General features: G+C 42.4%; 2 protein-coding genes and 1 long non-coding RNA gene across 4 annotated transcripts in view; all 3 read left to right on the plus strand.

The window, feature by feature from the left end:
- LOC109885712 (uncharacterized) overlaps nucleotides 1–726 on the plus strand; it is a 2,388-nt gene extending 1,662 nt beyond the window's left edge. For both annotated transcript variants that reach the window (XR_004206652.1, XR_004206653.1), the window contains exon 2: nucleotides 1–726. This exon is cut by the window's left edge and continues 841 nt beyond it. This is a non-coding gene — a long non-coding RNA (uncharacterized LOC109885712).
- Nucleotides 727–20,242: 19,516 nt separating this feature from the next.
- On the plus strand, nucleotides 20,243–37,099 carry LOC116359300 (sodium-dependent dopamine transporter). Its single transcript, XM_031812078.1, has 7 exons — nucleotides 20,243–20,374; nucleotides 22,963–23,209; nucleotides 28,611–28,742; nucleotides 30,834–31,053; nucleotides 33,872–34,010; nucleotides 35,866–36,000; nucleotides 36,992–37,099. The coding sequence occupies exons 1-7, from the start codon at nucleotides 20,252–20,254 to the stop codon at nucleotides 37,097–37,099; spliced, it is 1,104 nt and encodes a 367-aa protein (XP_031667938.1). The 5' UTR covers nucleotides 20,243–20,251.
- An 854-nt stretch (nucleotides 37,100–37,953) lies between these two features.
- On the plus strand, nucleotides 37,954–55,417 carry LOC116359259 (sodium-dependent dopamine transporter). Its single transcript, XM_031811825.1, has 4 exons — nucleotides 37,954–38,052; nucleotides 51,391–51,558; nucleotides 52,052–52,123; nucleotides 55,394–55,417. The coding sequence occupies exons 1-4, from the start codon at nucleotides 37,954–37,956 to the stop codon at nucleotides 55,415–55,417; spliced, it is 363 nt and encodes a 120-aa protein (XP_031667685.1).
- Nucleotides 55,418–72,089: the final 16,672 nt, after the last annotated feature.

A 72,089-nucleotide genomic window follows, 5' to 3' on the forward strand; every position in this document is an offset into this window, starting at 1 on the left:
CTGAACTGAAGACGAAACATCTACCTGTGTAATGTGTGATGCTCTAGACTGATACCTAGCTAGCTAGCTAGCTTTCTGATGGTTCCTCTAGACTGATACCTAGCTAGCTAGCTGGCTTTCTGATGGTTCCTCTGGACTGATACCTAGCTAGCTAGCTGGCTTTCTGATGGTTCCTCTAGACTGATACCTAGCTAGCTAGCTAGCTGGCTTTCTGATGGTTCCTCTAGACTGATACCTAGCTAGCTAGCTGGCTTTCTGATGGTTCCTCTAGACTGATACCTAGCTAGCTAGCTGGCTTTCTGATGGTTCCTCTAGACTGATACCTAGCTAGCTAGCTGGCTTTCTGATGGTTCCTCTAGACTGATACCTAGCTAGCTAGCTGGCTTTCTGATGGTTCCTCTAGACTGATACCTAGCTAGCTAGCTGGCTTTCTGATGGTTCCTCTAGACTGATACCTAGCTAGCTAGCTTTCTGATGGTTCCTCTAGACTGATACCTAGCATGCTAGCTTTCTGATGGTTTTGCTGTGTGGACCAGGATCGTGCTGAATTTGCTGTTCTTTCTCTCTACATTTTTCTATTTTCTCCACTTGAGTTTTTATTTGTAATGTACTTAAACAGTCATTTACTGCAAGAGACTTTGAAATGTATTTTTGGGAACGCTAGGATGATATAACTTGTCAATGTGACTCTTTAATGTAAAAAATAAATACAACATTTAACACCAAGTTTCTGTGTTTCTTAATGTAACGCAGGCTCTATTTAGACTGGTGTTCTATTTAGACTGGTGTTCTATGTAGACTGGTGTTCTATGTAGACTGGTGTTCTATTTAGACTGGTGTTCTATTTAGACTGGTGTTCTATGTAGACTGGTGTTCTATTTAGACTGGTGTTCTATTTAGACTGGTGTTCTATTTAGACTGGTGTTCTATGTAGACCGGGTTCTATGTAGACTGGGTTCTATGTAGACTGGTGTTCTATTTAGACTGGTGTTCTATTTAGACTGGTGTTCTATTTAGACTGGTGTTCTTTGTAGACTGGGTTCTATGTAGACTGGTGTTCTATGTAGTCTGGGTTCTATGTAAACTGGTGTTCTATGTAAACTGGTGTTCTATGTAAACTGGGGTTCTATGTAAACTGGTGTTCTATTTAGACTGGTGTTCTATTTAGACTGGTGTTCTTTGTAGACTGGGTTCTATGTAGACTGGTGTTCTATGTAGTCTGGGTTCTATGTAAACTGGTGTTCTATGTAAACTGGTGTTCTATGTAAACTGGGGTTCTATGTAAACTGGTGTTCTATGTAGACTGGGGTTCTATGTAGACTGGGTTCTATGTAGACTGGGTTCTATGTAGACTGGTGTTCTATGTAGACTGGTGTTCTATCTAGTCTGGGTTATATGTAGTCTGGGTTCTATGTAGTCTGGGTTCTATGTAGACTGGTGTTCTATGTAGTCTGGGTTCCATGTAGTCTGGTGTTCTATGTAGACTGGGTTCTATGTTGACTGGGTTCTATGTAGACTGGTGTTCTATGTAGTCTGGGTTCTATGTAGTCTGGGTTCTATGTAGACTGGTGTTCTATGTAGTCTGGGTTCCATGTAGTCTGGTGTTCTATGTAGACTGGTGTTCTATGTAGACTGGTGTTCTATGTAGACTGGTGTTCTATGTAGTCTGGGTTCTTTGCAGACTGGTGTTATATGGAGTCTGGTGTCTATGTAGACGTGTTCTATGAGGTTGAAAACGGTTGTTGACAAATGGCACAGATTCTGTCTCCCTCTTGAGGCCACAACTAACCACAGATAGAGGGAGGGGGGCGGGGTCTGTTCATTACCACCTTGAATGGCCGCTCTCCTCTGTTGAACTGTTTATTTAACCCAATAACAGGGAAATCCCTTTTTTTTAATTTATTGTGTCCTGAGGAAACAACCTGGCCTCAGGGCAATATGTAGGATTTGGTACGTACATTTTTTTCCCCCTTCATTTAGTATGATACATTACGTGACGTTAGGTTACGTTACGAATGGAATAGCGGTTGTACGATACCATATACATTTAGATGATGTATAGTATTATAACATCTTTTCTCTGAGACCAGGCTGCTTGTTGCATCATAACAACAAAGAAGAAGAATTAATTGAGAACGTTTCTGATTAGAAGAGCTGACAACAAAGGTTAGGAGAATTAGGTTAGGGGAATTAGGTTAGGGGAATTAGGTTAGGAGAATTAGGTTAGGAGAATTAGGTTAGGGGAATTAGGTTAGGGGAATTAGGTTAGGGGAATTAGGTCAGGGGAATTAGGTCAGGGGAATTAGGTTAGGGGAATTAGGTTAGGAGAATTAGGTTAGGAGAATTAGGTTAGGGGAATTAGGTTAGGGGAATTAGGTTAGGGGAATTAGGTTAGGGGAATTAGGTTAGGAGAATTAGGTTAGGGGAATTAGGTTAGGGGAATTAGGTTAGGAGAATTAGGTTAGGGGAATTAGGTTAGGGGAATTAGGTTAGGGGAATTAGGTTAGGGGAATTAGGTTAGGGGAATTAGGTTAGGGGAATTAGGTTAGGGGAATTAGGTCAGGGGAATTAGGTTAGGGGAATTAGGTTAGGAGAATTAGGTCAGGGGAATTAGGTTAGGAGAATTAGGTTAGGAGAATTAGGTCAGGGGAATTAGGTCAGGGGAATTAGGTTAGGGGAATTAGGTTAGGGGAATTAGGTTAGGGGAATTAGGTCAGGGGAATTAGGTTAGGGAAATTAGGTCAGGGGAATTAGGTTAAGAGAATTAGGTTAGGGGAATTAGGTCAGGGGAATTAGGTTAGGAGAATTAGGTTAGGGGAATTAGGTTAGGGGAATTAGGTTAGGGGAATTAGGTCAGGGGAATTAGGTTAGGGGAATTAGGTTAGGGGAATTAGGTTAGGAGGGGGGGAAGGGTTCGCTAAAATGTTACTGTTTGTAATGTAACACACTTTAGTGGAGATGCACAAATGTACTTCAGATGACCAACGTGAGTCCAGTCTGGAGGACCTGATCAACAGCACCCTGCCATAACCCCCAGTCATTTCAGATCAACCTATTGTTCATCTGGGATTTCAATGAATAATGACTCGATGATGTATACATTTAACTTAAAACTATAATTAAACAGAATACTACTATGTTACTGTATGAATGTATGAATCTTATTATAATCATAACACTGAATATAATGTGTGTAGTTTTAGTCAAGAAATAGAACAAGGACTTTCTGTTCCTTGGTAGAAACGAATGGAGCTCTCATCAGACCGGCTGGAATACTGTGTTCCTTACAGGACATTCTGTCCCTACCCAGGGAGGGGAGAGACCCAGGGAGGGGAGAGACCCAGGGAGGGGAGAGACCCAGGGAGGGGAGAGACCTTGGGAGGGGAGAGACCCAGGGAGGGGAGAGACCTTGGGAGGGGAGAGATCTTGGGCTTGTTAGAAACAAATGGAGCTCTCATCAGACCGGCTGGAATACTGTGTTCCTTACTGGACATTCTGTCCCTACCCAGGGAGGGGAGAGACCCAGGGAGGGGAGAGACCCAGGGAGGGTAGAGACCCAGGGAGGGGAGAGACCCTGGGAGGGGAGAGACCCAGGGAGGGGAGAGACCCAGGGAGGGGAGAGACCCAGGGAGGGGAGAGACCTTGGGAGGGGAGAGACCTTGGGAGGGGAGAGACCCAGGGAGGGGAGAGACCCAGGGAGGGGAGAGACCCAGGGAGGGGAGAGACCCAGGGAGGGGAGAGACCCTGGGAGGGGAGAGACCCAGGGAGGGGAGAAACCCTGGGAGGGAGAGACCAGGGAGGGAGAACCCAGGGAGGGGAGAGACCCAGGGAGGGGAGAGACCCTGGGAGGGGAGAGACCCAGGGAGGGGAGAGACCCAGGGAGGGGAGAGACCCTGGGAGGGGAGAGACCCAGGGAGGGGAGAGACCCAGGGAGGGGAGAGACCCAGGGAGGGGAGAGACCCTGGGAGGGGAGAGACCCAGGGAGGGGAGAGACCCAGGGAGGGGAGAGACCTTGGGAGGGGAGAGACCTTGGGAGGGGAGAGACCTTGGGAGGGGAGAGACCTTGGGAGGGGAGAGACCTTGGGAGGGGAGAGACCTTGGGAGGGGAGAGACCCAGGGAGGGGAGAGACCCAGGGAGGGGAGAGACCCAGGGAGGGGAGAGACCTTGGGCTAGTAGTAGATTGTTTAACAGGTGGCAGACAATGTGGGAAGGCTTGTGAACTATATTGCCATTGTATCTGAGAGGAGGAGGGACATTTATGACGAAATGTGAGGTATATAAACTAATGTACATGGTATTATGGGGAGCGCTCTCGAGAATAAATGCTATTGGCTAACTTTTGATAGACTGGTCTCTGTCTATTTTATGCCAATAAGGATCTTACAAATTCTTAGAAACAGAGAGAGTGATTTTAATTGAATTGGTTAATGAACACATATAGGAATTGTTATATTCCTTTAAAATAATCAGAGCTCCCCAACCTCTGCCCAGAACTTTGAAATGATGTCAATATTTCCCATTTCTACTACGGTTCATGATGACGAATATATATACAGTGCATTGCAAAAGTATTCGGCCCCCTTGAACTTTGCGACCTTTTGCCACATTTCAGGCTTCAAACATAAAGATATAAAACTGTATTTTTTTGTGAAGAATCAACAACAAGTGGGACACAATCATGAAGTGGAATGACATTTATTGGATATTTCAAACTTTTTTAACAAATCAAAAACTGAAAAATTGGGCGTACAAAATTATTCAGCCCCTTTACTTTCAGTGCAGCAAACTCTCTCCAGAGGTTCAGTGAGGATCTCTGAATGATCCAATGTTGACCTAAATGACTAATGATGATAAATACAATCCACCTGTGTGTAATCAAGTCTCCGTATAAATGCACCTGCACTGTGATAGTCTCAGAGGTCCGTTAAAAGCGCAGAGAGCATCATGAAGAACAAGGAACACACCAGGCAGGTCCGAGATACTGTTGTGAAGAAGTTTAAAGCCGGATTTGGATACAAAAAGATTTCCCAAGCTTTAAACATCCCAAGGAGCACTGTGCAAGCGATAATATTGAAATGGAAGGAGTATCAGACCACTGCAAATCTACCAAGACCTGGCCGTCCCTCTAAACTTTCAGCTCATACAAGGAAAAGACTGATCAGAGATGCAGCCAAGAGGCCCATGATCACTCTGGATGAACTGCAGAGATCTACAGCTGAGGTGGGAGACTCTGTCCATAGGACAACAATCAGTCATATATTGCACAAATCTGGCCTTTATGGAAGAGTGGCAAGAAGAAAGCCATTTCATAAAGATATCCATAAAAAGTGTTGTTTAAAGTTTGCCACAAGCCACCTGGGAGACACACCAAACATGTGGAAGAAGGTGCTCTGGTCAGATGAAACCAAAATAGAACTTTTTGGCAACAATGCAAAACGTTATGTTTGGCGTAAAAGCAACACAGCTCATCACCTTGAACACACCATCCCCACTGTCAAACATGGTGGTGGCAGCATCATGGTTTGGGCCTGCTTTTCTTCAGCAGGGACAGGGAAGATGGTTAAAATTGATGGGAAGATGGATGGAGCCAAATACAGGACCATTCTGGAAGAAAACCTGATGGAGTCTGCAAAAGACCTGAGACTGGGACGGAGATTTGTCTTCCAACAAGACAATGATCCAAAACATAAAGCAAAATCTACAATGGAATGGTTCAAAAATAAACATATCCAGGTGTTAGAATGGCCAAGTCAAAGACCAGACCTGAATCGAATCGAGAATCTGTGGAAAGAACTGAAAACTGCTGTTCACAAATGCTCTCCATCCAACCTCACTGAGCTCGAGCTGTTTTGCAAGGAGGAATGGGAAAACATTTCAGTCTCTCGATGTGCAAAACTGATAGAGACATACCCCAAGCGACTTACAGCTGTAATCGCAGCAAAAGGTGGTGCTACAAAGTATTAACTTAAGGGGGCTGAATCATTTTGCACGCCCAATTTTTCAGTTTTTGATTTGTTAAAAAAGTTTGAAATATCCAATAAATGTCGTTCCACTTCATGATTGTGTCCCACTTGTTGTTGATTCTTCACAAAAAAATACAGTTTTATATCTTTATGTTTGAAGCCTGAAATGTGGCAAAAGGTCGCAAAGTTCAAGGGGGCCGAATACTTTCGCAAGGCACTGTACATACAGTGGGGCAAAAAAACGTATTTAGTCAGCCACCAATTGTGCAAGTTCTCCCACTTAACAAGATGAGAAAGGCCTGTGATTTTCATCATAGGTACACTTCAACTATGACAGACAAATGAGAAGAAAAAATCCAGAAAATCACATTGTAGGATTTTTAATTAATTTATTTGCAAACGATGGTGGAAAATAAGGATTTGGTCAATAACAAAAGTTTATCTCAATACTTTGTTATATACCCTTTGTTGGCAATGACAGAGGTCAAACGTTTTCTGTAATTCTTCACAAGGTTTTCACACACTGTTGCTGGTATATTGGTCCATTCCTCCATGCAGATCTCCTCTAGAGCAGTGATGTTTTGGGGCTGTTGCTGGGCAACACGGACTTTCAACTCCCTCCAAAGATTTTCTATGGGGTTGAGATCTGGATACTGGCTAGGCCACTCCGGGACCTTGAAATGCTTCTTACGAAGCCACTCCTTCGTTGCCCGGGTGGTGTGTTTGGGATCATTGTCATGCTGAAAGACCCAGCCACGTTTCATCTTCAATGCCCTTGCTGATGGAAGGAGGTTTACACTCAAAATCTCACGATACATGGCCCCATTCATTCTTTCCTTTACACGGATCAGTCGTCCTGGTCCCTTTGTAGAAAAACAGCCAAAAAGCATGATGTTTCCACCCCCATTCTTCACAGTAGGTATGGTGTTCTTTGGATGCAACTCAGCATTCTTTGTCCTCCAAACACGACGAGTTGAGTTTTTACCAAAAAGTTCTATTTTGGTTTCATCTGACCATATGACATTCTCCCAATCTTCTTCTGGGTCATCCAAATGCTCTCTAGCAAACTTCAGACGGGCCTGGACATGTACTGGCTTAAGCAGGGGGACACGTCTGGCACTGCAGGATTTGAGTCCCTGGCGGCGTAGTGTGTTACTGATGGTAGGCTTTGTTACTTTGGTCCCAGCTCTCTGCAGGTCATTCACTAGGTCTCCCCGTGTGGTTCTGGGATTTTTGCATTTTGACCCCACTGGGGGAGCTCTTGCGTGGAGCCCCAGATCGAGGGAGATTATCATTGGTCTTGTATGTCTTCCATTTCCTAATAATTGCTCCCACAGTTGATTTCTTCAAACCAAGCTGCTTACCTTAAGATTATGATTATTAGAAAGCAAATTACGGACTCCTCTTTAAACCTGCGTATTCCTCCAAACCTCAGTTGTCCTGAGTCTGCACAACTCTGCCAGGACCTAGGATCAAGAGAGACGCTCAAGTGTTTTAGTACTATATCTCTTGACACAATGATGAAAATAATCATGGCCTCTAAAACTTCAAGCTGCATACTGGACCCTATTCCAACTAAACTACTGAAAGAGCTGCTTCCTGTGCTTGGCCCTCCTATGTTGAACATAATAAACGGCTCTCACATCCACTGGATGTGTACCAAACTCACTAAAAGTGGCAGTAATAAAGCCTCTCTTGAAAAAGCCAAACCTTGACCCAGAAAATATAAAAAAACTATCGGCCTATATCGAATCTTCCATTCCTCTCAAAAATTTTAGAGAAGGCTGTTGCGCAGCAACTCACTGCCTTCCTGAAGACAAACAATGTATACGAAATGCTTCAGTCTGGTTTTAGACCCCATCATAGCACTGAGACGGCACTTGTGAAGGTGGTAAATGACATTTTAATGGCATCGGACCGAGGCTCTGCATCTGTCCTCGTGCTCCTAGACCTTAGTGCTGCTTTTGATACCATCGATCACCACATTCTTTTGGAGAGATTGGAAACCCAAATTGGTCTACACGGACATGTTCTGGCCTGGTTTAGATCTTATCTGTCGGAAAGATATCAGTTTGTCTCTGTGAATGGTTTGTCCTCTGACAAATCAACTGTAAATTTCGGTGTTCCTCAAGGTTCTGTTTTAGGACCACTATTGTTTTCACTATATATTTTACCTCTTGGGGATGTTATTCGAAAACATAATGTAGACTTTCACTGCTATGCGGATGACACACAGCTGTACATTTCAATGAAACATGGTGAAGCCCCAAAATTGCCCTCGCTAGAAGCATGTGTTTCAGACATAAGGAAGTGGATGGCTGCAAACTTTCTACTATTAAACTCGGACAAAACAGAGATGCTTGTTCTAGGTCCCAAGAAACAAAGAGATCTTCTGTTGAATCTGACAATTAATCTTAATGGTTGTACAGTCGTCTCAAATAAAACTGTGAAGGACCTCGGCGTTACTCTGGACCCTGATCTCTCTTTTGAAGAACATATCAAGACCATTTCAAGGACAGCTTTTTTCCATCTACGTAACATTGCAAAAATCAGAAACTTTCTGTCCAAAAATGATGCAGAAAAATTAATCCATGCTTTTGTCACTTCTAGGTTAGACTACTGCAATGCTCTATTTTCCGGGTACCCGGATAAAGCACTAAATAAACTTCAGTTAGTGCTAAATACGGCTGCTAGAATCCTGACTAGAACCAAAAAAATTGATCATATTACTCCAGTGCTAGCCTCTCTACACTGGCTTCCTGTCAAAGCAAGGGCTGATTTCAAGGTTTTACTGCTAACCTACAAAGCATTACATGGGCTTGCTCCTACCTATCTCTCTGATTTGGTCCTGCCGTACATACCTACACGTACGCTACGGTCACAAGACGCAGGCCTCCTAATTGTCCCTAGAATTTCTAAGCAAACAGCTGGAGGCAGGGCTTTCTCCTATAGAGCTCCATTTTTATGGAACGGTCTGCCTACCCATGTCAGAGACGCAAACTCGGTCTCAACCTTTAAGTCTTTACTGAAGACTCATCTCTTCAGTGGGTCATATGATTGAGTGTAGTCTGGCCCAGGAGTGGGAAGGTGAACGGAAAGGCTCTGGAGCAACGAACCGCCCTTGCTGTCTCTGCCTGGCCGGTTCCCCTCTTTCCACTGGGATTCTCTGCCTCTAACCCTATTACAGGGGCTGAGTCACTGGCTTGCTGGGGCTCTCTCATGCCGTCCCTGGGGGGGGTGCGTCACCTGAGTGGGTTGATTCACTGGTCATCCTGTCTGGGTTGGCGCCCCCCCCTTGGGTTGTGCCGTGGCGGAGATCTTTGTGGGCTATACTCAGCCTTGTCTCAGGATGGTAAGTTGGTGGTTGAAGATATCCCTCTAGTGGTGTGGGGGCTGTGCTTTGGCAAAGTGGGTGGGGTTATATCCTTCCTGTTTGGCCCTGTCCGGGGGTGTCCTCGGATGGGGCCACAGTGTCTCCTGACCCCTCCTGTCTCAGCCTCCAGTATTTATGCTGCAGTAGTTTATGTGTCGGGGGGCTGGGGTCAGTTTGTTATATCTGGAGTACTTCTCCTGTCCTATTCGGTGTCCTGTGTGAATCTAAGTGTGCGTTCTCTAATTCTCTCCTTCTCTCTTTCTTTCTCTCTCTCGGAGGACCTGAGCCCTAGGACCATGCCCCAGGACTACCTGACATGATGACTCCTTGCTGTCCCCAGTCCACCTGGCCATGCTGCTGTTCCAGTTTCAACTGACCTGAGCCCTAGGACCATGCCCCAGGACTACCTGACATGATGACTCCTTGCTGTCCCCAGTCCACCTGGCCATGCTGCTGCTCCAGTTTCAACTTCCACCTGACTGTGCTGCTGCTCCAGTTTCAACTGTTCTGCCTTATTATTATTCGACCATGCTGGTCATTTATGAACATTTGAACATCTTGGCCATGTTCTGTTATAATCTCCACCCGGCACAGCCAGAAGAGGACTGGCCACCCCACATAGCCTGGTTCCTCTCTAGGTTTCTTCCTAGGTATTGGCCTTTCTAGGGAGTTTTTCCTAGCCACCGTGCTTCTACACCTGCATTGCTTGCTGTTTGGGGTTTTAGGCTGGGTTTCTGTACAGCACTTTGAGATATCAGCTGATGTACGGAAGGGCTATATAAATACATTTGATTTGATTTGATTTACCTATTGTAGATGCAGTCTTCCCAGCCTGGTGCAGGTCTACAATTTTGTTTCTGGTGTCCTTTGACAGCTCTTTGGTCTTGGCCATAGTGGAGTTTGGAGTGTGACTGTTGGAGGTTGTGGACAGGTATCTTTTATACTGATAACAAGTTCAAGCAGGTTCCATTAATACAGTGGAGGACAGAGGAGCCTCTTAAAGAAGAAGTTATAGGTCTGTGAGAGACAGAAATCTTGCTTGTTTGTAGGTGACCAAATACTTATTTTCCACCATAATTTGCAAATAAATTCATAAAAACTCCTACAATGTGATTTTCTGGATATTTTTTCCTCATTTTGTCTGTCATAGTTGAAGTGTACCTATGATGAAAATTACAGGCCTCTCTCATCTTTGTAAGTGGGAGAACTTAGACTGGTGTTAGACTGACTAAATACTTTTCCCCCCCACTGTATATACACACCGCCCTTCATTTGGTCAGTCATTGATCACAACTCATTTACTGATGCAGGTTGTCCTCCATTGACAACATGCTAACAGCTGAGGACGTGTTGTTATTGACGTGTTGTTATTGACGTGTTGTTATTGACGTGTTGTTATCGACGTGTTGTTATTGACGTGTTGTTATTGACGTGTAGTTGTCGACGTGTTGTTATTGACGTGTTGTTATTGACGTGTTGTTATTGACGTGTTGTTATTGACGTGTTGTTATTGACGTGTTGTTATTGTTGACTCCTTTGTTTTGTTGATGTGTTGTTGACGTGTTGTCCCTCTGTGTCATAGAAAGGCCTACAGGCAACCTCAGCATGGTTATGTACAACAACCGTAACTCAACGGCTAAGACAGTGATTTAACGATGGTTACCCTCAATATATCTCCCAACTCACTCCGTAATATCCATCCCCGTAGCCACCGCTGTTACAGGGCCCGAGTGGGATTGTATTAGAGCGGGCACAGCAGCCTCCATTCCCTATATAGTGCACTAGAAAATAGGATGCCATTTGAGACTTACCCAAGTAGCATTAGATCTCAGAGAAAATAAATAGCTTGGTGCTGTTTGGCTGAAAACAGAAGCTGGGAGAAAACCACTAGCTTTCGTAATGTGAAACCTGATTCATGTCCCGGCGTTCTCATGGTGGGAGGGGAAACGCCATCTCAATGGGAACACTTACTGGACCGAGGCTTTTTACACTTTAAAAAAAATATATATATATTTTATCCCTTTTTCGGGGTATCCAATTGGTAGTTACAGTCTTGTCTTATCGCCACAACTCCCGTACGGACTCAGGAGAGGCGAAGATGGAGAGTCGTGCGTCCTCCGAAACACGACCAAACCTGCTTCTTCTGCCAGCCAAACCCTCCCCTAACCCAGACGGCGCTGGGCCAAACCCTCCCCTAACCCAGACGGCGCTGGGCCAAACCCCCCCTCTAACCCAGACGGCGCTGGGCCAAACCCTCCCCTAACCCAGACGGCGCTGGGCCAAACCCTCCCCTAACCCAGACGACGCTGGGCCAAACCCTCCCCTAACCCAGACGGCGCTGCGCCAAACCCTCCCCTAACCCAGACGGCGCTGGGCCAAACCCTCCCCTAACCCAGACGGCGCTGTGCTGGGCCAATTGTGTGCCGCCCCATGGGTTTCCCGGTCGCAGCCGGCTGCTACAGAGCCTGGACTTGAACCCAGAATCTCTAGTGGCACAGCTAGTACTGAGATGCAGTGCCTTAGACCACTGCCCCACTCGGGAGGCCATCTTTTTACCGTTCACTCTATTATAATATAATTCACTACTGTAATTTACTGTGAATTATAATATAATTCACTACTGTAATTTACTGTAAATTATCATTAAATTCACTACTGTAATTTACTGTGAATTATAATTGAATTCACTACTGTAATTTAGTGGGAATTATAATATAATTTACTGTGAGTTATAATGTACAGTGCCTTGCGAAAGTATTCGGCCCCCTTGAACTTTGCGACCTTTTGCCACATTTCAGGCTTCAAACATGAAGATATAAAACTGTATTTTTTTGTGAAGAATCAACAACAAGTGGGACACAATCATGAAGTGGACATTTATTGGATATTTCAAACTTTTTTAACAAATCAAAAACTGAAAAATTGGGCGTGCAAAATTATTCAGCCCCTTTACTTTCAGTGCAGCAAACTCTCTCCAGAAGTTCAGTGAGGATCTCTGAATGATCCAATGTTGACCTAAATGACTAATGATGATAAATGCAATCGACCTGTGTGTAATCAAGTCTCCGTATAAATGCACCTGCACTGTGATAGTCTCAGAGGTCCGTTAAAAGCGCAGAGAGCATCATGAAGAACAAGGAACACACCAGGCAGGTCCGAGATACTGTTGTGAAGAAGTTTAAAGCCGGATTTGGATACAAAAGATTTCCCAAGCTTTAAACATCCCAAGGAGCACTGTGCAAGCGATAATATTGAAATGGAAGGAGTATCAGACCACTGCAAATCTACCAAGACCTGGCCGTCCCTCTAAACTTTCAGCTCATACAAGGAGAAGACTGATCAGAGATGCAGCCAAGAGGCCCATGATCACTCTGGATGAACTGCAGAGATCTACAGCTGAGGTGGGAGACTCTGTCCATAGGACAACAATCAGTCGTATATTGCACAAATCTGGCCTTTATGGAAGAGTGGCAAGAAGAAAGACATTTCTTAAAGATATCCATAAAAAGTGTTGTTTAAAGTTTGCCACAAGCCACCTGGGAGACACACCAAACATGTGGAAGAAGGTGCTCTGGTCAGATGAAACCAAAATTGAACTTTTTGGCAACAATGCAAAACGTTATGTTTGGCATAAAAGCAACACAGCTCATCACCCTGAACACATCATCCCCACTGTCGAACATGGTGGTGGCAGCATCATGGTTTGGGCCTGCTTTTCTTCAGCAGGGACAGGGAAGATGGTTAAAATTGATGGGAAGATGGATGGAGCCAAATACAGGACCATTCTGGAAGAAAACCTGATGGAGTCTGCAAAAGACCTGAGACTGGGACGGAGATTTGTCTTCCAACAAGACAATGATCCAAAACATAAAGCAAAATCTACAATGGAATGGTTCAAAAATAAACATATCCAGGTGTTAGAATGGCCAAGTCAAAGTCCAGACCTGAATCCAATCGAGAATCTGTGGAAAGAACTGAAAACTGCTGTTCACAAATGCTCTCCATCCAACCTCACTGAGCTTGAGCTGTTTTGCAAGGAGGAATGGGGAAAAAATTCAGTCTCTCGATGTGCAAAACTGATAGAGACATACCCCAAGCGACTTACAGCTGTAATCGCAGCAAAAGGTGGCGCTACAAAGTATTAACTTAAGGGGGCTGAATAATTTTGCACGCCCAATTTTTCAGTTTTTGATTTGTTAAAAAAGTTTGAAATATCCAATAAATGTCGTTCCACTTCATGATTGTGTCCCACTTGTTGTTGATTCTTCACAAAAAAATTACAGTTTTATATCTTTATGTTTGAAGCCTGAAATGTGGCAAAAGGTCGCAAAGTTCAAGGGGGGCGAATACTTTCGCAAGGCACTGTAATTCACTACTGTAATTTACTGGGAATTATAATATAATTCACTACTGTAATTTACTGTGAATTATAGTATAATTCACTACTGTAATTTACTGTGAATTATAGTATAATTCACTACTGTAAGGTACTTTGACAGTCCAGCAGCAGATGCACCTATCATTATACACTATCTACAGTAGTATCTACATCTTCAGTCCAGGCAGTAAACGTATCCTGCAGTACTGACTTTAACTGTATGGCATAGACTTTACTTGAAGAATTGACAAAAGATACTTCATTGAGGATTTTTTTTGGTGAAAGACCAATGGCGTGGAGTTACTCTTGTTAAAATGTCTCGTTTAATTTCTCAGCCAAGTCTTTTTTCATGTATATTTTTCTGTAGAGAAACAAGGTCAGGAGCAGTCAGTCAGAGACCCGGACAATAGAGGCACCTCCAGCATCGTCTGGGACCACTGGATTTAGCCATGACTCCATGGAGAAAGAATGTAATCATTGTTTCCCTGCATGTCAAGCTGTCACGAACACACACGAACACACACACGAACACACACACACACGAAAACACACACGAACACACACACACACGAACACACACACACACACACACGAACACCCCCCCCCCACACACACACACACACACCCACACCCACACCCACACACACACACCACTGTCAACAACAACTATAGAATATATGCTAGCAGCAACACAAGGTACACCACAACATAATCATCCCATGTTTTCTATGTCTTCCTCATGGAGAACACTTGCAGTGTGTGTGGTAAACAGCAACTGAATAAATGGACCTCTGGCCCTCGTTTCCCTGCGTCCCTGTTGTTGCCTAGAGAGATCCCATCAGCGACGGCACGATACAGAATGGACCCGTCCATCAGGTTGTGTCACAAATGCCCCCTCCCCACCCCCCCCCCCTCTATTTCCCATAGGGCTCTGGTCTCAAGTAGTGCACTACGTAGGGAATCGGGTGCTGTTTGGAACACGGTACCTGTCTGTGGGTAGCATGATGAGATGGTAATAGTTATGTATCACGTTGAGACAGGATCCTCGTCTCAGTCCTCTGAGACCACAGCTGCTTGTGTTACGGAGACAGTGGGCTGCATCTCAATTGGTCTAAAGTAGTGCACTATGTAGGGAATAGGGTGCCTCCCCTGGTCTAAAGTAGTGCACTATGTAGGGAATAGGGTGCTTCCCCTGGTCTAAAGTAGTGCACTATGTAGGGAATAGGGTGCCATTTGGGATGCACCCAGGGAAACAGCCCACTAGATTACTGTTCTGCCCTAGCCTGTTCCTGTTCCTGTCCAGTCTTACAGGTCATACCACATCTATCCAATCATATAGCTCAATATGAAACCCTTTGGGATTGGATGTGGTGTGTTGATTGATGAGGTCATACCACATCTATCCAATCATATAGCTCAATATGAAACCCTTTGTGATTGGATGTGGTGTGTTGATTGATGAGGTCATGCCACATCTATCCAATCATATAGCTCAATATGAAACCGTTTGTGATTTGGATGTGGTGTGTTGATTGATGAGGTCATGCCACATCTATCCAATCATATAGCTCAATATGAAACCCTTTGTGATTGGATGTGGTGTGTTGATTGATGAGGTCATGCCACATCTATCCAATCATATAGCTCAATATGAAACCGTTTGTGATTTGGATGTGGTGTGTTGATTGATGAGGTCATACCACATCTATCCAATCATATAGCTCTACTTTCCTAATGACAGGTGGGAACTGACACAGAGTGGGGTGTGAGGTGACTGGAGAGGGATGGGACTGTCAGACATTATAGGGAATGAGATGAACTTTCCTAATGACAGGTGGAAACTATCACAGAGTGAGGTGTGAGCTGACTGGAGAGTGATGTGAAACATGTGCTATCTAGAACCTCATAGGTTTCTTCGACTGTCCCCATAGGAGAACCCTTTTTGTTTCCAGGTTAGACCCCTGAAGGGGTTCCCTTATTACAGAAGGTTCTACAGTTCTATCTGGAAACAAGAAGGGTTATCCTACGGAGACAGCCAAAGGTCCCTTTTGGAACCATTTTTCAAAGAGTATGAGAGATGGTGCTACTCATGAGAGGACGGTCATGAGAGGACAACCATGGGAGGACGGTCATGAGAGGACAACCATGGGAGGACGGTCATGAGAGGACAACCATGAGAGGACGGTCATGAGAGGACAACCATGAGAGGACAACCATGAGAGGACAACCATGAGAGGACAACCATGAGAGGACAGTCATGAGAGGACAGTCATGAGAGGACAACCATGAGAGGACGGTCATGAGAGGACAACCATGAGAGGACGGTCATGAGAGGACAACCATGAGAGGACAGTCATGAGAGGACGGTCATGAGAGCACAACAATGAGAGGACAGTCATGAGAGGACGGTCATGAGAGGAACGGTCATGAGAGGACAACCATGAGAGGACAACCATGAGAGGACCGTCATGAGAGGACAACCATGAGAGGAACGGTCATGTGAGGACAACCATGAGAGGACCGTCATGAGAGGACAACCATGAGAAGACGGTCATGCGAGGACGGTATTGAGAGGAACGGTCTTGAGAGGACGGTATTGAGAGGACGGTCATGAGAAGAAGGTCTTGAGAGGACGATCCTGAGAGGACGGTCTTGAGAGGACGGTATTGAGAGGACAACCATGAGAGGACAACCATGAGAGGACGGTATTGAGAGGACGGTATTGAGAGGACGATATTGAGAGGAAGGTCCTGAGAGGACGCTCTTGAGAGGACGGTATTGAGAGGACGGTATTGAGAGGAAGATCCTGAGAGGACGGTCTTGAGAGGACGGTATTGAGAGGACGGCAGAGAATTTTGAAAAAGTTTGAAGTAGTTCACATAATTCATAAAATACTCCATTAAAGACAAATCAAGAATTCCATTATTATAATGTAGACTTTGCTTTTAAATCCACTAAATAGAAAGGTAGACGGCCTTACAGTAAAAGAATGAGACATGACAGGGGAGGTCTTCCTGACGGGCAGACCACAGGCTGTGAGGATTGGCAACAACACCTCCTCCACACTGACTCTTAACACAGGGGTCCCCCAGGGCTGTGTCCTCAGTCCTCTGCTGTACTTCCTGTTCACCCACAAACTGACTCAACACAGGGGTATCCCAGGGCTGTGTCCTCAGTCCTCTGCTGTACTTCCTGTTCACCCACACACACTGACTCAACACAGGGGTCCCCCAGGGCTGTGTCCTCAGTCCTCTGCTGTACTCCCTGTTCACCCACAAACTGACTCTTAACACAGAGCCCCCCCCAGGGCTGTTTCCTCAGTCCTCTGCTGTACTCTCTGTTCACCCACAAACTGACTCAACACAGGGGTCCCCCAGGGCTGTGTCCTCAGTCCTCTGCTGTACTCTCTGTTCACCCACACACACTGACTCAACACAGGGGTCCCCCAGGGCTGTGTCCTCAGTCCTCTGCTGTACTCCCTGTTCACCCACACACACTGACTCAACACAGGGGTCCCCCAGGGCTGTGTCCTCAGTCCTCGGCTGTACTTCCTGTTCACCTGCGTAGCTTTGCACAACACCAACTTCATCATCAAGTTTTCTGAAGACACCACGGGTGTAACCAACAATGTCGAGTCAGCCGATACGGAGGAAGTACTGTAAGTGAACTTGCATTGTGGTGCCAGGACAACAACATCTCCCTAAACGTCAGAAAAACAATACATTTATTCTACTGAGACATTAACTTTATGTTCATATTTCATTAGTTCATATTGTTTTAGTTGTTCAGAAGGAACCTGCGGTAATCATTTAGTTGTCTAGAAGGAACCTGCAGTAATCATTTAGTTGTCTAGAAGGAACCTGCAGTAATCATTTAGTTGTCTAGAAGGAACCTGCGGTAATCATTTAGTTGTTCAGAAGGAACCTGCGGTAATCATTTAGTTGTTCAGAAGGAACCTGCAGTAATCATTTAGTTGTCTAGAAGGAACCTGCAGTAATCATTTAGTTGTCTAGAAGGAACCTGCAGTAATCATTTAGTTGTTCAGAAGGAACCTGCGGTAATAATTTAGTTGTTCAGAAGGAACCTGCGGTAATAATTTAGTTGTTCAGAAGGAACCTGCAGTAATCATTTAGTTGTCTAGAAGGAACCTGCAGTAATAATTTAGTTGTCTAGAAGGAACCTGCAGTAATAATTTAGTTGTCTAGAAGGAACCTGCACTACACCTTTAGCTGGACAGTGTATACAGTGTGTTTAATGTACATAGGACTAATAAATCTGGAAACTTGAAAAATGACCACATGCCTAGAAAAGGATGTTATGTTTTGAAGACCACAGTGATCAACCACAAAGAGCCATGTCCTATAGAGCTGGGGGATAGCCTGCTGTTTCATCACTAATTGTACTTAATTGTCCAGCCTTTCTTCTTTCTCTCTGTGTGTTTGTGTGTGTCTCTGTGTGTGTGTGCGTGCGTGCGTGCGTGCGTGCGTGTGTGTGCGTGCGTGCGTGCGTGCGTGTGTGTGTGTGTACATGTTTTCTATCTATATTTGCACACAGCAACAGGTGGCAGTGTGTTGTACAGAAGATAGAAAATCAGAAAAGGGAAAACATGAAAATAAGCAAGAAGGACAGTGGAGAGAGAGAGAGAGAGAGAGAGAGAGGTACAGGAGAGAGAGAGAGAGAGAGAGAGAGAGAGGTACAGAGAGAGAGAGAGAGAGGTACAGAGAGAGAGAGAGAGGTACAGAGAGGGAGCGAGAGAGAGAGAAAGAGAGAGGGACAGAGAGGGAGAGGGAGAGAGAGAGAGAAAGAGAGAGAGAGAGAGAGGGACAGAGAGGGAGGGAGAGAGAGAGAGAGAAAGAAAGAGAGAAAGAAAGAAAGAGAGAGAGAGATGGAGAGAGAGAGGGGCAGAGAGGGAGAGAGAAAGAAAGAGAGAGAGACAGAGAGAGAGATGGCGAGAGAGAGGCGGAGAGAGAGAGAAAGAGAAAGAGAGAGAGAGACAGAGAGAGAGGGGCAGAGAGAGAGAGAGAAAGAGAGAGAGAGAGAGATGGCGAGAGAGAGGGGGAGAGAGAGAGATAGAGAGAGGGGATGGTAGGGAGGGTAACTTGTCAGAATGAGAGCCGGAGAAAGGGGAGGGGGTTGTGTCATATTTCTAGTGGTCCCACAGATCCCTCCTTACAGACTTACAGAACAACAGGTGAAGCGGACCCTACAGAGCAGTCTAGTCCCCAACCCAGAGGTCCACACACCTCCGAACCCCCAGACATCTCTCTCTTTCTTTCTCCTTCTCTATTCCTCTCTCTGTCTCCCCATTTGCCTTCTTCGGTTCCAGGTCTGAGTTCCAACCATCCGAGGTCTTCAATGATGTTCATCAGTAACAGAGTCTGGATGGAGGAAGAGCAACAACGCAGTAGGAATTAAAACGGGTTGAAGATACATTTTGGGAGAAAAAAAACCACAAGGTTTTATTTTCTCGTCATTTATAAAGGTGAGTTTTTTAAAGTTTTTTAATTCTGTTTTTAATTCATTTTGTATGAATATTCTTATATTTAATATCAACAAATTAATTTACATCAAATCATTTTTTTCCCACCGATATGATTGGCTTGACAAATACATCCAGTAAAATGTTAGTTTTGTTTGGATTTTACTTTCAATGTATTGCAATTTATAGATAATTTATTTGTTTATTTATGTATATTATTTATTTATTTATAGATAATTATTTGTTTACAACGATGATGTAAAAATGTTGATTTTCAATGTGAACATTTATTTACTCAATTGTCGTGTCGTGTTTAAAAAAAAATAAACTTTGAAAATATGGAAACAATTACAGAAGGAAAACGTAATAATATCAACATTGTTTCCAAATATAAATGGATTCATTATTATTATTACTACTAATATTATAATTATTCATATCATTTTGACGTTAAGTGTCACTAGTCTAATTTAATCTACTAAATTCTTCCATTTTATATTTGAGATATTTTCCTTTTATGAAAATACGGAATCGTCGTAAATCGTCCCCTGGAACAAACGACAGTTCAGTGCCTTGCTCAAAGGGCACGTCGACATATTTTTAACACCTTGTCGTCTCTAACCGCTAGGCTACAACCACTAAGAAAAATATTTGTCAACAAAATGTTTGGATTAGTTGCTGTTAATTGGTTTAAAGATAATAAATCTATGAATCCATATATGGGCATTTTTCGTTGAGCACCTGCTGTTTTAGAGCCTAGACTGGCTGAGACTGCTCCGAACCAGAAACAGGGTCGTGTTCAGTAGGCACACAACGTGGCTGGATGGGGAGGGACTACCTGTACTGGGCCAATAAGAAACAAGTATTTTTCACATTCTGTTGCAACACGTTTCAAAACACTTTGCAACGTTGTACTGAACTCAGACCACCTCCCTCTCTCTCCTATAAGGTGTAGGACTGAGACTGAGGCTGGTTGTATATCTGTAATGTGTCTCGGGGTTCCCTCCTAGGCGTGTCTAAGGTCTGTCTGTGTCCGTAGCTGATTCCCTCTGCAGCCATGGAGCAGCCCGTGATGAAAGACAGATCGCCAGTGGGTCAGATGTGTTCGGTGGTGGCACCCGCCTCGGCCAAGCAGCCTTCCGCCGCCCCCTCTCCCTCCAACACCATGGGCCCTAAGGAGGTGGGAGACAGAGGCTATATCCTACATGGAGCCCTATTCCCTACAGTATATAGTGGTCATAGGAGGGTCCACATGGAGCCCTATTCCCTACAGTATATAGTGGTCATAGGAGGGTCCACATGGAGCCCTATTCCCTACAGTATATAGTGGTCATGGGAGGTTCCACATGGAGCACTATTCCCTACAGTATATAGTGGTCATAGGAGGGTCCACACGGAGCCCTATTCCCTACAGTATATAGTGGTCATAGGAGGGTCCACACGGAGCCCTATTCCCTACAGTATATAGTGGTCATTGGAGGGTCCACACGGAGCCCTATTCCCTACAGTATATAGTGGTCATAGGAGGGTCCACACGGAGCCCTATTCCCTACAGTATATAGTGGTCATAGGAGGGTCCACATGGAGCCCTGTTCCCTACAGTATATAGTGGTCATAGGAGGGTCCACACGGAGCCCTATTCCCTACAGTATATAGGGGTCATAGGAGGGTCCACATGGAGCCCTATTCCCTACAGTATATAGTGGTCATAGGAGGGTCCACATGGAGCCCTATTCCCTACAGTATATAGTGGTCATGGGAGGTTCCACATGGAGCCCTATTCCCTACAGTATATAGTGGTCATAGGAGGGTCCACATGGAGCCCTATTCCCTACAGTATATAGTGGTCATAGGAGGGTCCACACGGAGCCCTATTCCCTACAGTATATAGTGGTCATAGGAGGGTCCACATGGAGCCCTATTCCCTACAGTATATAGTGGTCATAGGAGGGTCCACATGGAGCCCTATTCCCTACAGTATATACTGGTCATAGGAGGGTCCACATGGAGCCCTATTCCCTACAGTATATAGTGGTCATAGGAGGGTCCACATGGAGCCCTATTCCCTACAGTATATAGTGGTCATAGGAGGGTCCACACGGAGCCCTATTCCCTACAGTATATAATGGCCATAGAGGCTCATAAGACCAGTCGTTTTGGATAAAAGTATCAATAATCAGTGTTTCCCAATCCTGGTCCTCGGGTCCCAAAGGTAGGTGCACAGTTTAGGTTTTGCCCTAGGACCTAGGACTCTTCATCACCTCTTCATCACCTCTTCGTCACCTTTAGTTGAATCTAGTGTGTTACTTATAGGGAACCTCTTTGGGACCCCAGGACCAGGGTTGGGAAACACGTGTCTAAATGACTTCAATTATCTTATATTATGTCAATTTACTTCCAGAATTGACTGCGTTCAATTCAAATAGACCCCCCAAACCTGGCATGGTAAGTGGCTGTAGATGACAGTGACATAGCTACATGACATAGAGTCTGATATATTAGGTGGAGTGGTTATAGATGACAGTGACATAGCTACATGACATCTGTTCTGATATATTAGGTGGAGTGGTTGTAGATGACAGTGACATAGCTACATGACATAGAGTCTGATATATTTGGTGGAGTGGTTATAATGACAGTGACATAGCTACATGACATAGAGTCTGATATATTAGGTGGAGTGGTTGTAGATGACAGTGACATAGCTACATGACATAGAGTCTGATATATTAGGTGGAGTGGCTGTAGATGACAGTGACATAGCTACATGACATAGATTCTGATATATTAGGTGGAGTGGTTGTAGATGACAGTGACATAGCTACATGACATAGATTCTGATATATTAGGTCTAGTGGCTGTAGATGACAGTGACATAGCTACGTGACATCTGTTCTGATATATTAGGTGGAGTGGTTGTAGATAACAGTGACATGACATAGATTCTGATATATTAGGTGGAGTGGTTATAGATGACAGTGACATAGCTACATGACATAGAGTCTGATATATTTGGTGGAGTGGCTGTAGATGACAGTGACATAGCTACATGACATCTGTTCTGATATATTAGGTGGAGTGGTTATAATGACAGTGACATAGCTACATGACATCTGTTCTGATACATTAGGTGGAGTGGCTGTAGATGACAGTGACATAGCTACATGACATCTGTTCTGATATATTAGGTGGAGTGGCTGTAGATGACAGTGACATAGCTACATGACATCTGTTCTGATATATTTGGTGGAGTGGTTATAGATGACAGTGACATAGCTACGTGACATAGAGTCTGATATATTAGGTGGAGTGGTTATAGATGACAGTGACATAGCTACATGACATAGATTCTGATATATTAGGTGGAGTGGTTATAGATGACAGTGACATAGCTACATGATATAGATTCTGATATATTAGGTGGAGTGGTTATAGATGACAGTGACATAGCTACATGACATCTGTTCTGATATATTAGGTGGAGTGGTTATAGATGACAGTGACATAGCTACGTGATATAGATTCTGATATATTAGGTGGAGTGGTTGTAGATGACAGTGACATAGCTACATGACATAGAGTCTGATACATTAGGTGGAGTGGTTGTATGTAACAGTGACATACCTACATGACATAGATTCTGATATATTAGGTGGAGTGGTTATAGATGACAGTAACATAGCTACATGACATCTGTTCTGATATATTAGGTGAAGTGGTTGTAGTTAACAGTGACATAGCTACATGACATCTGTTCTGATATCTTAGGTGGAGCTGATTCTGGTGAAGGAGCACAACGGTGTCCAGTTCACCACCTCCACGTTGGTCAGCCCCGCTGGGCACCCTCACGGCCACGGCCTTGCTCTGGGCCCCAGTCACGGACACACCCCTGTCCCCGGAGAAGAGAGGGAGACCTGGGGGAAGAAGATCGACTTTCTCCTGTCTGTGATAGGGTTCGCTGTGGACCTGGCCAACGTGTGGAGGTTCCCCTATCTCTGCTATAAGAACGGAGGAGGTGAGAAGGAGGGAGGGAGTGTGTGGAGGTTCCCCTATCTCTGCTATAAGAACGGAGGGGGTGAGAAGGAGGGAGGGAGTGTGTGGAGGTTCCCCTATCTCTGCTATAAGAACGGAGGAGGTGAGAAGGAGGGAGGGAGGGAGGGAGTGGAGGTTCCCCTATCTCTGCTATAAGAACGGAGGGGGTGAGAAGGAGGGAGGGAGGGAGTGGAGGTTCCCCTATCTCTGCTATAAGAACGGAGGAGGTGAGAAGGAGGGAGGGAGGGAGGGAGTGTGTGGAGGTTCCCCTATCTCTGCTATAAGAACGGAGGAGGTGAGCAGGAGGGAGTGGAGGTTCCCCTATCTCTACTATAAGAACGGAGGAGGTGAGAAGGAGGGAGGGAGTGGAGGTTCCCCTATCTCTACTATAAGAACAGAGGAGGTGAGAAGGAGGGAGGGAGTGGAGGTTCCCCTATCTCTACTATAAGAACAGAGGAGGTGAGAAGGAGGGAGGGAGTGTGTGGAGGTTCCCCTATCTCTGCTATAAGAACGGAGGAGGTGAGAAGGAGGGAGGGAGGGAGTGGAGGTTCCCCTATCTCTGCTATAAGAAGGGAGGAGGTGAGAAGGAGGGAGGGAGTGGAGGTTCCCCTATCTCTGCTATAAGAACGGAGGAGGTGAGAAGGAGGGAGTGGAGGTTCCCCTATCTCTGCTATAAGAATGGAGGAGGTGAGAAGGAGGGAGGGAGGGAGTGTGTGGAGGTTCCCCTATCTCTGCTATAAGAACGGAGGAGGTGAGAAGGAGGGAGGGAGGGAGAAAGAGAGATGGAGAGAGATCTTCTGCACAGATTCTGTCAGACCTGGACCCTGACAGTAAATCTCAGTAAGACAAAAATAATGGTGTTCCAAAAAAGGTCCAGTCACCAGGACCACAAATACAAATTCCATCTAGACACTGTTGCCCTAGAGCACACAAAAAACTATACATACCTCGGCCTAAACATCAGCGCCACAGGTAACTTCCACAAAGCTGTGAACGATCTGAGAGACAAGGCAAGAAGGGCATTCTATGCCATCAAAAAGAACATAAATTTGACATACCAATTAGGATTTGGCTAAAAATACTTGAATCAGTCATAGAGCCCATTGCCCTTTATGGTTGTGAGGTCTGGGGTCCGCTAATTATAACCACTAAATTAAAAAATCCAGAAAAGAGCCGTTAAATTCTACAACCACCTAAAAGGAAGTGATTCCCAAACCTTCCATAACAAAGCCATCACCTACAGAGAGATGAACCTGGAGAAGAGTCCCCTAAGCAAGCTGGTCCTGGGGCTCTGTTCACAAACACAAACACACCCTACAGAGCCCCAGGACAGCAGCACAATTAGACCCAACCAAATCATGAGAAAACAAAAAGATTATTACTTGAAACATTGGAAAGAATTAACAAAAAAACAGAGCAAACTAGAATGCTATTTGGCCCTACACAGAGAGTACACAGCGGCAGAATACCTGACCACTGTGACTGACCCAAAATTAAGGAAAGCTTTGACTATGTACAGACTCAGTGAGCATAGCCTTGCTATTGAGAAAGGCCGCCGTAGACAGACCTGGCTCTCAAGAGAAGACAGGCTATGTGCTCACTGGCCACAAAATGAGGTGGAAACTGAGCTGCACTTCCTAACCTCCTGCCCAATGTATGACCATATTAGAGACACATATTTCCTTCAGATAACACAGACACAAATCCAATTTTGATAAACTCCCATATCTACTGGGTGAAATACCACAGTGTGACATCACAGAAGCAAGATTTGTGACCTGTTGCCACGAGAAAAGGGCAACCAGTGAAGAACAAACACCATTGTAAATACAACCCATATTTATGCTTATTTATTTTCCCTTTTGTACTTTAACCATTTGTACATCGTTACAACACTCTATATAGACATATAGACATATTATGACATTTGAAATGTCTTTATTCTTTTGGAAGTTTGTGAGTATAACATTTACTGTTCACTATTTTACTATTCACTTTTGTTTATCCATTTCACTTGCTATGGCAATGTAAACATGTTTTCCCATGTCAATAAAGCCCCTTGAATTGAGAGAGAGAGAGAGAGAGAGAGAGAGAGAGAGAGAGAGAGAGAGAGAGAGAGGAAGAAGGAGAAAGAGGGAGAGAGAGAAATAAGGAGAGAGTGAGAGAGAGAGAGAAAGAGAGAGAGAGAGAGAGAGAGACAAAGAGAAATAAGGAGAGAGAGAGAGAGAGAGAGAGAGAGTGAGAGTGAGAGAGAGAGAGAAAGAGAAAGAGAGAGAGAGAGAGAGAGAGAGAGTGAGAGTGAGAGAGAGAGAGAGAGAGAGAGAGAAAGAGAGAGAGAGAGAAAGAGAGAAAGAGAGACAGAGAGAGAGACAAAGAGAAAGAAGGAGAGAGAGAGGGAGAGGGAGAAGGAGAAGGAGAAAGAGAGAGAGAGAGACAGAGAGAGAGAGGAAGGAAGGAAGGAAGGAAGGAAGGAAGGAAGGAAGGAAGGAAGGAAGGAAGGAAGGAAGGAAGGAAGGAAGGAAGGAAGGAAGGAAGGAAGGAAGGAAGGAAGAGAGAGAGAGAGAGATGAATCCTTATCTATGTGTGTTTGAGCAGGCGGGAGGGCTGATGGGGCGAATGTGAGGCCTTACCCTTTAAAGATAAAAGAGAATCTCCTCGGCTGATCAAACTGCTGATTATCTACAACAATTAGTTACACCTTCTACAGTTAGATTGTTCACTGAGTTGGTGAAATAACCTTATAGCAATTAGTTACACCTTCTACAGTTAGATTGTTAACTCAGTTGGTGAAATAACCTTATAGCAATTAGTTACACCTTCTACAGTTAGAATGTTCACTGAGTTGGTGAAATAACCTTATAGCAATATGTTCTTCCCATTTGAATTATTTTGCAGAATGTTCCGGTTCGATTCAATTTCAATTCAATTTCAGCACACATGCTTATGGTAATGAATGTGCTATGCATGGTTATGAATGCGCTATGCATGGTTATGAATGCGCTATGCATGGTAATGAATGTTTAATGAAGCCCTTATGTAGGTTCCCTTTAAATGAGATGTCTCTACCATTATTGTCATGTATTGTCATGTCTAAAGGGAACCTACATAAGGCCACCATTGTTTCTGTTCCCAAGAAAGCTAAGGTAACTGAGCTAAACGACTACCGCCCCGTAGCACTCACTTCCGTCATCATGAAGTGCTTTGAGAGACTAGTCAAGGACCATATCACCTCCACCCTACCTGACACCCCAGACCCACTCCAATTTGCTTACCGCCCAAATAGGTCCACAGACGATGCAATCTGAACCACACTGCACACTGCCCTAACCCATCTGGACAAGAGGAATACCTATGTGAGAATGCTGTTCATTGACTACAGCTCGGCATTCAACACCATAGTACCCTCCAAGCTCGTCATCAAGCTCGAGACCCTGGGTCTCGACACCCGCCCTGTGCAACTGGGTACTGGACTTCCTGACGGGCCGCCCCCAGGTGGTGAGGGTAGGCAACAACATCTCCTCCCCGCTGATCCTCAACACTGGGGCCCCACAAGGGTGCGTTCTGAGCCCTCTCCTGTACTCCCTGTTCACCCACGACTGCGTGGCCACGCACACCTCCAACTCAATCATCAAGTTTGCGGACGACACAACAGTGGTAGGCTTGATTACCAACAACGACGAGACGGCCTACAGGGAGGAGGTGAGGGCCCTCGGAGTGTGGTGTCAGGAAAATAATACACTCAACGTCAACAAAACTAAGGAGATTGTTGTGGACTTCAGGAAACAGCAGAGGGAACACCCCCCTATCCACATCGATGGAACAGTAGTGGAGAGGGTAGCAAGTTTTAAGTTCCTCGGCATACACATCACAGACAAACTGAATTGGTCCACTCACACAGACAGCATCGTGAAGAAGGCGCAGCAGCGCCTCTTCAACCTCAGGAGGCTGAATAAATTTGGCTTATCACCAAAAGCACTCACAAACTTCTACAGATGCACAATCGAGAGCATCCTGGCGGGCTGTATCACCGCCTGGTACGGCAACTGCTCCGCCCTCAACCGTAAGGCTCTCCAGAGGGTAGTGAGGTCTGCACAACGCATCACCGGGGGCAAACTACCTGCCCTCCAGGACACCTACACCACCCGATGTTACAGGAAGGCCATAAAGATCATCAAGGACATCAACCACCCGAGCCACTGCCTGTTCACCCCGCTATCATCCAGAAGGCGAGGTCAGTACAGGTGCATCAAAGCTGGGACCGAGAGACTGAAAAACAGCTTCTATCTCAAGGCCATCAGACTGTTAAACAGCCACCACTAACATTGAGTGGCTGCTGCCAACACACTGACACTGACTCAACTCCAGCCACTTTAATAATGGGAATTGATGGGAAATGATGTAAATATATCACTAGCCACTTTAAACAATGCTACCTAATATAATGTTACTTACCCTACATTATTCATCTCATATGCATACGTAGATACTGTACTCTATATCATTGACTGTATCCTTATGTAATACATGTATCACTAGCCACTTTAACTATGCCACTTTGTTTACATACTCATCTCATATGTATATACTGTACTCGATACCATCTACTGTATCTTGCCTATGCTGCTCTGTACCATCACTCATTCATATATCCTTATGTACATATTCTTTATCCCCTTACACTGTGTATAAGACAGTAGTTTTGGAATTGTTAGTTAGATTACTTGTTGGTTATTACTGCATTGTCGGAATTAGAAGCACAAGCATTTCGCTACACTCGCATTAACATCTGCTAACCATGTGTATGTGACAAATAAAATTTGATTTGATTTGATTTGTCTAGCCTCAGACTCTCAGGCTCAACTAGATCAGAAAGGAAAGGACGGCCGGGCAAGACTTTGTCATTCATCCTGTCCTAGCTCTCTCTCAAAATATGCCTTCCTGGTGCCCTACCTGTTACTATGAATGCTCTAAGTATGGCTATGCCTGTGTTATGAAGCCCTTATATCTCTGTTGCCGTATAGGAGCGTTCCTGGTGCCCTACCTGTTACTATGAATGCTCTAAGTATGGCTATGCCTGTGTTATGAAGCCCTTATATCTCTGTTGCCGTATAGGAGCGTTCCTGGTGCCCTACCTGTTACTATGAATGCTCTAAGTATGGCTATGCCTGTGTTATGAAGCCCTTATATCTCTGTTGCCGTATAGGAGCGTTCCTGGTGCCCTACCTGTTACTATGAATGCTCTAAGTATGGCTATGCCTGTGTTATGAAGCCCTTATATCTCTGTTGCCGTATAGGAGCGTTCCTGGTGCCCTACCTGTTACTATGAATGCTCTAAGTATGGCTATGCCTGTGTTATGAAGCCCTTATATCTCTGTCCCCTGTAGGAGCGTTCCTAGTGCCCTATCTGTTCTTCATGGTGATAGCAGGCATGCCTCTGTTCTACATGGAACTGGCTCTGGGACAGTACAACAGAGAAGGGGCCGCTGGTGTCTGGAAGATCTGCCCTATATTCAAGGGTAGGAGAGAGAGAGAGAGAGAGAGAGTGTGTGTGTGTGTGTGTGTGTGTGTGTGTGTGTGTGTGTGTGTGTGTGTGTGTGCGCTTGTGTGTGTTAAGATAACTACCATTGTTTATACCCAAACAACGCCAGTCAGATGGAAAACTGAAAATTGGCTTTTAGAGTCTCTCTGTCTTCGGTGATGAACACATTTTGGGCCAATCTTCCCGTACTTTCCGACACATCGATAAACACTCCGGTGAGCGGAAACCATCGAATTAACATGACGAGTGTCAAAAGAACAAATGTGACCTTCTCTGTCGCGCTCTAACTCCCCCCAACCCCCTCCCCCATCATAACCACGGTGCTGCAGACGTTGCTCTGGACCCCCCTCCCCCATCATAACCACGGTGCTCTGGACCCCCCTCCCCCATCATAACCACGGTGCTGCAGTCGTTGCTCTGGACCCCCCTCCCCCATCATAACCACGGTGCTGCAGACGTTGCTCTGGACCCCCCTCCCCCATCATAACCACGGTGCTGCAGACGTTGCTCTGGACCCCCCTCCTCCATCATAACCACGGTGCTGCAGACGTTGCTCTGGACCCCCCTCCCCCATCATAACCACGGTGCTGCAGACGTTGCTCTGGACCCCCCTCCCCCATCATAACCACGGTGCTGCAGACGTTGCTCTGGACCCCCCTCCCCCCCCTCCATCATAACCACGGTGCTGCAGACGTTGCTCTGGACCCCCCCCCCCCCCCCCCCCTCCATCATAACCACGGTGCTGCAGACGTTGCTCTGGACCCCCCCCCCCCCCCCCCATCATAACCACGGTGCTGCAGACGTTGCTCTGGACCCCCCTCCCCCCCCTCCATCATAACCACGGTGCTGCAGACGTTGCTCTGGACCCCCCTCCCCCCCCCTCCATCATAACAGTGGTGCTGCAGACGTTGCTCTGGACCCCCCCCCCCCCCCCCCCCCTCCATCATAACCACGGTGCTGCAGACGTTGCTCTGGACCCCCCCCCCCCCCCCCCCCCCCCTCCATCATAACAGTGGTGCTGCAGTCGGTGCAGAGTCAATGTGGAGGCTATATACAGGGGGGTACCGGTACAGAGTCAATGTGGAGGCTATATACAGGGTGTTCCACCCCCCTCTGTCTCTCCGTCTGTCCATCCATCTATCCACCCAGCCACCCACCCACCCACCCAGCCATGCACCCAGCCATGCACCCAGCCCCCTAAACTGAGACAGAGAGAATAGCTGCCGTCACTCAACAGGGAATCGCTGCAATTACATCTGATCGTTTGTTTTTTCCTAACGATCAATGTTTTCAAAAAGACGACATGATCACTCGTGATGCTAATTAAATCCGCCTCGACAAATATCACTTCTTGTAGATTTAAAAGAGCCGTTGGGGAAAAGAGCCAGGACATCGTATCGCCATCAGAACGAAAGAGATGGACCCGCGTTGGTCTTGAAGGTTAGGATGAAAGTGAACAGTAGAGCGCGGACATGGTGCTAAACGCACGGAAAGGGCAGATCTGCGGATACATAAAGAGAAGAGAGAGGAGACCGCAGAGGCCAACCTTTAGAAAGTTTGACTTGTTATTGTCTTTCATGTTAAAGCGCTTTTTTAAAAGTGTTCTAGTTCTAGTTTACTTCTGAAAAGTGTTTATGTAAATATGTACTTTAACATTTTTATTTATTTATTTTACCTTTATTTAACCAGGCAAGTCAGTTAAGAACAAATTCTTATTTTCAATGACGGCCTAGGAACAGTGGGGTTAACTGCCTGTTCAGGGGCAGAACGACAGATTTTGTACCTTGTCAGCTCAGGGGTTTGAACTTGCAACCTTCCGGTTACTAGTCCAACGCTCTAACCACTAGGCTACCCTGAATGTAGAGCGTTGAGGTTCATAGGAGGTGTGTTTTATTCAGATTTGACCTTTGGCCTTTGTGATACTTCCAGTTGATGTCATTTATTGTGATATTTTTTTCCCTGTTTTGTGTTTTGTGTTTTCTGTCTACCTCTGCTATAGTCTGAGCCTGTATTCTAAACCATTGTGATCTTGAACTATGACCTTTCACCTTTCACCTTTTCTCCCCAGGTGTTGGTTTCACAGTGATCCTGATCAGTCTGTACGTGGGCTTCTACTACAACGTGATTATAGCCTGGGCCCTGTTCTACCTGTTCTCTTCCTTCACCGGAGAGCTGCCCTGGGTCCACTGTAACAACACCTGGAACAGCCCCAACTGCTCGGACCTCTGGGCCTTCAACAACTCCCTCAACGACACACACAAGTCCACCCCCGCAGCCGAGTACTTTGAGTGAGTCTGGCGTTTCGTCTCTAGATCCGAGTCTGAACTGAGACGGTTGACTTCTTTCTTAAAGCATTTTGTTTGCTCTGACGTGTGTCAAGTACGGGCATTTTAGAGAGGGATCAGCTTCACCTTTTTCTCTCGTTGGCTTTCACTTACACAAAGGTGCACATTCATATAATCAGACTTTATTTGAAACCTGGACCCAGAAGACATGCCTGAGAGAGCCAGAAGTTCACATCTTGGTCTATGTGTTTCCATACGTTCATAGTCCTGGTCGTCCAGACTGTATCCATACCTTCATAGTCCTGGTCGTCCATGGAGATACTGTATCCATGTCTTCATGTCCTGGTCGTCCATGGAGATACTGTATCCATGTCTTCATGTCCTGGTCGTCCATGGAGATACTGTATCCATGTCTTCATGTCCTGGTCGTCCATGGAGATACTGTATCCATGTCTTCATGTCCTGGTCGTCCATGGAGATACTGTATCCATGTCTTGATGTCCTGGTCGTCAATGGAGATACTGTATCCATGTCTTCATGTCCTGGTCGTCCATGGAGATACTGTATCCATGTCTTCATGTCCTGGTCGTCCATGGAGATACTGTATCCATGTCTTCATGTCCTGGTCGCCCATGGAGATACTGTATCCATGTCTTCATGTCCTGGTCGTCCATGGAGATACTGTATCCATGTCTTCATGTCCTGGTCGTCCATGGAGATACTGTATCCATGTCTTCCTTCTCCTGGTTGTCCATGGAGATACTGTATCCATGTCTTCCTTCTCCTGGTCGTCCATGGAGATACTGTATCCATGTGTCTATACTCCTGGTCGTCCATGGAGATACTGTATCCATGTCTTCATGTCCTGGTCGTCCATGGAGATACTGTATCCATGTCTTCATGTCCTGGTCGTCCATGGAGATACTGTATCCATGTCTTCCTTCTCCTGGTCGTCAATGGAGATACTGTATCCATGTCTTCATGTCCTGGTCGTCCATGGAGATACTGTATCCATGTCTTCCTTCTCCTGGTCGTCAATGGAGATACTGTATCCATGTCTTCCTTCTCCTGGTCGTCCATGGAGATACTGTATCAATGTCTTCCTTCTCCTGGTTGTCCATGGAGATACTGTATCCATGTCTTCATGTCCTGGTCGTCCATGGAGATACTGTATCCATGTGTCTATACTCCTGGTCGTCCATGGAGATACTGTATCCATGTCTTCATGTCCTGGTCGTCCATGGAGATACTGTATCCATGTCTTCATGTCCTGGTCGTCCATGGAGATACTGTATCCATGTCTTCCTTCTCCTGGTCGTCAATGGAGATACTGTATCCATGTCTTCATGTCCTGGTCGTCCATGGAGATACTGTATCCATGTCTTCCTTCTCCTGGTCGTCAATGGAGATACTGTATCCATGTCTTCCTTCTCCTGGTCGTCCATGGAGATACTGTATCAATGTCTTCCTTCTCCTGGTTGTCCATGGAGATACTGTATCCATGTCTTCATGTCCTGGTCGTCCATGGAGATACTGTATCCATGTGTCTATACTCCTGGTCGTCCATGGAGATACTGTATCCATGTCTTCATGTCCTGGTCGTCCATGGAGATACTGTATCCATGTCTTCATGTCCTGGTCGTCCATGGAGATACTGTATCCATGTCTTCCTTCTCCTGGTCGTCCATGGAGATACTGTATCCATGTGTCTATACTCCTGGTCGTCCATGGAGATACTGTATCCAGTGTTCTTGTTAGATTAACAGGTGTCTCATATTTTTAGCGAAGGCGGTTTGTTTTGACAATTCAGACCTGTCATGGAGTCATGGACAGACAGGCAGTCACTATCTTTATCTCCACCTGGGAGCAATTTCATCTTGTCTGAGTCAGGGCCATTCAGTTGACACAAAGATATCCTCTCCTTCTTCTTCTTTTTCTTCTTCTTCTTCTTCTTCTACTTTTTTGTTTTCTTCTTCTCCTTTTTCTTCTTCTTCTTCTCCTTCTTCTTCTTCTTCTACTTTTCTTCTTCTTCTCCTTTTTCTTCTCCTTCTTCTTCTTCTTCTTCTTCTCCTTTTTCTTCTCCTTCTTCTTCTTCTTCTTCTTCTCCTTTTTCTTCTCCTTCTTCTTCTTCTTCTTCTACTTTCCTTTTTCTTCTTCTTCTTCTTTTTCTTCTTCTTCTTCTTCTTCTTTTTCTTCTCCTTCTTCTTCTTCTTCTTCTTCTTCTACTTTCCTTTTTCTTCTTCTTCTTCTTCTTTTTCTTCTTCTTCTTCTTCTTCTTCTTCTTCTTCTACTTTTCTTCTTCTTCTTCTACTTTTCTTCTTCTTCTTCTTCTACTTCTTCTTCTTCTCTTCATTCTTAGTTGATAGTTACTGCAGTGTTTCTCCACTTAGTGTGTTGTGTTGTTCGTTATAGGTTGTTAGTTGTTGTGGTTAGTCATTGGTAACAGTATGATGTGTTGTTAGTTATAGGTTGTTAGTTAGTTGTTGTTAGTCATTGGTAACAGTATGATGTGTTGTTATATAGCTGACCTGGGTCTGTTAGTTACCTAGCTGTTAGTTGATTAGTTGTTATAACCTGTTATAACTGATCTGTTCCAGACGTGGGGTGCTCCACCTACAGGACAGTGAGGGTATAGCTGACCTGGGTCTGTTAGTTACCTAGCTGTTAGTTGATTAGTTGTTATAACCTGTTATAACTGATCTGTTCCAGGCGTGGGGTGCTCCACCTACAGGACAGTGAGGGTATAGCTGACCTGGGTCTGTTAGTTATCTAGCTGTTAGTTGATTAGTTGTTATAACCTGTTATAACTGATCTGTTCCAGGCGTGGGGTGCTCCACCTACAGGACAGTGAGGGTATAGCTGACCTGGGTCTGCCTCGTTGGCAGCTGACATCCTGCCTTGCTGTGGTCATCGTGGTTCTGTACTTCAGCCTCTGGAAGGGGGTCAAGACCTCAGGGAAGGTAGGTGGTCCTCGGAATCTGTACTGGCTCCATATCAACCTATTTTAATAAGGGAACATAAATCTACCTCTTTGCTGAAATGTTGTACTTTTATCTAGTTAGTTTCGTCCTACAATGTGCACTCGTTCTGGATATGAACGATTAGCCATCCCACTGTAGAGCAGGATGTCCAGGTGAAGTCAGATCGGGCCCTGTGAGCAGAACACCCGAACAGGGACACTATCTGTAGCTCTATGAGCAGGGTATTAATTATTATTGGCCTAGAACAGAACAGAGATGGGCCAGGTTGTTGAGTCCTGGCCTAGAACAGAACAGAGTGGGCCAGGTTGTTGAGTCCCGGCCTAGAACAGAACAGAGATGGGCCAGGTTGTTGAGTCCTGGCCTAGAACAGAACAGAGATGGGCCAGGTTGTTGAGTCCCGGCCTAGAACAGAACAGAGATGGGCCAGGTTGTTGAGTCCCGGCCTAGAACAGAACAGAGTGGGCCAGGTTGTTGAGTCCCGGCCTAGAACAGAACAGAGATGGGCCAGGTTGTTGAGTCCTGGCCTAGAACAGAACAGAGATGGGCCATGTTGTTGAGTCCTGGCCTAGAACAGAACAGAGATGGGCCATGTTGTTGAGTCCTGGCCTAGAACAGAACAGAGATGGGCCATGTTGTTGAGTCCTGGCCTAGAACAGAACAGAGATGGGCCATGTTGTTGAGTCCTGGCCTAGAACAGAACAGAGATGGGCCATGTTGTTGAGTCCTGGCCTAGAACAGAACAGAGATGGGCCAGGTTGTTGAGTCCCGGCCTAGAACAGAACAGAGATGGGCCAGGTTGTTGAGTCCCGGCCTAGAACAGAACAGAGTGGGCCAGGTTGTTGAGTCCCGGCCTAGAACAGAACAGAGATGGGCCAGGTTGTTGAGTCCTGGCCTAGAACAGAACAGAGATGGGCCATGTTGTTGAGTCCTGGCCTAGAACAGAACAGAGATGGGCCATGTTGTTGAGTCCTGGCCTAGAACAGAACAGAGATGGGCCATGTTGTTGAGTCCTGGCCTAGAACAGAACAGAGATGGGCCATGTTGTTGAGTCCTGGCCTAGAACAGAACAGAGATGGGCCATGTTGTTGAGTCCTGGCCTAGAACAGAACAGAGTGGGCCAGGTTGTTGAGTCCATGTGTGTAGAACAGAACAGAGTGGGTCAGGTTGTTGAGTCCCGGCCTAGAACAGAACAGAGTGGGCCAGGTTGTTGAGTCCTGGCCTAGAACAGAACAGAGATGGGCCAGGTTGTTGAGTCCTGGCCTAGAACAGAACAGAGTGGGCCAGGTTGTTGAGTCCTGGCCTAGAACAGAACAGAGTGGGCCGGGTTGTTGAGTCCTGGCCTAGAACATAACAGAGTGGGTCAGGTTGTTGAGTCCTGGCCTAGAACAGAACAGAGTGGGCCAGGTTGTTGAGTCCTGGCCTAGAACAGAACAGAGTGGTCCAGGTTGTTGAGTCCTGGCCTAGAACAGAGCAGAGTGGTCCAGGTTGTTGAGTCCTGGCCTAGAACAGAACAGAGTGGGCCAGGTTGTTGAGTCCTGGCCTAGAACAGAACAGAGTGGGCCAGGTTGTTGAGTCCTGGCCTAGAACAGAACAGAGTGGGCCAGGTTGTTGAGTCCTGGCCTAGAACAGAACAGAGTGGGCCAGGTTGTTGAGTCCTGGCCTAGAACAGAACAGAGTGGGTCAGGTTGTTGAGTCCTGGCCTAGAACAGAACAGAGTGGGCCAGGTTGTTGAGTCCTGTTGTGTAGAACAGAACAGAGTGGGCCAGGTTGTTGAGTCCCGGCCTAGAACAGAACAGAGTGGGCCAGGTTGTTGAGTCCATGTGTTCCTGTGCAGGTTGTGTGGATCACAGCCACCATGCCCTACGTGGTCCTGACGGTCCTGCTGCTGCGTGGGGTCACCCTCCCTGGAGCCATGGATGGCATTAAGGCCTACCTCAGCGTCGACTTCCTACGACTCTGTGAGCCTCAGGTAAGAATGGGGGAGAGGGAGGAGAGATAGAGAGAAACAGAAAGAGAAAGATTGGGAGACTGAGAGAGGACAAGAAAGAGTTGCATTCAACTGAAATGTGTCTTCCTGCATTTAACCCAGTCAGAGAGGTGCTGGGTTGCTGCCTCAATCAACATCCACAGCGCCCGGGGAACAGTGGGTTAACTGCCTTGTTCAGGGACAGAATGACAGATTTTTAACCTTGTCAGCTTGGTGATTCGATCCAGCAATCTCGCTCTAACCACTAGGCTACCTGCATATATATTTGCATATATATATATTTTATTTATTTATTTTTTTTAGCTTTATTTTACTAGGCAAGTCAGTTAAAGAACAAATTCTTATTTTCAATGACGGCCTAGGAACAGTGGGGTTAACTGCCTGTTCAGGGGCAGAACAACAGATTTGTACCTTGTCAGCTCGGGGATTTGAACTTGCAACCTTTCGGTTACTAGTCCAATGCTCTAACCACTAGGCTACCCTGCCACCCCATATATAGGACCATATATATACTGTATATATATTGTGTGCGTGTGTTTATGTGTGTGTGTGAGAGAGATATGCTGATGTTTATTTCTGTATTTCAATGCCACAGGTAGTCATTTAGTGCAGGAAAATATAAGGTTCGTTAAAAACAATTTAATATTTCAGTATCCATGAAATCCCGACTGATGAAATGTATATATGAATCATTTGCCTTAATAAGGGCGCTGTAAGAATCTCCAGCTGTCCCCCCCGCCCCCCCTCCAGTAGCAACGCACACGACCGCTAAGGACTCAAAGCAACAATTTGAGAATTAGATTAGACACATGCATGCAGCAACAATTTGCTAAATTACCCTGTATTCACAAGTGTCTTTCATCTTTCTGTTGAATGAGTTTCCTGCAATTATCTCTAATAACAGCCTTCTCTCTCCCCCCCCCTCCCCCCCCTGTGTCTTTTGTCCTCTGTCCCCTGGCTGTTTGTTGTGTAGGTCTGGATAGACGCTGCCACTCAGATCTGCTTCTCTTTGGGAGTCGGGTTTGGTGTGCTAATAGCGTTCTCCAGCTATAACAAATTCAGCAACAACTGCTATAGGTAAAGTAGAAGCACAGAACAAAACCAGGGGGCCCGTGTCCCAAATAACACCCTATTCACTATATAGTGCACTACTTTAGACTAGGACCCATATGGCTCTGGTTGAAAGTAGTGCACTACGTAGGGAATAGGGTGCTATTTGGTATGCTCCCCTCAGTGTTGATAGTCTCTATTAGAGAGGCTAACAGAGGTGACAAACTGCTGCTGAGCTGGTGAATTACAATTCCTTTGAAGGCCCTTACCTACTGGTCATGTCTATAACACCAGTCTGTTCCTGGCCATGTCTATAACACCAGTCTGTTCCTGGCCATGTCTATAACACCAGTCTGTTCCTGGCCATGTCTATAACACCAGTCTGTTCCTGGCCATGTCTATAACACCAGTCTGTTCCTGGTCATGTCTATAACACCAGTCTGTTCCTGGTCATGTCTATAACACCAGTCTGTTCCTGGCCATGTCTATAACACCAGTCTGTTCCTGGTCATGTCTATAACACCAGTCTGTTCTATAGAGGACCATAATACCTACTGGCCATGTCTATAACACCAGTCTGTTCCTGGCCATGTCTATAACACCAGTCTGTTCCTGGCCATGTCTATAACACCAGTCTGTTCCTGGTCATGTCTATAACACCAGTCTGTTCTGGATCTACCAGGTATATGAATATGTTCTTGTCATCTTCACTCTCTCTTCCAGAGATGCCATCATCACCAGTTCCATCAACTCCCTGACAAGCTTCTTCTCTGGCTTCGTCATCTTCTCCTTCCTGGGTTACATGTCCCATAAACACAGCGTGCCATTGGACAAGGTGGCCACAGACGGTCAGTATTCTTAGTGTTCTGGACAAGGTGACCACAGATGGTCAGTAGTCTTAGTGTTCTGGACAAGGTGACCACAGACGGTCAGACGGTCAGTATTCTTAATGTTCTGGACAAGGTGACCACAGACGGTCAGACGGTCAGTATTCTTAGTGTTCTGGACAAGGTGACCACAGACGGTCAGTATTCTTAGTGTTCTGGACAAGGTGACCACAGACGGTCAATATTCTTAGTGTTCTGGACAGGTGACACAGACGGTCAGTATTCTTAGTGTTCTGGACAAGGTGACCACAGACGGTCCCAATATTCTTAGTGTTCTGGACAAGGTGACCACAGACGGTCAGTATTCTTAGTGTTCTGGACAAGGGTGGCCACAGACGGTCAGTATGTCTTAGTGTTTCTGGACAAGGTGGCCACAGACGGTCAGTATTCTTAGTGTTCTGGACAAGGTGGCCACAGACGGTCAGTATTCTTAGTGTTCGGGACAAGGTGACCACAGACGGTCAGTATTCTTAGTGTTCGGGACAAGGTGACCACAGATGGTCAGTATTCGTAGTGTTCTGGACAAGGTGACCACAGACGGTCAGTAGTCATAATGTTTCTGGACAAGGTGACAACAGACGCTCAGTATTCGTAGTGTTCTGGACAAGGTGACAACAGACGCTCAGTATTCGTAATGTTCTGGACAAGGTGACCACAGACGCTCAGTATTCGTAGTGTTCTGGACAAGGTGACCACAGACGGTCAGTATTCTTAGTGTTCTGGACAAGGTGACCACAGATGGTCAGTATTCTTAGTGTTCTGGACAAGGTGACCACAGATGGTCAGTATTCTTAGTGTTCTGGACAAGGTGACCACAGATGGTCAGTATTCTTAGTGTTCTGGACAAGGTGACCACAGATGGTCAGTAGTCTTAATGTTCTGGACAAGGTGACCACAGATGGCAGTAGTCTTAGTGTTCTGGTCAAGGTGTGACCACAGCCGGGTCAGTAGTCTTATGTTCTGGACAAGGTGACCACAGACGGTCAGTATTCTTAGTGTTCGGACAAGGTGACCACAGACGGTCAGTATTCTTAGTGTCTGGACAAGGTGACCACAGACGGTCTAAGTATTCTTGTAGAGTTGTTCTGGACTAAGGTGGACCACAGCCGGTCATGTAGTCTTAATGTTCGGACAAGGTGACCACCAGCGGTCAGTGGGTGTCAGTATTCTTTAGTGCTCTGGTCAAGGTGGTGTACCACCGACGGTCCGTGAGTCTTAGTGTTCTGGACAAGGTGGTGACCACAGACGGTCAGTACGTCTTAGTGCTTCTGGTTCAAGGTGAACCACAGACGAGTCAGTAGTCTTAGTGTTCTGACAAGGGTGACCACAGACGGTCAGTAGTCTTTAGCTGTTGCTGGTTCAAGGTGACCACAGACGGTCAGTTAGTCTTAGGTTCTGGACGAAGGTGACCCCAGACGGTCAGTAGTCTTAGTGTTCTGGTCAAGGTGACCACAGACGGTCAGTAGTCTTAGTGTTCTGGACAAGGTGACCACAGACGGTCAGTAGTCTTAGTGTTCTGGTCAAGGTGACCACAGATGGTCAGTAGTCTTAGTGTTCTGGTCAAGGTGACCACAGACGGTCAGTAGTCTTAGTGTTCTGGTCAAGGTGACCACAGACGGTCAGTAGTCTTAGTGTTCTGGACAAGGTGACCACAGACGGTCAGTAGTCTTAGTGTTCTGGTCAAGGTGACCACAGACGGTCAGTAGTCTTAGTGTTCTGGACAAGGTGACCACAGACGGTCAGTAGTCTTAGTGTTCTGGTCAAGGTGACCACAGACGGTCAGTAGTCTTAGTGTTCTGGACAAGGTGACCACAGACGGTCAGTAGTCTTAGTGTTCTGGTCAAGGTGACCACAGACGGTCAGTAGTCTTAGTGTTCTGGACAAGGTGACCACAGACGGTCAGTAGTCTTAGTGTTCTGGTCAAGGTGACCACAGATGGTCAGTAGTCTTAGTGTTCTGGTCAAGGTGACCACAGACGGTCAGTAGTCTTAATGTTCTGGACAAGGTGACCACAGACGGTCAGTATTCTTAATGTTCTGGTCAAGGTGACCACAGACGGTCAGTATTCTTAGTGTTCTGGACAAGGTGACCACAGACGGTCAGTATTCTTAGTGTTCTGGACAAGGTGACCACAGACGGTCAATATTCTTAGTGTTCTGGACAAGGTGACCACAGACGGTCAGTATTCTTAGTGTTCTGGACAAGGTGGCCACAGACGGTCAGTATTCTTAGTGTTCTGGACAAGGTGGCCACAGACGGTCAGTATTCTTAGTGTTCTGGACAAGGTGGCCACAGACGGTCAGTATTCTTAGTGTTCGGGACAAGGTGACCACAGACGGTCAGTATTCTTAGTGTTCGGGACAAGGTGACCACAGATGGTCAGTATTCGTAGTGTTCTGGACAAGGTGACCACAGACGGTCAGTAGTCATAATGTTCTGGACAAGGTGACAACAGACGCTCAGTATTCGTAGTGTTCTGGACAAGGTGACAACAGACGCTCAGTATTCGTAATGTTCTGGACAAGGTGACCACAGACGCTAATAGAGACAGTAGATCTAGCTGGTCTGTCATAATATAATAGAGACAGTAGATCTAGCTGGTCTGTCATAATATAATAGAGACAGTAGATCTAGCTGGTCTGTCATAATATAATAGAGACAGTAGATCTAGCTGGTCTGTCATAATATAATAGAGACAGTAGATCTAGCTGGTCTGTCATAATATAATAGAGACAGTAGATCTAGCTGGTCTGTCATAATATAATAGAGACAGTAGATCTAGCTGGTCTGTCATAATATAATAGAGACAGTAGATCTAGCTGGTCTGTCATATATAATGAGACAGTAGATCTAGCTGGTCTGTCATAATATAATAGAGACAGTAGATCTAGCTGGTCTGTCATAATATAATAGAGACAGTAGATCTAGCTGGTCTGTCATAATATAATAGAGACAGTAGATCTAGCTGGTCTGTCATAATATAATAGAGACAGTAGATCTAGCTGGTCTGTCATAATATAATAGAGACAGTAGATCTAGCTGGTCTGTCATATTATAATAGAGACAGTAGATCTAGCTGGTCTGTCATAATATAATAGAGACAGTAGATAGATGCTGGTCTGTCATAATATAATAGAGACAGTAGATCTAGCTGGTCTGTCATAATATAATAGAGACAGTAGATCTAGCTGGTCTGTCATAATATAATAGAGACAGTAGATCTAGCTGGTCTGTCATAATATAATAGAGACAGTAGATCTAGCTGGTCTGTCATATATAATAGAGACAGTAGATCTAGCTGGTCTGTCATATATAATAGAGACAGTAGATCTAGCTGGTCTGTCATAATAAATAGAGACAGTAGATCTAGCTGGTCTGTCATAATATAATAGAGACAGTAGATCTAGCTGGTCTGTCATAATATAATAGAGACAGTAGATCTAGCTGGTCTGTCATAATATAATAGAGACAGTAGATCTAGCTGGTCTGTCATAATATAATAGAGACAGAGACAGTAGATCTAGCTGGTCTGTCATAAATATAAGAGACAGTAGATCTAGCTGGTCTGTCATAAATAATAGAGACAGTAGATCTAGCTGGTCTGTCATAATATAATAGAGACAGTAGATCTAGCTGGTCTGTCATAATTATAATAGAGACAGTAGATCTAGCTGGTCTGTCATAATATAATAGAGACAGTAGATCTAGCTGGTCTGTCATAATATAATAGAGACAGTAGATCTAGCTGGTCTGTCATATATAATAGAGACAGTAGATCTAGCTGGTCTGTCATAATATAATAGAGACAGTAGATCTAGCTGGTCTGTCATAATATAATAGAGACAGTAGATCTAGCTGGTCTGTCATAATATAATAGAGACAGTAGATCTAGCTGGTCTGTCATAATATAATAGAGACAGTAGATCTAGCTGGTCTGTCATAATATAATAGAGACAGTAGATCTAGCTGGTCTGTCATAATATAATAGAGACAGTAGATCTAGCTGGTCTGTCATAATATAATAGAGACAGTAGATCTAGCTGGTCTGTCATAATATAATAGAGACATAGAGACAGTAGATCTAGCTGGTCTGTCATAATAATAGAGACAGTAGATCTAGCTGGTCTGTCATAATATAATAGAGACAGTAGATCTAGCTGGTCTGTCATAATATAATAGAGACAGTAGATCTAGCTGGTCTGTCATAATATAATAGAGACAGTAGATCTAGCTGGTCTGTCATAATATAATAGAGACAGTAGATCTAGCTGGTCTGTCATAATTAATAGAGACAGTAGATCTAGCTGGTCTGTCATAATATAATAGAGACAGTAGATCTAGCTGGTCTGTCATAATATAATAGAGACAGTAGATCTAGCTGGTCTGTCATAATATAATAGAGACAGTAGATCTAGCTGGTCTGTCATAATATAATAGAGACAGTAGATCTAGCTGGTCTGTCATAATATAATAGAGACAGTAGATCTAGCTGGTCTGTCATAATATAATAGAGACAGTAGATCTAGCTGGTCTGTCATAATATAATAGAGACAGTAGATCTAGCTGGTCTGTCATAATATAAATAGAGACAGTAGATCTAGCTGGTCTGTCATATATAATAGAGACAGTAGATCTAGCTGGTCTGTCATAATATAATAGAGACAGTAGATCTAGCTGGTCTGTCATAATATAATAGAGACAGTAGATCTAGCTGGTCTGTCATAATATAATAGAGACAGTAGATCTAGCTGGTCTGTCATAATATAATAGAGACAGTAGATCTAGCTGGTCTGTCATATATAATAGAGACAGTAGATCTAGCTGGTCTGTCATAATTATAATAGACAGTAGATCTAGCTGGTCTGTCATAATATAATAGAGACAGTAGATCTAGCTGGTCTGTCATAATATAATAGAGACAGTAGATCTAGCTGGTCTGTCATATTATAATAGAGACAGTAGATCTAGCTGGTCTGTCATAATATAATAGAGAGACAGTAGATCTAGCTGGTCTGTCATAATATAATAGAGACAGTAGATCTAGCTGGTCTGTCATAATATAATAGACAGTAGATCTAGCTGGTCTGTCATAATATAATAGACATAGAGACAGTAGATCTAGCTGGTCTGTCATAATATAATAGAGACAGTAGATCTAGCTGGTCTGTCATAATAATAATAGAGACAGTAGATCTAGCTGGTCTGTCATATATAATAGAGACAGTAGATCTAGCTGGTCTGTCATAATATAATAGAGACAGTAGATCTAGCTGGTCTGTCATAATATAATAGAGACAGTAGATCTAGCTGGTCTGTCATAATATAATAGAGACAGTAGATCTAGCTGGTCTGTCATAATATAATAGAGACAGTAGATCTAGCTGGTCTGTCATAATATAATAGAGAGAGACAGTAGATCTAGCTGGTCTGTCATAATATAATAGAGACAGTAGATCTAGCTGGTCTGTCATAATATAATAGAGACAGTAGATCTAGCTGGTCTGTCATAATATAATAGAGACAGTAGATCTAGCTGGTCTGTCATAATATAATAGAGACAGTAGATCTAGCTGGTCTGTCATAATATAATAGAGACAGTAGATCTAGCTGGTCTGTCATAATATAATAGAGACAGTAGATCTAGCTGGTCTGTCATAATATAATAGAGACAGTAGATCTAGCTGGTCTGTCATAATATAATAGAGACAGTAGATCTAGCTGATATAAGAGAAGTAGATCTAGCTGGTCTGTCATAATATAATAGAGACAGTAGATCTAGCTGGTCTGTCATATTATAATAGAGACAGTAGATCTAGCTGGTCTGTCATAATATAATAGAGACAGTAGATCTAGCTGGTCTGTCATTATAATAGAGACAGTAGATCTAGCTGGTCTGTCATATATAATAGAGACAGTAGATCTAGCTGGTCTGTCATAATATAATAGAGACAGTAGATCTAGCTGGTCTGTCATAATATAATAGAGACATAGAGACATAGATCTAGCTGGTCTGTCATAATATAATAGAGACAGTAGATCTAGCTGGTCTGTCATAATATAATAGAGACAGTAGATCTAGCTGGTCTGTCATAATATAATAGAGACAGTAGATCTAGCTGGTCTGTCATAATATAATAGAGACAGTAGATCTAGCTGGTCTGTCATAATATAATAGAGACAGTAGATCTAGCTGGTCTGTCATAATATAATAGAGACAGTAGATCTAGCTGGTCTGTCATAATATAATAGAGACAGTAGATCTAGCTGGTCTGTCATAATATAATAGAGACAGTAGATCTAGCTGGTCTGTCATAATATAATAGAGACAGTAGATCTAGCTGGTCTGTCATAATATAATAGAGACAGTAGATCTAGCTGGTCTGTCATAATATAATAGAGACAGTAGATCTAGCTGGTCTGTCATAATATAATAGAGACAGTAGATCTAGCTGGTCTGTCATAATATAATAGAGACAGTAGATCTAGCTGGTCTGTCATAATATAATAGAGACAGTAGATCTAGCTGGTCTGTCATAATATAATAGAGACAGTAGATCTAGCTGGTCTGTCATAATATAATAGAGACAGTAGATCTAGCTGGTCTGTCATAATATAATAGAGACAGTAGATCTAGCTGGTCTGTCATAATATAAGAGACAGTAGATCTAGCTGGTCTGTCAATTATAATAGACAGTAGATCTAGCTGGTCTGTCATAATATAATAGAGACAGTAGATCTAGCTGGTCTGTCATATATAATAGAGACAGTAGATCTAGCTGGTCTGTCATAATATAATAGAGACAGTAGATCTAGCTGGTCTGTCATATATAATAGAGACAGTAGATCTAGCTGGTCTGTCATAATATAATAGAGACAGTAGATCTAGCTGGTCTGTCATAATATAATAGAGACAGTAGATCTAGCTGGTCTGTCATAATATAATAGAGACAGTAGATCTAGCTGGTCTGTCATATATAATAGAGACAGTAGATCTAGCTGGTCTGTCATAATATAATAGAGACAGTAGATCTAGCTGGTCTGTCATAATATAATAGAGACAGTAGATCTAGCTGGTCTGTCATAATATATAGAGACAGTAGATCTAGCTGGTCTGTCATAATATAATAGAGACAGTAGATCTAGCTGGTCTGTCATAATATAATAGAGACAGTAGATCTAGCTGGTCTGTCATAATATAATAGAGACAGTAGATCTAGCTGGTCTGTCATAATATAATAGAGACAGTAGATCTAGCTGGTCTGTCATAATATAATAGAGACAGTAGATCTAGCTGGTCTGTCATAATATAATAGAGACAGTAGATCTAGCTGGTCTGTCATAATATAATAGAGACAGTAGATCTAGCTGGTCTGTCATATATAATAGAGACAGTAGATCTAGCTGGTCTGTCATAATATAATAGAGACAGTAGATCTAGCTGGTCTGTCATAATATAATAGAGACAGTAGATCTAGCTGGTCTGTCATAATATAATAGAGACAGTAGATCTAGCTGGTCTGTCATAATATAATAGAGACAGTAGATCTAGCTGGTCTGTCATAATATAATAGAGACAGTAGATCTAGCTGGTCTGTCATATATAATAGAGACAGTAGATCTAGCTGGTCTGTCATAATATAATAGAGACAGTAGATCTAGCTGGTCTGTCATAATATAATAGAGACAGTAGATCTAGCTGGTCTGTCATAATATAATAGAGACAGTAGATCTAGCTGGTCTGTCATATATAATAGAGACAGTAGATCTAGCTGGTCTGTCATAATATAGAGACAGTAGATCTAGCTGGTCTGTCATAATATAATAGAGACAGTAGATCTAGCTGGTCTGTCATAATATAATAGAGACAGTAGATCTAGCTGGTCTGTCATAATATAATAGAGACAGTAGATCTAGCTGGTCTGTCATAATATAATAGAGACAGTAGATCTAGCTGGTCTGTCATAATATAATAGAGACAGTAGATCTAGCTGGTCTGTCATAATATAATAGAGACAGTAGATCTAGCTGGTCTGTCATATAATAGAGACAGTAGATCTAGCTGGTCTGTCATAAATATAATAGAGACAGTAGATCTAGCTGGTCTGTCATAATATAATAGAGACAGTAGATCTAGCTGGTCTGTCATAATATAATAAGATAGAGACAGTAGATCTAGCTGGTCTGTCATAATATAATAGAGACAGTAGATCTAGCTGGTCTGTCATAATATAATAGAGACAGTAGATCTAGCTGGTCTGTCAATATAATAGAGACAGTAGATCTAGCTGGTCTGTCATAATATAATAGACAGTAGATCTAGCTGGTCTGTCATAATATAATAGAGACAGTAGATCTAGCTGGTCTGTCATAATTATAATAGAGATAGATCTAGCTGGTGTCATAATATAATAGAGACAGTAGATCTAGCTGGTCTGTCATAATAATAGAGACAGTAGATCTAGCTGGTCTGTCATAATATAATAGAGACAGTAGATCTAGCTGGTCTGTCATAATATAATAGAGACAGTAGATCTAGCTGGTCTGTCATAATATAATAGAGAGACAGTAGATCTAGCTGGTCTGTCATAATATAATAGAGACAGTAGATCTAGCTGGTCTGTCATAATATAATAGAGACAGTAGATCTAGCTGGTCTGTCATAATATAATAGAGACAGTAGATCTAGCTGGTCTGTCATAATATAATAGAGACAGTAGATCTAGCTGGGTCTGTCATAATATAATAGAGACAGTAGATCTAGCTGGTCTGTCATAATATAAAGAGACAGTAGATCTAGCTGGTCTGTCATAATATATAGAGACAGTAGATCTAGCTGGTCTGTCATAATATAATAGAGACAGTAGATCTAGCTGGTCTGTCATAATATAATAGAGACAGTAGATCTAGCTGGTCTGTCATAATATAATAGAGACAGTAGATCTAGCTGGTCTGTCATAATATAATAGAGACAGTAGATCTAGCTGGTCTGTCATAATATAATAGAGACAGTAGATCTAGCTGGTCTGTCATAATATAATAGAGACATAGACAGTAGATCTAGCTGGTCTGTCATAATATAATAGACAGTAGATCTAGCTGGTCTGTCATAATATAATAGAGACAGTAGATCTAGCTGGTCTGTCATAATATAATAGAGACAGTAGATCTAGCTGGTCTGTCATAATATATAGAGACAGTAGATCTAGCTGGTCTGTCATAATATAATAGAGACAGTAGATCTAGCTGGTCTGTCATAATATAATAGAGACAGTAGATCTAGCTGGTCTGTCATAATATAATAGAGACAGTAGATCTAGCTGGTCTGTCATAATATAATAGAGACAGTAGATCTAGCTGGTCTGTCATAATATAATAGAGACAGTAGATCTAGCTGGTCTGTCATAATATAATAGAGACAGTAGATCTAGCTGGTCTGTCATAATATAATAGAGACAGTAGATCTAGCTGGTCTGTCATAATATATAGAGACATAGACAGTAGATCTAGCTGGTCTGTCATAATATAATAGAGACAGTAGATCTAGCTGGTCTGTCATAATATAATAGAGACAGTAGATCTAGCTGGTCTGTCATAATATAATAGAGACATAGAGACAGTAGATCTAGCTGGTCTGTCATAATATAATAGAGACAGTAGATCTAGCTGGTCTGTCATAATATAATAGAGACAGTAGATCTAGCTGGTCTGTCATAATATAATAGAGACAGTAGATCTAGCTGGTCTGTCATAATATAATAGAGACAGTAGATCTAGCTGGTCTGTCATAATATAATAGAGACAGTAGATCTAGCTGGTCTGTCATAATATAATAGAGACAGTAGATCTAGCTGGTCTGTCATAATATAATAGAGACAGTAGATCTAGCTGGTCTGTCATAATATAATAGAGACAGTAGATCTAGCTGGTCTGTCATAATATAATAGAGACAGTAGATCTAGCTGGTCTGTCATAATATAATAGAGACAGTAGATCTAGCTGGTCTGTCATAATATATAGAGACAGTAGATCTAGCTGGTCTGTCATAATTATAGAGACAGTAGATCTAGCTGGTCTGTCATAATATAATAGAGACAGTAGATCTAGCTGGTCTGTCATAATATAATAGAGACAGTAGATCTAGCTGGTCTGTCATAATATAATAGAGACAGTAGATCTAGCTGGTCTGTCATAATATAATAGAGACAGTAGATCTAGCTGGTCTGTCATAATATAATAGAGACAGTAGATCTAGCTGGTCTGTCATAATATAATAGAGACAGTAGATCTAGCTGGTCTGTCATAATATATAGAGACAGTAGATCTAGCTGGTCTGTCATAATATAATAGAGACAGTAGATCTAGCTGGTCTGTCATAATATAATAGAGACAGTAGATCTAGCTGGTCTGTCATATTATAATAGAGACAGTAGATCTAGCTGGTCTGTCATAATATAATAAGATAGAGACAGTAGATCTAGCTGGTCTGTCATAATATAATAGAGACAGTAGATCTAGCTGGTCTGTCATAATATAATAGAGACAGTAGATCTAGCTGGTCTGTCATAATATAATAGAGACAGTAGATCTAGCTGGTCTGTCAAATATAATAGAGACAGTAGATCTAGCTGGTCTGTCATAATATAATAGAGACAGTAGATCTAGCTGGTCTGTCATAATATAATAGAGACAGTAGATCTAGCTGGTCTGTCATAATATAATAGAGACAGTAGATCTAGCTGGTCTGTCATAATATAATAGAGACAGTAGATCTAGCTGGTCTGTCATTATAATAGAGACAGTAGATCTAGCTGGTCTGTCATAATATAATAGAGACAGTAGATCTAGCTGGTCTGTCATAATAATAGAGACAGTAGATCTAGCTGGTCTGTCATAATATAATAGAGACAGTAGATCTAGATGGCTGTTCTGTCATAATATAATAGAGACAGTAGATCTAGCTGGACCAGGTCTGTACTGGAGACTGTGCTGGAAGTTCGTCAGCCCGTGTTTCCTCCTGGTGAGTGTCATATAATAATAAATAAATAAATAAATAATAAATAAATAATATCATATAAAGAGAGAAACACCATCAAACATGTCAAGTATTTTTTTTGTTTACCTGGTGCAAAATGGAACCAGGTGAATAAGTCCACATGCAGCTCTCAGTCATGCACACCAAGGTCTAGGCACTAACTACAGTTTGCTAGCTTCAGTAGAGGCTAGTCCATAAGTGTCCTTATGACAGCTTTCAGTCATGCACACCAAGGTCTAGTCACTAACTACAGTTTGCTAGCTTCAGGAGAGGCTAGTCCATAAGTGTCCTTATGACAGCTCTCAGTCATGCACACCAAGGTCTAGGCACTAACTACAGTTTGCTAGCTTCAGTAGAGGCTGGTCCATAAGGGTCCTTATGACAGCTCTCAGTCATGCACACCAAGGTCTAGGCACTAACTACAGTTTGCTAGCTTCAGTAGAGGCTAGTCCATAAGTGTCCTTATGACAGCTCTCAGTCATGCACACCAAGGTCTAGGCACTAACTACAGTTTGCTAGCTTAGTAGAGGCTAGTCCATAAGTGTCCTTATGACAGCTCTCAGTCATGCACACCAAGGTCTAGGCACTAACTACAGTTTGCTAGCTTCAGTAGAGGCTGGTCCATAAGGGTCCTTATGACAGCTCTCAGTCATGCACACCAAGGTCTAGGCACTAACTACAGTTTGCTAGCTTCAGTAGAGGCTAGTCCATAAGTGTCCTTATGACAGCTCTCAGTCATGCACACCAAGGTCTAGGCACTAACTACAGTTTGCTAGCTTCAGTAGAGGCTGGTCCATAAGTGTCCTTATGACAGCTCTCAGTCATGCACACCAAGGTCTAGGCACTAACTACAGTTTTCTAGCTTCAGTAGAGGCTAGTCCATAAGTGTCCTTATGACAGCTCTCAGTCATGCACACCAAGGTCTAGGCACTAACTACAGTTTGCTAGCTTCAGGAGAGGCTAGTCCAGAAGTGTCCTTATGACAGCTCTCAGTCATGCACTCCAAGGTCTAGGCACTAACTACAGTTTGCTAGCATCAGTAGAGGCTAGTCCATAAGTGTCCTTATGACAGCTCTCAGTCATGCACACCAAGGTCTAGGCATTAACTACAGTTTGCTAGCATCAGGAGAGGCTAGTCCATAAGTGTCCTTATGACAGCTCTCAGTCATGCACACCAAGGTCTAGTCACTAACTACAGTTTTCTAGCTTCAGCAGAGGCTGGTCCATTAAGTGTCCTTATGACAGCTCTCAGTCATGCACACCAAGGTCTAGGCACTAACTACAGTTTGCTAGCTTCAGTAGAGGCTAGTCCATAAGTGTCCTTATGACAGCTCTCAGTCATGCACTCCAAGCTCTAGACACTAACTACAGTTTGCTAGCTTCAGTAGAGGCTGGTCCATAAGTGTCCTTATGACAGCTCTCAGTCATGCACACCAAGGTCTAGGCATTAACTACAGTTTGCTAGCATCAGGAGAGGCTAGTCCATAAGTGTCCTTATGACAGATCTCAGTCATGCACACCAAGGTCTAGGCATTAACTACAATTTTCTAGCTTCAGTAGAGGCTAGTCCATAAGTGTCCTTATGACAGCTCTCAGTCATGCACTCCAAGCTCTAGGCACTAACTACAGTTTGCTACCTTCAGTAGAGGCTAGTCCATAAGTGTCCTTATGACAGCTCTCAGTGATGCACACCAAGGTCTAGGCACTAACTACAGTTTGCTAGCTTCAGTAGAGGCTGGTCCATAAGTGTCCTTATGACAGCTCTCAGTCATGCACACCAAGGTCTAGGCATTAACTACAGTTTTCTAGCTTCAGTAGAGGCTAGTCCATAAGTGTCCTTATGACAGCTCTCAGTCATGCACTCCAAGGTCTAGGCACTAACTACAGTTTGCTAGCTTCAGTAGAGGCTGGTCCATAAGTGTCCTTATGACAGCTCTCAGTCATGCACACCAAGGTCTAGGCACTAACTACAGTTTGCTAGCTTCAGTAGAGGCTAGTCCTTAAGTGTCCTTATGACAGCTCTCAGTCATGCACACCAAGGTCTAGGCACTAACTACAGTTTTCTAGCTTCAGTAGAGGCTGGTCCATAAGTGTCCTTATGACAGCTCTGTCATGCACACCAAGCTCTAGGCACTAACTACAGTTTGCTAGCTTCAGTAGAGGCTAGTCCTTAAGTGTCCTTATGACAGCTCTCAGTCATGCACACCAAGGTCTAGGCACTAACTACAGTTTTCTAGCTTCAGTAGAGGCTGGTCCATAAGTGTCCTTATGACAGCTCTGTCATGCACACCAAGCTCTAGGCACTAACTACAGTTTGCTAGCTTCAGTAGAGGCTGGTCCATAAGTGTCATTATGACTTGAAACAGGAAAGTGTCCTAACCCCAAAACCCTCTGTTTCTCCAGTTCATGGTGGTGGTGAGCTTCGCGACCTTTAACCCTCCTAACTACGGGACATACACGTTTCCCATATGGGCCAACATGATTGGCTGGTGCTTGGCTATATCCTCCATGACCATGGTGCCTCTCTATGCCATCTACAAGATGTGCACCTTACCTGGAAAGTTCTGTGATGTAAGTCTGGTTTATATAAGTCTGGTTTATATAAGTCTGGTTTATATAAGTCTGGTTTATACAAGTGGGAAGTCTGGTTTATATAAGTCTGGTTTATATAAGTCTGGTTTATATAAGTCTGGTTTGTACAAGTGGGAAGTCTGGTTTATATAAGTCTGGTTTATATAAGTCTGGTTTATATACATGGGAAGTCTGGTTTATATAAGTCTGGTTTATATAAGTGGGAAGTCTGGTTTGTATTGATGTGTGCTGCTATGGTGATTTAGCAGACACCTTTAACCAAAGTGATGCCCACTTTTATCAACATCAATGCACAGAAATGTCAACACTGACAGTGACACATATTTATTCGGTAGGTGAGCAATATGGTTGGTGAGCTATAACATCACCAGCAAATCTGAATATCCCAGCTTGGTAATTAATGCACAATGATTTGTATAATGAAGACAAGTTAGTTTCTTTGGTATTTGATTCCCGTCCTGTCTTCCTGTAGAGACTGGCCTACGCCATTACGCCTGAGCACGAACACCACCTGGTGGATAACGGAGAAGTTAGGAGGTTTACGGTAAGCTGCTCTTCACTGCTTACTTGACGTTACTTAACCTCCCCTACTTATCTTACCCTACCTTACCTTATCTTACCTTACCCTACCTTACCTTACCTTACCTTATCTTACCTTACCTTACCTTACCCTACCTTACCCTACCTTACCTTATCTTACCTTACCCTACCTTACCTTACCTTACCTTATCTTACCTTACCCTACCTTTCCTTACCCTACCTTACCTTATCTTACCCTACCCTACCTTACCTTACCCTACCTTACCTTACCCTACCTTACCTTACCTTACCCTACCTTACCTTACCTTACCTTACCCTACCCTACCTTACCTTACCCTACCTTACCTTACCTTACCTTACCCTACCCTACCCTACCTTACCCTACCTTACCTTACCTTACCCTCCCCTACTTATCCTACCCTACCTTACCTTACCCTACCTTACCTTACCCTACTTTACCTTGCCTTACCTTACCTTATCTTACCTTACCCTACCTTACCTTACCTTACCCTACCTTACCTTACCCTACCTTACCCTACCCTACCCTACCCTACCTTACCTTACCCTACCTTACCTTATCTTACCTTACCCTACCTTACCTTACCCTACCCTACCTTACCTTACCCTACCTTACCTTACCATACCTTACCTTGCCCTACCTTACCTTGCCCTACCTTACCTTACCCTACCTTACATTACCTTACCCTACCTTACCCTACCTTACCTTACCTTACCTTACCTTACCCTACCATACCTTACCTTACCCTACCTTACCCTACCTTACCTTACCTTACCTTACCTTACCTTACCCTACCTTACCTTACCTTACCTTACCCTACCTTACCTTACCTTACCCTACCTTACCCTACCTTACCTTACCTTACCTTACCTTACCCTACCTTACCTTACCTTAACCTACCTTACCTTACCTTACCCTGCCTTACCCTACCTTACCTTACCTTACCCTACCATACCTTACCTTACCTTACCCTACCTTACCCTACCTTACCTTACCTTACCTTACCCTACCTTACCTTACCCTACCTTACCTTACCTTACCTTACCCTACCTTACCCTACCTTACCTTACCTTACCTTACCCTACCTTACCTTACCTTAACCTACCTTACCTTACCTTACCCTGCCTTACCCTACCCTACCTTACCTTACCTTACCTTACCTTACCCTACCTTACCTTACCCTACCCTACCTTACCTTACCTTACCTTGCCCTACCTTACCTTACCCTACCTTACATTACCTTACCCTACCTTACCTTACCCTACCTTACCTTACCTTACCCTACCTTACCCTACCCTACCCTACCCTACCTTACCTTACCCTACCTTACCTTATCTTACCTTACCCTACCTTACCTTACCTTACCCTACCCTACCCTACCTTACCTTACCCTACCTTACCTTACCTTACCTTACCATACCTTACCTTGCCCTACCTTACCTTGCCCTACCTTACCTTACCCTACCTTACATTACCTTACCCTACCTTACCCTACCTTACCTTACCTTACCTTACCTTACCTTACCCTACCATACCTTACCTTACCTTACCCTACCTTACCCTACCTTACCTTACCTTACCCTACCTTACCTTACCTTACCTTACCCTACCTTACCTTACCTTACCCTACCTTACCCTACCTTACCTTACCTTACCTTACCCTACCTTACCTTACCTTAACCTACCTTACCTTACCTTACCCTGCCTTACCCTACCCTACCTTACCTTACCCTACCTTACCTTACCTTACCTTACCTTACCTTACCTTACCTTACCTAACTTACCTTACCTTACCTTACCTTACCCTGCCTTACCTTACCTTACATTACCTTGCCTTACCCTACTCTACCTTAGCCTACCTTACCTTACATTACCTTACCCTACCTTACCTTACCTTACCTTACCTTACCTTACCTTACCTTACCTTACCTTACCTTACCCCACCTTACCTTACCTTGCCTTACATTACCTTACCCTACCTTACCTTACCTTATCCTACCTTACCTTACCCTACCTTACCTTACCTTACCTTACCTTACCTTACCTTACCCTACCTTACCTTACCCTACCTTATCTTACCCTACCCTACCTTACCTTACCTTACCTTACCTTACCCCACCTTACCTTACCTTACCCTACCTTACCTTACCTTACCATACCTTACCTTACCTTACCTTACCCTACCTTACCTTATCTTACCTTACCTTACCCTACCTTACCTTACCCTACCTTACCTTACCCTACCCTACCTTACCTTACCCTACCTTACCTTATCTTACCTTACCTTACCTTACCTTACCTCACCTTACCCTACCTTACCTTACCTTACCTTATCCTATCTTACCCTACCTTACCATACCTTACCATACCCTACCTTACCCCACCTTACCTTACCCTACCTTTCCTTACCCTACCTTACCTTACCCCGCCTTACCTTACCTTACCCTACCTTACCTTACCTTACCTTACCCTACCTTATCTTATCTTACCTTACCTTACCCTACCTTACCTTACCCCACCTTACCTTACCCTACCTTACCTTACCCTAACCTACCCTACCTTCCCTACCTTACCTTACCCTACCCTACCCTACCCTACCTTACCTTACCTTACCCCACCTTACCTTACCCCACCTTACCGTACCCTACCTTACCTTACCCCACCTTACCCTACCGTACCCTACCTTACCTTACCCTACCTTACCTTACTCTACCCTACCCTACCTTACCCCACCTTACCTTACCCTACCCTACCTTACCCTACCCTACCTTACCCCACCTACCCTACCCTACCTTACCTTACCATACCTTACTCTACCCTACCTTACCCCACCTTACCTTACCCTACCTTACCTTACCCTACCTTACCCCACCTTACCTTACCCTACCTTACCTTACCCTACCTTACCCCACCTTACCTTACCTTACCCCACCTTACCTTACCTTACCCTACCTTACCTTACTCTACCTTACCTTACCCTACCTTACCCTACCCTACCTTACCCTACCTTACCTTACTCTACCTTACCTTACCTTACCCTACCCTACCTTACCCTACCCTACCTTACCCTACCCTACCCTACCTTACCTTACCTTACCTTTCCTTTCCTTACCCTACCTTACCTTACCCTACCTTACCCTACCTTACCTTACCTTACCCCACCTTACCCTACCTTACCTTACCCTACCCTACCTTACCTTACCTTACCTTACTCTACCTTAGTGTATTATTGTCCTTTCCCATTGGTTTCCACAGCTCCAACACTGGATGGTGATCTGAGCCCAGGAAGAAGACAGGGGTCCGTTCACATGGAGGATGGATGGATAGAGAGAGGGAGGGAGGGAGGGATGGAGGGAGGGATGGATAGAGAGAGGGATGGATAGAGAGAGGGAGGGAGGGAGGGAGGGAGGGAGGGAGGGAGGGAGGGAGGGAGGGAGGGAGGGAGGGAGGAGGGAGGGAGGGAGGGATAGAGAGAGGGATAGAGAGAGGGAGGGAGGGAGGGATAGAGAGAGGGAGGGAGGGATAGAGAGAGGGAGGGAGGGATAGAGAGAGGGAGGGAGGGATAGAGAGAGGGAGGGAGGGATAGAGAGAGGGAGGGAGGGATAGAGGGAGGGATGGATGGATAGAGGGAGTGATGGAGGGATAGAGTGAGGGATGGATAGCTAGAAGGAGGCACAGCAGACATGTGAACAGAGTTTATCCCGTAACAAGAGGAGAGAGAAGTGTTTGAAATGCCAACCAAGCTGTCAAATCGTAGTGGTCTTTAATTTCCTCAATGGACGTGTGGTTGTGTGCTGTAATCTAGATCAGGATGTTAGTGACGTTTGGTCAAAATATCAATCTTAAACAATGACTGTTATGATTAAAGATAATACACCAATATATTCATGTTTATTTTGTGAGCTGAGAAAAATCTGAGCATTTGGTTTAGTGTAAAATCCTGATGACAAAATATGATATGATAATCTGTTGTAGAGGTAACTAAGAGAAATAGTATTTATTACAGAAACAACACAGCCAATAACTAAAGGACATGACTGTATCTAACTGTATCTGAAAGTGTACATGTTTTAAGTTACGTTGCTGACAACATATACCTGTCACATAGTAAGCTAGCTTTTTATATTTTGCCAACCGTTTCCTTTTGACACTTCAAAAATGTGTTGTTTGTTACTTCTCTTCTGAAAATGTTTTCAAATGTACCGGGGGGGTCCGAAACGATTGACACCCTTGATAAAGATGAGAAAAGATAAATATTAAATAAATTATTTAAATACTGAGCTATATTGTATGCTAATTTTTTTTCTTTCATTATTTTATACTAATACAATTGCTCAGAGAAAGATAATTTTGTTTAAACTTTTTCCTCAAAGGTTGGCGTCAAAATAATTGACACACACGTCTCGGTTCTGGGTAAAGTTCATGATGCCGTTGACCTTGTTATTAACAAGGATCCCAGGACGAATGGAGGCTAAATAGCCCCATAACATCACAGATCCACCACCATGTTTGACAGTAGGTAAAGAGCTCTATTTTCATGTCAACCAACAGATGTATACACCTGTAATTTGATACATGGCACTGGCACATGGACTGGAAACCGGTGCTTTGGTCAGATGACATGGAAATAAATATCTCTGGCCACGTACACCAGTGGTGGGCGTGGCGTTGACCATGAGAATGCACAAGCAGAGAAGAATTTAAAAAAAATATTGTGCTGGATCTTTGATGCTATGGGACTAAATAGCTTCCACTGGTCCTGGGATCCTTGTTAAGGTCAACAGCATCATGATCTTTACCCAGAACCAAGACATTTTAGATAAAAACCCTGGTTGTCTCTGTTACGAGGCTGAAACTTGGTCACAAGTAGATCTTCCAGCAAGACAATAACCCCAAGCACACGTCAAAATCCACAAAGAAATGATTCATTGGCCACAAAAATCTACATTTTTTGCAATGGCCCTCTCAGTCTCCAGACTTGAACCCCATTGAAAACCTGTGGTGTGAATTGAAGAGAGCCGGTCCATAAGCACGGACAGAGGATATCAAGGATCTGAAAGGATTCTGTATGGAGGACTGTTCTAAGATCCCTCACAATGTGTTCTAGAATCTCAGAAAACATTCTAGAATAAGTCTCAGTACCTTTATCCTCACAAGGTGTTCTAGAATCTCTGAAAACATTCTAGAATAAGTCTCAGTACCTTTATCCTCACAATGTATTCTAGAATCTCAGAAAACATTCTAGAATAAGTCTCAGTACCTTTATCCTCACAAGGTGTTCTAGAATCTCAGAAAACATTCTAGAATAAGTCTCAGTACCTTTATCCTCACAATGTATTCTAGAATCTCAGAAAACATTCTAGAATAAGTCTCAGTACCTTTATCCTCACAATGTGTTCTAGAATCTCCGAAAACATTCTAGAATAAGTCTCAGCACCTTTATCCTCACAATGTGTTCTAGAATCTCCGAAAACATTCTAGAATAAGTCTCAGCACCTTTTTACTCACAAGGTGTTCTAGAATCTCAGAAAACATTCTAGTAAAAGGCTCAGCTATATTTGCAAGGTTAGACATTGAAAAGTATTGAAAACAAGGGGTGTCAATAACTTGGACCGCTATCTTTGAGAAAACATCCTCACAGCAATTGTATTAGTATAAATAATGTCATTTCCCAGTTTGTTGTCAATATAGCCCAGTATTTATTCATTTTATACAGTCATTTTTTGCTCCTCTTTATCAAGGGGGTCAATCATTTCAGGGTGTTTATATATTATATTATTATGGCAACTTAAGCAACACAAAATGACCTGTGTTTAGTAACAAAACTCTTCAGGTCTATCATGTGGCGCGGTGGTCTAAGACACTGCATCTCAGTGCTAGAGGTGTCACTACAGACACCCTGGTTCAATTCCAGGCTGTGTATCACAACTGGCCGTGATTGGGAGTCCCATAGGGTGGTGCACGATTGGCCCAGCATCTCTAAAACTCTAAACTCTAAAATCTCTCTCTTTCTTTAAAAAAGTGATCGTAATATGTACGACTTTCAAGACAGCCTCTAAGACAGCCCCTAAGACAGCCCCTAAGACAGCATGCTAGTTGTCTCAAGCCCTGTGTTCCATTTACCCAGTGAATATGACCAATACAGTCCATTATTAATACGAGGGACAGTTAGAAAAACATACATCTTTGTCCCTCCATAAATAACTAGCCGTATTAAATGGACTGACCTCAACCCAATAGCACCCTATTCCCTATATAGTGCACTGCTTTTGACCAGAGCCCCAGTCAAAAATAGTTCCCTGAATAGGGTGCATCCAACATGATAGTTTTAGTACAATACTGTAGTGCACTAGAATCCAAGTAAACCAAAGACAATTGACATGGACACAGAGCTATATATAATTAGGGGGGGTTATATAGTGCTGTTTCTCTATATTCTCTGTATGGGGAACTTGTACAAGGTGTGAAATTGAAATTCGTTTTTTTTTTTTTTTGCATATCTAGTTCCCCTGAGAGTGGGCAGAACAAAATATTTTCACCTTGTCGTCTCGGGGATTCGATCCGGAAAATCTTTCAATTGCAGGCCCAAACGCTCCTAATCCACCAGGCTACCTGCCTGATCTATGGTTCCTCTGTTACAGAGATAATATACAGTTAATGAAGATGTCTTATTGACTGGCACAACGCCTCTATTTGGCCTAGATCATCTGTGTGTTTGTATTGATTTGTAGGCTACGTGTGCCTTTAAAAAAAATGTTTGTAGTTCTGTCCTTGATCTGTTCTTGTCTATTAATGTTCTTTATTATGTCGTGTTCTGTGTTGGAACCCCAGGAAGAGGAGCTGCTGCTTTAGCAGTAACTAATGGAGATCCTAATAAAACACCAAGATGTCTTGGAGTAACATGGTCATAGCTCTTCATCGTACGTCTCTTAACAGGCTATTTGGAAACAGAAACAGCTAACAGACAATTATCTGAGTTTCTCTACAAAGCACATCAGGTTGAATTGTTAACAGGAAAGTGTTAAAATATTCAATACTGTTTAAAAACAGCTTTTATTTAATTTAAAATGACATATGTACTGTAATCTATTACGTGTATTCTGTATACTGTATTTGTGTCATTTAAATGTATCTTTTAGAGGGGCTTCTATTGTCTTGAGATGGTATCAAATGTATCTTTTAGAGGGGCTTCTATTGTCTTGAGATGGTATCAAATGTATCCTTTAGAGGGGCTTCTATTGTCTTGAGATGGTATCAAATGTATCCTTTAGAGGGGCTTCTATTGTCTTGAGATGGTATCAAATGTATCCTTTAGAGGGGCTTGTATTGTCTTGAGATGGTATCAAATGTATCCTTTAGAGGGGCTTGTATTGTCTTGAGATGGTATCAAATGTATCCTTTAGAGGGGCTTCTATTGTCTTGAGATGGTATCAAATGTATCTTTTAGAGGGGCTTGTATTGTCTTGAGATGGTATCAAATGTATCTTTTAGAGGGGCTTCTATTGTCTTGAGATGGTATTTTTTATTTTTTTATTTTTTTATTTCACCTTTATTTAACCAGGTAGGCAAGTTGAGAACACCTTTATTTAACCAGGTAGGCTAGTTGAGAACACCTTTATTTAACCAGGTAGGCTAGTTGAGAACACCTTTATTTAACCAGGTAGGCTAGTTGAGAACACCTTTATTTAACCAGGTAGGCTAGTTGAGAACACCTTTATTTAACCAGGTAGGCTAGTTGAGAACACCTTTATTTAACCAGGTCGGCTAGTTGAGAACACCTTTATTTAACCAGGTAGGCTAGTTGAGAACACCTTTATTTAACCAGGGAGGCTAGTTGAGAACACCTTTATTTAACCAGGTAGGCTAGTTGAGAACACCTTTATTTAACCAGGTAGGCTAGTTGAGAACACCTTTATTTGACCAGGTAGGCTAGTTGAGAACAAGTTCTCATTTGCAACTGCGACCTGGCCAAGATAAAGCATAGCAGTGTGAGCAGACAACAGAGTTACACATGGAGTAAACAATTAACAAGTCAATAACACAGTAGAAATAAAAGAGAGTCTATATACATTGTGTGCAAAAGGCATGAGGAGGTAGGTGAATAATTACAATTTAGCAGATTAACACTGGAGTGATAAATGATCAGATGGTCATGTACAGGTAGAGATATTGGTGTGCAGAAGAGCAGAAAGGTAAATAAATAAAAACAGTATGGGGATGAGGTAGGTAAAAATGGGTGGGCTATTTACCGATAGACTATGTACAACTGCAGCGATCGGTTAGCTGCTCAGATAGCAGATGTTTGAAGTTGGTGAGGGAGATAAAAGTCAAATGTATCTTTTAGAGGGGCTTCTATTGTCTTGAGATGGTATTTGACAAGATGTTTATGTGCTCATGCTGAGGAGGAAGTGGTGCCTTGTGGTGTTTTATTTTCTACTGTAAATCACAAAGATACTAAACAAAGATGACCAGGTGACATAAAATCTTCAATATTTAAAACATGTACTATGCTGGGGGAGTATGCAATACACATATATATATTTTTTAAACAGCACTTCCGGGTTGGATTTTCCTCAGGTTTTCGCCTGCGATATCAGTTCTGTTATACTCACAGACAATATTTTGACCGTTTTGGAAACTTTAGAGTGTTTTCTATCCTAATCTGATAATTATATGCATATTCTAGATTCTGGGGCTGAGAAATAGGCCGTTTCACAATAATACATTGTGGCCGTTCTCTTGCATTTCAAAGATGATGGTACAAAAAAACAAAAAAGTTAGTTGTTTTCTTTGTGTTATCTTTTACCAGATCTAATGTGTTATATTCTCCTACATTCCTTTCACATTTCCAGTGTTTCCTTTCAAATGGTACCAAGAAAATGCATATCCCTGCTTCAGAGCCTGAGGTACAGGCAGTTAGATTTGGGGATGTCATTTTTTAAAAAAAAGAAAAAAAGGGGCGGATCCTTAATTAAGAGGTTTTAAGGACAGGATTCACTTCAGACAAATGTATGTTTTTGATTGATAACCCCCCCCCCTCCCCTCCTGCTTAAACAGACAGAGAGAGAGAGAGAAACCAGGGGCCAACCTTTAGGCTAGAGGCCTTTATATAGAGCGCAGCCCAATCAACAGGACATATAAACCACTCTAGACCTTATCTGACGGTCAAACTGTCAATACACTGTTCTGCAACTCTTCAGGCAAACACAGGCTACAGACAACTGTGTTTGATCTGTACAAAATGACTACCTGAAATAGGTTTTCTCTTTAAGACAAAGATAGACATTACAGTCATTTTTGCCTGAAGGACAACATCAACAGCTCAGTAAAGGTCATTGGTTTGGCCTTTTCCAGATATCTGGAACCGTACTGAATTCACTCAGTTCATTATGTGAGGAGTCACAATACACTACAACACAACACACTACAATACCATACAATACACTACAATACAATACAATACCATACACTACAATACCATACACTACAATACAATACAATACAATACCATACACTACAATACCATACACTACAATACCATACACTACAATACCATACACTACAATACAATACAATACAATACAATACCATACACTACAATACCATACACTACAATACCATACACTACAATACCATACACTACAATACCATACACTACAATACAATACCATACACTACAATACCATACAACACACTACAATACAATACCATACACTACAATACCATACACTACAATACCATACACTACAATACCATACCACTACAATACAATACAATACAATACAATACAATACCATACACTACAATACCATACACTACAATACCATACACTACAATACCATACACTACAATACCATACACTACAATACAATACCATACACTACAATACCACACACTACAATACAATACAATACAATACAATACCATACACTACAATACCATACACTACAATACCATACACTACAATACCATACACTACAATACCATACACTACAATACCATACACTACAATACCATACACTACAATACCATACAATACCATACACTACAATACCATACAATACAATACCATACACTACAATACCATACACTACAATACAATACCATACACTACAATACCATACACTACAATACACTACAATACCATACACTACAATACAATACAATACCATACACTACAATACACTACAATACCATACACTACAATACCATACACTACAATACCATAACTACAATACACTACAATACATACACTACAATACACTACAATACCATACACTACATACAATACACTACAATACCATACACTACAATACCATACACTACAATACACTACAATACAATACACTACAATACACTACAATACAATACACTACAATACCATACACTACAATACCATACACTACAAGACCATACACTACAATACACTACACTACAATACCATACACTACAATACCATACACTACAATACCATACACTACAATACACTACAATACCATACACTACATACAATACAATACATACAATACCATACACTACAATACACTACAATACACTACAATACCATACACTACAATACACTACAATACAATACAATACAATACAATACCATACACTACAATACAATACAATACACTACAATACCATACACTACAATACACTACAATACCATACACTACAATACAATACAATACAATACAATACCATACACTACAATACAATACAATACAATACACTACAATACCATACACTACAATACACTACAATACCATACACTACAATACCATACACTACAATACAATACACTACAATACAATACACTACAATACACTACACTACAATACCATACACTACAATACCATACACTACAATACCATACACTACAATACAATACAATACCATACACTACAATACAATACACTACAATACCATACACTACAATACCATACACTACAATACAATACAATACCATACACTACAATACCATACACTACAATACCATACAATACAATACAATACCATACAATACAATACAATACACTACAATACACTACAATACAATACCATACATACAATACAATACAATACAATACAATACACTACAATACACTACAATACAATACCATACACTACAATACCATACACTACAATACAATACAATACCATACACTACAATACCATACACTACAATACAATACAATACCATACAATACACTACAATACAATACAATACCATACACTACAATACACTACAATACCATACACTACCATACACTACACTACAATACAATACCATACACTACCATACAATACACTACAATACAATACAATACAATACCATACACTACCATACAATACACTACACTACACTACAATACAATACAATACCATACACTACAATACACTACAATACAATACAATACCATACACTACAATACACTACAATACCATACACTACCATACAATACACTACAATACAATACAATACCATACACTACAATACACTACAATACCATACACTACCATACACTACACTACATACAATACCATACACTACCATACAATACACTACAATACATACAATACAATACCATACACTACCATACAATACACTACACTACAATACAATACAATACCATACACTACAATACACTACAATACAATACAATACCATACACTACAATACACTACAATACCATACACTACCATACAATACACTACAATACAATACAATACCATACACTACAATACACTACAATACCATACACTACAATACACTATAATACCATACACTACAATACAATACACTACAATACAATACAATACCATACACTACAATACCATACACTACAATACAATACAATACAATACCATACACTACAATACAATACAATACAATACCATACACTACAATACCATACACTACAATACCATACACTACAATACCATACACTACAATACCATACACTACCATACAATACACTACAATACAATACCATACACTACAATACAACACACTACAATACAATACCATACACTACAATACCATACAATACACTACAATACAATACCATACACTACAATACCATACACTACAATACCATACACTACAATACAATACAATACCATACACTACAATACCATACAACACACTACAATACAATACCATACACTACAATACCATACACTACAATACCATACACTACAATACCATACACTACAATACAATACAATACCATACACTACAATACCATACAACACACTACAATACAATACCATACACTACAATACCATACAACACACTACAATACAATACCATACACTACAATACCATACAACACACTACAATACAATACCATACACTACAATACCATACACTACAATACAATACAATACCATACACTACAATACCATACACTACAATACAATACAATACAATACCATACACTACAATACCATACAATACACTACAATACAATACAATACCATACACTACAATACCATACACTACAATACAATACCATACACTACAATACAATACAATACCATACACTACAATACCATACACTACAATACCATACACTACAATACCATACACTACAATACCATACACTACCATACACTACAATACCATACACTACAATACAATACAATACAATACAATACAATACCATACACACAATACCATACACTACAATACCATACTACAATACCATACACTACAATACCATACACTACAATACCATACACTACAATACCATACACTACAATACCATACACTACATACCATACACTACAATACCATACAATACACTACACTACAATACCATACACTACAATACCATACACTACAATACACTACAATACCATACACTACAATACAATACAATACCATACACTACAATACCATACACTACAATACACTACACTACAATACCATACACTACAATACCATACACTACAATACAATACAATACAATACAATACAATACCATACACTACAATACCATACACTACAATACCATACACTACAACACAATACAATACAATACCATACACTACAATACACTACAATACCATACAACTACAATACCATACACTACAATACCATACACTACAATACCATACACTACAATACCATACACTACAATACCATACACTACAATACCATACACTACAATACCATACACTACAATACAATACCATAGCTACAATACCATACACTACAATACCATACACTACAATACCATACACTACAATACAATACCATACAATACAATACAATACCATACAATACCATAACACTACAATACCATACACTACAATACAATACCATACAATACAATACAATACCATACAATACCATACACTACAATACAATACAATACAATACCATACAATACACTACAATACAATACAATACCATACACTACATACACTACAATACCATACACTACAATACCATACACTACAATACAATACAATACAATACCATACACTACAATACCATACAATACACTACAATACAATACAATACCATACACTACAATACCATACACTACAATACAATACCATACACTACAATACAATACAATACCATACACTACAATACCATACACTACAATACCATACACTACAATACCATACACTACAATACCATACACTACCATACACTACAATACCATACACTACATACAATACAATACAATACAATACAATACCATACACTACAATACCATACACTACAATACCATACACTACAATACACTACAATACCATACACTACAATACCATACACTACAATACCATACACTACAATACCATACACTACAATACCATACACTACAATACCATACAATACACTACACTACAATACCATACACTACAATACCATACACTACAATACACTACAATACCATACACTACAATACAATACAATACCATACACTACAATACCATACACTACAATACACTACACTACAATACCATACACTACAATACCATACACTACAATACAATACAATACAATACAATACAATACATACCATACACTACAATACCATACACTACAATACCATACACTACAACACAATACAATACAATACCATACACTACAATACACTACAATACCATACACTACAATACCATACACTACAATACCATACACTACAATACCATACACTACAATACCATACAATACAATACAATACCATACAAGACAATACCATACACTACAATACCATACACTACAATACCATACACTACAATACCATACACTACAATACCATACACTACAATACCATACACTACAATACCATACACTACAATACAATACCATACACTACAATACCATACACTACAATACCATACACTACAATACCATACACTACAATACAATACCATACAATACAATACCATACAATACAATACAATACCATACAATACCATACACTACAATACAATACAATACAATACCATACAATACACTACAATACAATACAATACCATACACTACAATACACTACAATACCATACACTACAATACAATACCATACACTACAATACAATACCATACAATACAATACAATACCATACAATACCATACACTACAATACCATACCATACAATACACTACAATACAATACAATACCATACACTACAAACAAAACAAAAGAACACCAAAACAACAACACACCAAAACAACACCACACCACAACACACCAAAACAACACCACAACAAAACAACACCACACCACAACAAAACAACACCACACCACAAACACACCAAAACAACACCACACCACAATACACCAAAACAACAACACACCAAAACAACACCACACCACAACACACCAAACAACACCACAACAAAACAACACCACACCACAACAAAACAACACCACACCACAACACATCAAAACAAATCACACCACAACACAAAACAACACCGCAACCACACCACAACACACCAAAACAACACCACACCACAACACAAAACAACACCACACCACAACCAAAACAAATCACACCACACAACACAACAAGACAAAACATATCAGACCACACCACACAATACAAATCATGTTGCTGTCTTAGAAAAGGATCTGCCAGCTGTTGGTAGAGGGGTCAATAACAACACCAGAAAACATTTAAGAAATATTGATAATACTGATCATTTAAAAAGCAGGACAACAAGCACCTTGTTTTTTTTTAAGTAGGGAAGAAGGAGGAGGAGGTTGAAGACACCATCATTTGTCATATCCAGGTTATATTGATTTGACTACACAATGCAGCCAACTGATTATGGATGAGAGAACAGTGTTCGGGAGAGGACCAGGGGGATTTTCAGAAGTGATGCACGGACGGGAATCCTTGGGGAATTACACTGTGAGTGTGACTGTTTATGTCATCGTAATCTGTCATCATCTTCTGCTCTCTCTCTCCCCTACTCTCTATTCCTCTCTCTCTCCTTCTTTCTCTCCCTCTTTCGCTCCTTCTGTCTCCTCTTTCTCTCTTCTTTCTCTCCTTCTTTCTTTCTTTCTTCTCTCTCTCTCTCTCTTTCTATTCTCTCTCGCTCTCTCTCTCTCTCTCTCCTTCCTACTCTCTATTCATCTCTCTCTCCTCTTTCTCTCCCCTCTCTCTCTTCTCTCTACCATCTAGCTCCCCTCTCTTCTTCTCTATCTGCTCTCTCTCTCTAACCATAATACACCTTAGGCTATCGTCTACTTCATTCTCTCTCTCTTCTCCTCCTCTTCTCTCTATGCTGTCATCGCACTTTAATCAACCACCTCTAGGATAGGGTTTAACTGCTGTCATACTACATCTAATAACCACCTCTAGGATAGGGTTTAACTGCTGTCATTACTACATCTAATAACCACCTCTAGGATAGGGTTTAACTGCTGTCATTACTACATCTAATAACCACCTCTAGGATAGGGTTTAACTGCTGTCATTACTACATCTATAACCACCTCTAGGATAGGGTTAACTGCTGTCATTACTACATCTAATAACCACCTCTAGGATAGGGTTTAACTGCTGTCATTACTACATCTAATAACCACCTCTAGGATAGGGTTTAACTGCTGTCATTACTACATCTAATAACCACCTCTAGGATAGGTTTAACTGCTGTCATTACTACATCTAATAACCACCTCTAGGATAGGGTTTAACTGCTGTCATTACTACATCTAATAACCACCTCTAGGATAGGGTTTAACTGCTGTCATTACTACATCTAATAACCACCTCTAGGATAGGGTTTAAACTTGCTTGTCATTACTACATCTAATAACACACCTCTAGGATAGGGTTTAACTGCTTGTCATTTACTACCATCTAATAACCACCTCTACGGATAGGGTTTAACCTGCTGTCATTACTAATCTAATAACCACCTCTAGGATAGGTTTAACTGCTGTCATTACTACATCTAATAACACCTCTAGGATAGGGTTTAACTGCTGTCATTACTACATCTAATAACCACCTCTAGGATAGGGTTTAACTGCTGTCATTACTACATCTAATAACCACCTCTAGATAGGGTTTAACTGCTGTCATCCCTACCCCCCCCCCCCCCCCCCCCCATTACTACATCTAATAACCACCTCTAGGATAGGTTTAAACTGCTGTCATTACTATATTCTAATAACCACCTCTAGGATAGGGTTTAACTGCTGTCATTACTAATCTAATACCACCTCTAGGATAGGGTTTAACTGCTGTCATTACTACATCTAATAACCACCTCTAGGATAGGGTTTAACTGCTGTCATTACTACATCTAATAACCACCTCTAGGATAGGGTTTAACTGCTGTCATTACTACATCTAATACCACCTCTAGGATAGGGTTTAAACTGCTGTCATTACTACATCTAATAACCCACCTCTAGGATAGGGTTTAACTGCTGTCATTACTACATCTAATAACCACCTCTAGGATAGGGTTTAACTGCTGTCATTACTACATCTAATAACCACCTCTAGGATAGGGTTTAACCTGTCTCTTATACACATCTAGATGTGTATAACCACCTCTAGGATAGGGTTTAACTGCTGTCATTACTACATCTAATAACCACCTCTAGGATAGGGTTTAACTGCTGTCATTACTACATCTAATAACCACCTCTAGGATAGGGTTTAACTGCTGTCATTACTACATCTAATAACCACCTCTAGGATAGGGTTTAACTGCTGTCATTACTACATCTAATAACCACCTCTAGGATAGGGTTTAACTGCTGTCATTACTACATCTAATAACCACCTCTAGGATAGGGTTAACTGCTGTCATTACTACATCTAATAACCACCTCTAGGATAGGGTTTAACTGCTGTCATTACTACATCTAATAACCACCTCTAGGATAGGGTTTAACTGCTGTCATTACTACATCTAATAACCACCTCTAGGATAGGGTTTAACTGCTGTCATTACTACATCTAATAACCACCTCTAGGATAGGGTTTAACTGCTGTCATTACTACATCTAATAACCACCTCTAGGATAGGGTTTAACTGCTGTCATTACTACATCTAATAACCACCTCTAGGATAGGGTTTAACTGCTGTCATTACTACATCTAATAACCACCTCTAGGATAGGGTTTAACTGCTGTCATTACTACATCTAATAACCACCTCTAGGATAGGGTTTAACTGCTGTCATTACTACATCTAATAACCACCTCTAGGATAGGGTTTAACTGCTGTCATTACTACATCTAATAACCACCTCTAGGATAGGGTTTAACTGCTGTCATTACTACATCTAATAACCACCTCTAGGATAGGGTTTAACTGCTGTCATTACTACATCTAATAACCACCTCTAGGATAGGGTTTAACTGCTGTCATTACTACATCTAATAACCACCTCTAGGATAGGGTTTAACTGCTGTCATTACTACATCTAATAACCACCTCTAGGATAGGGTTTAACTGCTGTCATTACTACATCTAATAACCACCTCTAGGATAGGGTTTAACTGCTGTCATTACTACATCTAATAACCACCTCTAGGATAGGGTTTAACTGCTGTCATTACTACATCTAATAACCACCTCTAGGATAGGGTTTAACTGCTGTCATTACTACATCTAATAACCACCTCTAGGATAGGGTTTAACTGCTGTCATTACTACATCTAATAACCACCTCTAGGATAGGGTTTAACTGCTGTCATTACTACATCTAATAACCACCTCTAGGATAGGGTTTAACTGCTGTCATTACTACATCTAATAACCACCTCTAGGATAGGGTTTAACTGCTGTCATTACTACATCTAATAACCACCTCTAGGATAGGGTTTAACTGCTGTCATTACTACATCTAATAACCACCTCTAGGATAGGGTTTAACTGCTGTCATTACTACATCTAATAACCACCTCTAGGATAGGGTTTAACTGCTGTCATTACTACATCTAATAACCACCTCTAGGATAGGGTTTAACTGCTGTCATTACTACATCTAATAACCACCTCTAGGATAGGGTTTAACTGCTGTCATTACTACATCTAATAACCACCTCTAGGATAGGGTTTAACTGCTGTCATTACTACATCTAATAACCACCTCTAGGATAGGGTTTAACTGCTGTCATTACTACATCTAATAACCACCTCTAGGATAGGGTTTAACTGCTGTCATTACTACATCTAATAACCACCTCTAGGATAGGGTTTAACTGCTGTCATTACTACATCTAATAACCACCTCTAGGATAGGGTTTAACTGCTGTCATTACTACATCTAATAACCACCTCTAGGATAGGGTTTAACTGCTGTCATTACTACATCTAATAACCACCTCTAGGATAGGGTTTAACTGCTGTCATTACTACATCTAATAACCACCTCTAGGATAGGGTTTAACTGCTGTCATTACTACATCTAATAACCACCTCTAGGATAGGGTTTAAACTGCTGTCATTACTACATCTAATAACCACCTCTAGGATAGGGTTTAACTGCTGTCATTACTACATCTAATAACCACCTCTAGGATAGGGTTTAACTGCTGTCATTACTACATCTAATAACCACCTCTAGGATAGGGTTTAACTGCTGTCATTACTACATCTAATAACCACCTCTAGGATAGGGTTTAACTGCTGTCATTACTACATCTAATAACCACCTCTAGGATAGGGTTTAACTGCTGTCATTACTACATCTAATAACCACCTCTAGGATAGGGTTTAACTGCTGTCATTACTACATCTAATAACCACCTCTAGGATAGGGTTTAACTGCTGTCATTACTACATCTAATAACCACCTCTAGGATAGGGTTTAACTGCTGTCATTACTACATCTAATAACCACCTCTAGGATAGGGTTTAACTGCTGTCATTACTACATCTAATAACCACCTCTAGGATAGGGTTTAACTGCTGTCATTACTACATCTAATAACCACCTCTAGGATAGGGTTTAACTGCTGTCATTACTACATCTAATAACCACCTCTAGGATAGGGTTTAACTGCTGTCATTACTACATCTAATAACCACCTCTAGGATAGGGTTTAACTGCTGTCATTACTACATCTAATAACCACCTCTAGGATAGGGTTTAACTGCTGTCATTACTACATCTAATAACCACCTCTAGGATAGGGTTTAACTGCTGTCATTACTACATCTAATAACCACCTCTAGGATAGGGTTTAACTGCTGTCATTACTACATCTAATAACCACCTCTAGGATTATACACATCTGGGTTTAACTGCTGTCATTACTACATCTAATAACCACCTCTAGGATAGGGTTTAACTGCTGTCATTACTACATCTAATAACCACCTCTAGGATAGGGTTTAACTGCTGTCATTACTACATCTAATAACCACCTCTAGGATAGGGTTTAACTGCTGTCATTAACTACATCTAATAACCACCTCTAGGATAGGGTTTAACTGCTGTCA

Source organism: Oncorhynchus kisutch, unplaced genomic scaffold, assembly GCF_002021735.2.
Source record: "Oncorhynchus kisutch isolate 150728-3 unplaced genomic scaffold, Okis_V2 Okis02a-Okis13b_hom, whole genome shotgun sequence".
Classification (NCBI taxonomy): Eukaryota; Metazoa; Chordata; class Actinopteri; order Salmoniformes; family Salmonidae; genus Oncorhynchus; species Oncorhynchus kisutch.

Bases quoted from the DNA above. Each gene is read 5' to 3' on its own strand.
- LOC116359300 (XM_031812078.1), top strand. From the start codon at position 20,252: ATGGAGCAGCCCGTGATGAAAGACAGATCGCCAGTGGGTCAGATGTGT. The intron at 28,743-30,833 runs GTAGGAGAGAGA...TTTTCTCCCCAG, and splicing joins GATCTGCCCTATATTCAAGG to GTGTTGGTTTCACAGTGATC. The intron at 31,054-33,871 runs GTGAGTCTGGCG...GATCTGTTCCAG, and splicing joins CCCGCAGCCGAGTACTTTGA to GCGTGGGGTGCTCCACCTAC.
- LOC116359259 (XM_031811825.1), top strand. From the start codon at position 37,954: ATGGTCAGTAGTCTTAGTGTTCTGGACAAGGTGACCACAGACGGTCAG. The intron at 38,053-51,390 runs GTCAGTATTCTT...CTGTTTCTCCAG, and splicing joins TGACCACAGACGGTCAGACG to TTCATGGTGGTGGTGAGCTT. The intron at 52,124-55,393 runs GTAAGCTGCTCT...TGGTTTCCACAG, and splicing joins GAGAAGTTAGGAGGTTTACG to CTCCAACACTGGATGGTGAT.